This window comes from Malaya genurostris, chromosome 2 (assembly GCF_030247185.1).
Source record: "Malaya genurostris strain Urasoe2022 chromosome 2, Malgen_1.1, whole genome shotgun sequence".
In the NCBI taxonomy this organism is placed as follows: domain Eukaryota; kingdom Metazoa; phylum Arthropoda; class Insecta; order Diptera; family Culicidae; genus Malaya; species Malaya genurostris.
Window position 1 is genome coordinate 215162719 of NC_080571.1, and position 68575 is coordinate 215231293.

A 68575-nucleotide genomic window follows, 5' to 3' on the forward strand; every position below is an offset into this window, starting at 1 on the left:
AGATTTTTTTAGTTGTCTCAAAAAATAACTAACTAAAATCAGCAAATCAACTAAATTTTTCGCGAAAATGCTGATTTCGGTCGTTCCGTGTGGGCACACATAAGTGTTCGAATGACTTCGATTTGATTTTGTCGATGAAATTGGAAATTTGAAAAGCAATATACCGTAGACCCACAGAAAACAAAAAAGAATAATATAAAGGAAAGCTCTCATTATGAGTTGCGCTCCTTCTAAATTTACTTTCGATTTGTTGCATCGCAAATAATGAAGTTAACAAAGCAAAATATATTGCTTCTATTGTTTCAAAGGGCTTTAGCCTTGAGGCGAAAAGCCCGACAGAAAAGTTCGACCCAGTTCATAGCAAATCCAGCCCGTCGTACGTTTTGTCTAGAAACAAAAAAACCCCATTTGACGCGAACAATGTTAAATTCTGTTTTCCAACACAAAAAATCCGTTTCTTGCACTCCTTCCTGAGCCAATCTTTTATTTAGGATTCTTGAAAAACAAACTTCCATCAGATGGTATACTCCACGAAAATGGACAGTCATCGGCTATTGAAAAACAAATTTTTCACCCCAAAAGGAAAAGTAACAAATGAGTTGCGATGACGGAGTGCAGAAAACGCTTCACCATTGTGTCCAGCCACCGCGGTTGCAACCCGGCTACCAGGCAGTTGAGGCAAGAAAAAAAAAATGAAGCTAACAGACATCGGGCAAGGATTACGCGGTTGCCCCTTATCTGACGACTACCCAATTGTAAACAGACTAATGGAGATATTTGAGCAAGGCGTTTTTTTTTCCTGCCACTCATTCCTCGGTGGGGCTAGCGGGAAAGGAATCGCTGTCATATCCGCTGAAGTGAGTTTTCTTTTCGATTCTTCGATTTTTCATGCAGTCATCATTAGCCACCCTATGTGAAGCGTGAAAATTATTCATTGAAAATAAATTTAAGAGTTTTTAAAATTGTATTGCTTAAATTTTATTAAAATCAGTAAACTGAAAGCGTTCGAGCAACTTTTCTTAAAATTGTTGATACGTCGTATAGTAAGTGTAGTGATTCATTTTCGTGTTTCGATGCAGCATTAATGGATATGAAATTATCCACTGTATTTTGTGTATTCCGTTTAACTGGATCTGACATAATGAACGACAATTTATATACAAACTCAAAGAGTAGGAAAAATGTTATTTATTTTCACTCTGATTAAGTGTGTCGAAATAAATATTATTTAATGGAATGACAACTGAATGTGATAGTATTGGTTACCGCACAAAAAAAAAACATATTTCAACAGAATCCGTTTGAACGCTGCCTCGCAGATTACCAATTCCCGACATTTTAACTTTGAAATTGAAGAAAAAAATTTCAAAGGGGCGACCACATCGTGATGGGTTAAACTATCTCTTACCGGAGTTCAATTCATCATAAATATAAAAATTAAATTTCAAAAACATCGAATGCAACAATCAAATCTCCAACCAAACTTATTCAGTTTCATGCATTTGAATCCTTATAACTTTTCCGAGCGAGTAGATTCATTAATTAGTAAAAATTTGATTAATGTTGATCTGATTAGCTTATAATGAACTATTGTGATAAATGACGATTAAATCTCATTTTTCGAAATTCTCATAATCGTTTTATACAAGACACACGGAACGACCGAAATCAGCATTTTCGCGAAAAATTTAGTTGATTTGCTGATTTTAGTTAGTTATTTTTTGAGACAACTAAAAAAATCTTACTTTTGCTGATTTAGATTTTTTATTCTCATTCCCTTAATAATAATAAAATATTTGTTGAAATGACTATTTTTTTTAGTTGAATTCACAAATTAAACGTACTGTCATTTCTTAGCTAAGGCACACTTCATATCCAGTCAACTAATTTTTTAGTTGAATTAAAGAAATATAATGTTGTTTTCAACCAATATGAATGGTTGAATTGGCTTCTGCAATCTGCAGCTATATGGCGCCCTGTCACCGAAACGGTAACACCTTAATGACTACTAGCCACTAGATGGCACACTACTGCCGAAAAAAATTCAGACGCGGTTGTCTTTTCTATATTGGCAGGTATAAATACGATGTTGTGTTGGAGAAAAAGACATAAACGAAACGTAAACATCTTTTTGAATTTTTTTTCTTCTAAATCACTGTTTCTTCATTCTCACTGAAAACTTTGAGCACTCGGAAAACAAAAACCGAATACAAATAGTACACCGGACGGCGCAGCTCGGAAGGTTTGAAGATACAAAAAACCTTCATCACAATTAGAGTGAAACATTCGAAATTCACATCACTGTTCCGCGTAAAAACATTATTACGCACAATCGCTTCAAGTGCGCACAAATTCTGAATAAATACACTTTCCACTAACAGTTTACGTAACACATGCGAAAAACATCTAAACAATTTGCGAGCAGTTTCAACAAGACTGTCCCTTTTAGCTTTTTAATGGATTGTTTTGCTTTGACACTGCTGTCCTTCAGTAATGACGGTGATAGATAAATAGAATCAAAGTTTCTGATTTTAATAACGAAATTAGTTGTCAATGAGAATTTCGTGTTGGATTGAAATATTGCTGGTTTGTGTCCAGAATATTCGCCAACTAAACACATTCTCTAAAAATAAGAGTTTTTTTCAGCACAGTAAATTCTACATTTTAACTAATTTTATAGTTATTTTGGAAATTTTGTTGTTAGAATCAACTAATTCAAAAACAGTAATACGAATTAGGCGCAGAGCTAATTTCGGTCGTTCCGTGCATCAATGCTAAATCCTCCTTGGTAAATTTTGCCTGTCAGTTCAATACGCTTGTCATTTGTGAAAATTTATTCTCTGACAAAACGAAGTGAGTTTCATTTTAATGGTTTTGAACACTATTTCCGTTGCTTCTAGAATCGGAAACCGGAAGGTCCGGAATAGTCGTAATCGGTTTGCTTTTCACTTATAACTCTGAACGCCAATAATAATAATGAGATTGGACTCACTGCTGGACCTACTAGCCTTTTGTTTCATAGTGCAATGCCATACAAAATTTAAATAATGATCGAACAATTTGCATAACAGTTTCGTGGTTAATAATGGACAAGTTGCATGACAAGTTCACCCTTTTTGCCTTTAGCAATACTTCTGAGAAGGGAAAAAAGTCTTGGTAAATTGAAACAAAAACATATCTCGGAAATGGTTTGTGTCTTCGGCAAAGTCTTGGGTTATTATTTATGTTGTGCGCAAAATGTAAAGAGTATACTGATCCAAATTGCACCCCAAGGAGCACAGAGAATTCAATATTTCTAAAGCTTCTAGGCTTCTTGGTTTCATTTTTCGTATTTCCAAGAATTTTGACGGCATAATATTATGTCAAAATTCGCAAAAGTACGAGCTTTACTGAGATAGCAGCATATTTTTTTAACGAATTTCGAAAAAGAGCATTTCGTTCGTATTCAAGCGAAAAAGAGCATTTCGTTCGTATTGATTGGATTACCGATTACCGATTTTGCCGATCTACTTCGGCATTTCAAAATGCCGAGCTCGAGAATAGGTTTTAAGTGTGTAATGTTTGACCTATGAAGTGGAAGTATAGGCTTTTAGAGGTACACCTTTATATATACGTGCTTATTGATCACATAGGTTGTCACACAGTTCGATAAAATCTTAGTATTTTACATTTTGCAAGATATACAAAAATGGAGCATCGTATTTCATAGAAAATTTGAATTCAAGAACATGTAAGATAGTGTGATCTGAAAATTACATGGCTAGAAATCGAATGAAATAAAAATCAAATGAACGATAGCAACAGCGCGACTTGAACCAAGAACCATTAGCTCACAAAGCACGTCAGTCAATCGACTGAACCATAGAATCCCATATTTGTTTGAGAATAATGAATACATATAAATCCATACAGCGGCACTTGGTAGCAAATTACATTCGGAGCCTGTAAAATACTGTACGAGTGGAATATTGCGTCATTTGAACTGATAAATAGTTATTAATTGTAGCGTTTGTAGAATTATGTCACCTCTAAAATTCATATGTTTTTATTGTGCTTAAATGGAGTGCTCCGTTTTACATTCGTATGTAGAGCTTCCGTGCACGGGATTTTCCCACCGTATTCTGCCGTTCATTCCGATTTGGTGCCTTTTAAACTTTGTACGTGTGTAGTTCTTCACATTTCTCGCGTCTTGCTCGGAAGTTTTATTCAAATGCAGTTTTTTTGCCACGTCTCTTACAGAACTGTTTGGATTCCTCTTACCAGCTTACGATCCTTTTCACTATTTCAGTATTCCATTCACGAGTTAAACGTTCGTCGTACCGGTTTCAAATGTGAGATACCATAGATTGTGCAATTCTCAGTTTACGGCCTATTTAACTTTAACATTCTGGTTGACGTCACCTCACTTGACTGATGGCACAATAATTTAGGCTACATTGCCAGTTAATTTTCGTTTAAAGTCCGATGGTCTTTCTTTCCACTGAACTACATTACTTATATTTCGAGAACTTACAATTGTAAAATATGCAATTCAGACAAAACGGCAATTGTCGAATATGTTGGTTGCATGTCGTTGAAGTTTTTCAACATCCTATTCGTTGACAGGACGAAAGCAGGATATGGAAGGTGCTTTCTATAAATAATCAACAATAATTTGTAGTTATTATAATTACTCGATAGATCGTAGATTCTCACGTCTTCCTTTTGGACCGTTTTTACTTATACCCACCAGAAATTTTCTCCTATATATAGCGTCAGAAATAAACTGCGTAGTGTCAAGCGAAAATGTAAAACGTAAACGATAGTTGTCTAGTCGAATTTCGACGAAAGTTAACACATATTTTAAAATTTCGGCACCGATGAGTTCAGTACAAGATTTTGCAAAATCTCGGCAAATAGATGTACTTTTCCGGAAAATCAGTAAATCTACCTCTCGAGAATACCTGAAATCCGACTTAGGGGCTGGGGTTTACTAGGAAATTGATAGTACCTATTAGCTCTCTCCGGACAGTGCCAGCCTAGATGCCATGGTGAATCCTGTGGAAAAAAATGAACCAAAAATAGATCCACTGGGTTCCTGCTTCCTGTCGTAAAAGGCGACATTTGCAGGAGTTGCATTTTCCTTTCAGTTATTAGATATTTTCAATGTTTCACTTCTGATTACTCTATTTTACTAAATTATCTCTTCATTTAACTTATCAATTTCCGTCTAGCTTCGGAGAAAAGTTTTATTTGAAATATTTTCTTCTTCCATGTTATTGATTGTCTTTCAGGCTTGTAAATTGAATGGTAAAAATCAACTAATGCGCAAATCCGTTGATATTACAAAGTTAATAACAAAGATAACATATAACGATATATTGAACACATAGTAAAAAAACACTTGATATTAATATTTCAAACAATAATTTAATATTTTGCTCGGTAGCCGGCTGCCCAGATCAACCAATATAATCAATTAATAACTTTATTTAATAAATAAAATAATAAGGTTGAAATAATAAAGGATCAGGACGCGCGTGAGGTCTGTTGACCTTTGTTTGGTGATTTAAAATGATTTCATAACAACTGCTTAGAATATGTCAATGCAATGAATCAACTGTTTTGTCTAAATCCTATTCACTCGTTTATTTTGTAATTTTATTTAACAAAAATAGGGTTAGGGTAGTTTTCATTCGTTACGCGATAGTATTGCAAATTTTTCTTCAGTTTCCTCGAATAAGAGCTGTGAATCAAGACTTCCCGGGACATTAATATAGGATATTGTTGAAACGTTCACTCGGGAAGTCAGTGAGTTTATTGGTGCATCTTGAAACCGGAACATGCTGAGTCGCGCGCGAGTAATAGCAATACTGAAATTTTTACTAACAAATATTCTTCTCCCGTGACACTTGTGAAGTGCACAGTAGTATATACGGCCTCTAGTAACAACAAGTGTTGGACTAACATCCCTGCCCATTCGTTAGACGATCTACGTTCGGGCCTGGCCGGCGCCGGTACTGATCAATGAATTCTGGGATTACCAGAAGATGTACATTGAAGGATGATTTACCAGTCCCAGGTTCCTGTACAATTTCAACTAATCCCGATCAGTAACGGAGTAGCAACCAGGGGTGGTCGCTCAAGCTCAAGAATACCTGAAATCCGAAGAAAATTTTTGAGCCCGACCCGAACCCGACAAACATTTTATTTTCTAAACCCGAACCCGTTTGGTCCGGGTCGGGTTTCGGGTACAAATACGTTTTACTAAACGCCTAATATTACGACAAAGAGTATCGTATTTAAGTAATTGCAAGGAGCAGTGAATGAAACCCAACCATTAGTGATTACCGTTATATGTTAAAATTATATATTTGATTACCCATCTCCTATTAACGGGTTTTGTTTTCTTGCAAAATTGCAAAGAGGTAATCAAATACGAAGAAAATAAGTTGATTTGTTTGTTCCAATTATAGATATTTTAACCATAAGGTCATACGACTCTTCGGGCTTGGAAAATCTTGGGTTGGGAATCGAACTCAGGCGGACAGCGTAAAAGGCATCAATTTACACATCACGCTATACCCGTCTCCGACAAGCTGATTTGATAAACATAAAAAAATTTATAGTTAATATTATTATCATGTATATTTTGCTAAACAAAATTGTATACGGGTATGAAACACCTAGAATATCCCACTAAAAGTGAATACACAACTTGGAAAGATCAATTTAAAATTGAAAAACTTTAAGTAAATACCCATTTCGATATTTTTCGTTCATTTTCAAAGAAAATTCAGTATCATTCTCTCATGATATTTCATTGGTTATTTGAGAATGTCTAACAAATATGGTTGGAACTTGGTGTAATTATTATTGTTATCATTATAGAGACCGGACATTTTTATAAAATAAGTCAGCATAGTTTTTGTATTATTTTATTTTTATTTACTAACACCAGCGCCGCTTTTACATATTAATGAGCCCGGGGGCAAGTTTTTTTGTGTAACCCTAATTAAATATCTGTTTTGTTTTTGCTCGATTGGTCCTGTTCGGGGCCCCCTAAGACCGTGAGCCCGGGGTACTTGTCCCCACTGCCCCTATGTATATGCGGTCCTGATAACAACGTATTTCTAGTGGTGCGAAGTCACCCCCTATTTTTTATTAATCTTAAATAGTTTAATCGACAGGATCGAATCGAGTGGCACGATCTTCCGAAAGTCCGTACTACTTTTTAGCCTCGCCGACGATATTGATATTGAGACTCGTAGCCTTGAGAAGATGACGGAAACATACATCGGGCAGATAGCTAAAGCTAAGCGTATCGGACTAGTCATACATGCTTAAAAAAAATAATACATGAGAGGAAGAGGCTCTAGAGAAGAAACATTACGCCTCCCACCACGAATATCTTTTACTCTGTAAATGATGTAAGTCTTGAAAAGGCACTCTTCGTTGCACGAACGCCAATATTCACACTTGCCCGGCACCGTTTCGTGTCAAAATTGTGAAATTCTCTACAATATTAAACATTGTTCGGAGCATTTTTCTCTAACGCGAAGCAGTCTAAAATTAGTTTTTTTCGAACTCATTTGGTGCGACTTCCCCCCTGCGAAAAGTGCACAAAGTAATCAAATTATTCTTGATTTTCACTCTATGGATATTTTCATCTTTGATTTGCAAAGTAGCAATCTTCATAGTTCTATAGATAACATTTGGAGACACTAGAAGAAATGACTTTGCATAATGTTCCCCATCGTTGTCCACTTTTCGTTGTATTTTGCTCCAATGCTAACGACCAGCAGTAGGATGTAACAATCGATCTTCTTTGAAGGAAAACATGCTCTCCGAACGTCCCGCAATTGATTCAATGCTGAACTGAACTCTTAATACATGAACAGGAACGGAGCTCTGGACCTAAACCGATCGGCATGATGCACTTGCTTTACTTCCTACTCAGTCAACTGCGCTGTCTAGAATGAACTGAATATATCAAGTGTTAACCTTTTATATCTACTCAGGCGTTATCATAAAATGATGATCATATATCTGATGGTACGTAGTAAAATTGTGTTGATACGTTAGATACAATAAGAGAAATTCACTCTCACTGAGGGTAAATTGAAAAAGGCCCCATAGTAAAGTAAGTCGTATTCACAACCAAATCGGTCGCCTAGATATTCTGAACAAAACTAAACAACAATTTTAACAATAGTTAGCTAGTCTTACATTAGCAGTTCGAGCAATCCCATTGGTTTGTCCCTTGCAGTTTTTACTTTTATTTTTAATAAAATGGGAGTACAATTATACAAGAAGATAAATTAATAAGCAGTGCATTTTGTAACAAAAGTAGAAAATATGCCCAAATTTCTTCCCGCTCCGTTGATTGAGAATATAAACTTTGGGCTTGGAAATGGCATATGTTACTTGATATTTGATACATACGAGTATAAAGTTTGATACACAGATAAAAATATTTTGTGATCTTACATTTATTTTCATGTACATATTTGGAGCAGGCAATTGAATGGAAATTTACATTACAAAACGAAGCGGTTTGTAAATATACAGTCTTGTTCAATGAAAAACTAAATAAATTTTAATGTAATTTTACATCAATCATGGATTTAAATCAGATTTTCGTTTCAACTGATGTCTATTTTATAGTACTGTCGTGTAAGTCTATTTAGGTTTACATGTCGTGTAAGTTTCATCTTATCTTTCTGTGTACGTATGGGGCCATGCATTAACCACGTAGACTCTCAGGGGGAAGGGGGGTTTTGTACAAAGTCTACGTATTCTCATTTTCTTCTATTCACAAAACAGATTAAGAAAATCTGTCAATCAAGCCAGAATAATATTTCATCAGCTTAGCTTCACCTGAGGCAAGACAGATTCGAATAAATGTAAATGTCTAGCATTGCAGAATTGCACATTTTCGTAAAATACACCTCAGAGGCTAAAGACGTTTGAGAATCATTGTGTCTCATTGCCGCTGGTGTATCTTCTATAACTGAGAATTAAGAACTGTTAAACTCTTAGAACGCATGAAATTTACGCTTGTCGTAAATTTAAGCATGCCGTAATCTCTTCGGTGACGACACAATATTACATCTACTAACAAGTAAAAGTAAATGGTATTAATAATACTAATAATAATAAATAATAATAATAAGAACAATAATAATAATAATAATAATAATAATAGTAATAATAACAACTTGTAATATAGAAATAGATAGATATCTAGGGTGATTTGAATCCATGGCAAATGTATGATTACAGATCCTGCTGACGAGCGTCTGATCCTTTGACTCTGAACTCGAGAATAAATTTTCCGGTTTTCCATGATCAGTTCAGCTGCAACCAAGAAGGACAAGCAGTAAAATATTCCACACTTCCTCGTTTTATCATTGCACTGCAAACCGTCGTTGACCTTTTGTAAGCCCAGTATGCATTTTATCGTCAACGAATGGCATGTTCTCGTTAACCAAGTGACAACTGCCTCCAGTGATTTCCCAGTTGCCGTCGCAGGCCTGATGTCCACATACGCTGTTACAACACTTGACTGCGGAAAAGCGAGCCCAGCAGAAGACGGGGCGGAAAAGCTCAACATACATCCGAAATGTGCATTATTTTCGGAGCCAGACAATGTGGAGCCATCCACATGATTTTTTTTTGCACATCGCACCACTCCACACACCTTTCCTTTCCGCTGCTGGAACCCGTTCGACCGTTTCGTTCGACTGTTACATACTACAGTGGGGTCTCCTGCAGCGCGGTTTACCGAAAGTGTGAAAAAGGTGTCCGGCTAATCTTCAAAGTTGAGAGCTGGTAGAAGTGCTTTGTAAAAAGCACTAAAAAATTATTTCCCTCACGATAGATAAATGGTTTAAACAGGAAGCAACACGAAATTTTTTGCATTTGAATAATATCCGTTTCAAAATCCAAGATGGAGGTTTCTGTGTGCGTTTTTCGAAACTCCCCAGAATATGAATACTTCCGGAATGAGTTTCAATAAAAAAAAACGGGCTTCGGCTTCTTTCCGTTTTAGAGGTTAATAGCCTGTTCGCTCTATACCGGGACGGGACCATCCGGGATTATCTGGGACGTTTTATTTTCCTCATCGGCGATGACTGAGCTGCCGGCGTGTGTATGTATTGGAATCCCGGATCCGGGATAGAATCCATTTGGTTTCCGCCGATATTCCTCGCCGAGTTTTTCGCACCGTCGCACAGTGGTTCAAAAGCGCAATTTCACGCTCTTAATTAATAACTCATAGAAACGTGGTTTTTTAGGTACAGTATCTTCAGCAAAGTTGTTCAGAATGATAGACGCCATCTTTTGGTAAGTTTTATTTAACATATCTCGCCTTCAGACGATCGCAGACGAGTAATTCAACCACGGTATGAAAGCTCTTGTCAAGTAGTTTAATATGTAAGTAGTCTCATCTGCACCTTTCTGCGCCTTTTGATGATAGACAAGTTGAAACTTTGTAATAAAAACCATGAAAAATGGCTCTATTTCATTAAACTGAAATGATAGCAGCATAGTATGTTTGAGAAAGTTGTGTAGTTTTTAATGATGAAAAACTTTGTAGAACATGAAAAACTCATATAAATTTATAATATATGTGTTTTCATACAAAAACTGGTTTTAGGACACCCTTTTCAGAAAATACATTATATCATGAATTACACTCAAGTTACGGGAATAGTATCTTCAGCAAATTTGTTTGAAATAACCTTCTGAACAACTTTGTCGAAGTAACTTAGCCCCTATGTTTTCTCTGAACTAAAATAATATTTTTATCTCACTTTTAGGGGGATTAATCACATAAATAAAACTTACCAAAAGATGGCGTCTATCATTCTGAACAACTTTGCTGAAAATACTGTACCTAAAAAATCACGTTCCTATGAGTTATTAATTAAGAGCGTGAAATTGCGCTTTTGAACCACTGTGCGTCGGCGCTGGAAAAAACTTGGCGAGGAATATCGGTGGCATCGCCGATGAGGAAAAAAAACGTTCCGGATAATCCCGGATGGTCCCGTCCCGGTCGTCCCGGTATAGTGCGAACAGGCTATAAAATTCGAAATAACGACTTCCGATTTATCGAAACCCAGTATATGTTTGAGCGAGCCGAGCCTATCAGCCTAGTCTTGTATCTAGCAAACATCTTCATATAGCTTGATCCATGGCCGCTCTTCGTCAGCCACTCAAGGCCCAGATACCTCGTGAATTCTCCTCCACTTGATCGATCCACCTTGTTCGCTGTTCTCTTCTTTATATTGTGCCTACTGGATCACATTCAGGTACCATTTCCACTGGGTTTCCGGTATCCTAATGATATGATAAGCACATCGGTTCTCTAAGCAGCTGTTCGTGGTTCATAGACCGTCTCCACGTTCCGTCTTCCATCTGAACTCCGCTATAGATGGTCCACAGCACCTTTCTTTCGAAAACACTTAGGGTGCGTTGAACGTCTGACAACACAGTCTCGTGTCCATAGAAAAAAACCAATCTAATGAGCGTTTTGTAGATGGTGGCATACTTTACTCGATCGAACGGTTTTTCTGAGTCCAAAGTACGCACGATTTGCAGCCAAAATACGCCTCTGAATTTCATTGATGGTAGCATTATCAGTGGTCACCAATGAGCTCAAATACATGAACTCGTTTGCCTTATACGTTGCTTGTACTATAATCGCCTGTACCACCACGGTATGACGAAAAATGCGTTTGAATGATTCATTCTTTTTTCATCAAAACGCGTTTTATTGAATTCAATTGATTGACAATATAACCAACGCATGGGTGCTCTTCGGTGCCTTCGCGAAATTCAAAACACTCGGTTTCGGTGTTTAACGAAACTGAAAACACGCGGTTTCGGTGTATGCCGAAGCTTGAAACACCAATGCCGAAAATAAAACAGCGCTGGATGATCGTGCTGGTGCTGGTGTCTACTGTCGTAAAATAAGGCTAGAGCAGTCTCATTCACTTGGTGGACATTGTACTGTGTTCCAGGAAGAAATCTACGCGATTCTGTGTGGCGTAAAATCGGCACTTCAGCAGAGAATCTGAGGTAAATGAATTTAGTTTTGTTCCGATAGTCAGGCAGCTTTAAAGGAACTCATTTCTAATCATTCACTTATAATGGGTACCCGGCCATTCTGGTATTACTGGAAATGGATGGGCTAATGAGTTGGCTAGAGCTGGTGCAAAGAATGATTCCGTTGGGCCTGAACCAGATTTACCACTTTCAACGAGTTGGATAAAGTACAAGATTCGTTCCTGGGCTACATCCAAATATGCCAGCTACTGGCGCAGCTTGCAAACTTGCGCTCAGACAAAGAACATTTTTACCAGATTTGAATCTGAAAATGTCAAAGTGTCTGCTGCATTTTTCCAAGCATCATTGCAGTATTCCGGTCAAAGCTCTGACTGGACATTGCAAACTGAAACTTGCTGGATAATATTTGTGTGAATACGATTACGGTACTTCATATCATCTCATATGAAACTGTCCCGCATTGACGCAACTACGTATTCGGGTTTTTGGTCCTCCATACATGGTTGAATCTGTATATGCACACTAGAGTATGGGAAGCTGGTATGGGAAAAAGATGAAAGATTTTCTCGCTTCATCAAACTTTTCGTGTTTCCTTTGGGTCCTCTAAGAAGTATGCAAAATGTTATCTCAATCGGTGAAACTATATTTCTGCGCCCGAGGTTAAAAGTTTGCATGGAATTTAGCATTGGAAAACTGACTTCTTACAAAAGATTCTGTTGGAGATCACCCTATAACTCCAACAACCAGTGCATGTGTTATTTTCGTAAGAAATTTGACGAGGAAGAAAACCTTCAAAGACCGCATTACAATCCAATATTTGTAGAAAAAGTTATTAAAGAAAAACTGATTCAATGTCCGAACAGTGGCTCATTCCTTAATATATTTAGCACCACTGCTGCTAGTGATAGGTACATGATTTTACTATCTTTTATTATGCTATAACGATTGATCTGAGTGATTTGATGACTTCACGATAGTTACTCAGCTTAGTATGAAGATTCTTTTTAAGTTACCAGTCATGTTCCAAAACATACAAGAATGACAAGCCACGGCAAGGCACAAATCTTGGGCACAAATAACTAGGGGAACATGCCACTGGAGCCATTTTATTTTGATTCATGAAGCTATTATTGGAAAGACTAATTGTTTGACGGGTTAGGTTCATGTGAATTGTGTTATATGTAGATTTGAGTATACTGTACATACAATCAATGTTGATGATTGCCGATAATTTGACAGAAGCTGCTCGATATTTTTCTATATTGTATACAACTTTTTCAATCCGGTAAAAGACGCTACAAGAACTCTTGACTCTCAATGCATGAACCGTGAGAGAATTTTTCTACATTTCTTCGCTCCACTTCATACTCTGAGTATTTCACGGCCCTTATAAAAATTACAGTCTGATAATAATCGGTGCTGTGTGGAATTTACAAAGAGAGAATCGCAAGTTGACAATTATCGCAGAAAATCGAATCGATGATTCTCATACTAGGTTGCAATATTTCAAAACTCTTGTGTGGAGCATTCACATACATTTTGATAGACACAACTTATACAAAGGTTATATGCACATAGTTAGAATAAGCGGCAATAGTAAAATGATTCTATCGCAATTATCAACTGCCCGTATAGAATCGGATCGCGAAACGAGAATAAGCAACCGTTTAGAGAATCCCCACAACAGCGTGCTAACTCGTGATGCTCAGACGGGTCATCGAGAGAAATTCACTCTCGCACTGGTACCCATTCTAAGTTAAATTAACCATGCCGGTCTTTGTTACTTCGATGATATCCGTCTCTCTTTGTTGGCACTGATTGAATCGTGTGAAGAGTTGTTAGAAAGCGTTCTTTGATACGATAAAAGCCATCCTTGCATAAAATTGTTTTGAACATCTTATTTGTTGTAATTTAATTTTTTTTTGGTCACACTATTCGAATTGTTTTGACTTCCCAATCAGGTCCTACTCAGAATTTCGTTTCAGAAGGGGCCAGAAATAAAAAACTTTCTAACGAATTATATTTTATGTATCTAGTTCTAGACAAGCCTTTGTTTCTTGGAAGCGGGAGTGCATACTCGGTGAGATTGTATACCGGTGCATTGTCCCGAAAAAAATGTTTTTTTCGGTATTCCATAACAATCTCAGAGAACCGATTTTATTATCTTTCCGCCTATTTGGCCACTTCGGAGCACTCGTGCCGGTTTCAGCCCGTTTCGTATGGTTTTTCTGTTCTCTAGCATATAATAATGGATCCAGAACTCGTTAACAGTTACAAATCAATACCAAAAATCCTACCGTATCTTCATCAGCGTAGCCGAACATGCTTCCGAACTGTGCGCGCGTTCATTTCATCTGCAGAATCTTGCTTAAATTAAAACCTTGGTATTACATTCCTGTAGTGGAATTTGATCTCCTGTTTCAATAGACTTCGCAGAACCATTGCATGGCTACGATTCTACTGACACTACGAATCAATCCAAGTCGGTACTCGAACATACGACAACTGGTTTGTAAGACCAGTGCCCTATGCATTGAACGGTCAACCCGGGACACTGCTTAAACTATGATATGTGCTAATGCTTGTGACATCTGTTAGCTCGCGCGCTTTTAATTTACGGTCATCAAAAATCATTATATTATGGTTTGACATTATCTTTTGTAACCGCTTTCCGAGGCCCGGAGGGGCAAGTGCAATAAACCATTCGAATTAGCTTGTAGAGATTGGTAAATGTCTATGACTTGTTTTTGCACTTTCTTCACTCGGAGATGGCTTTGCCACTTTGAACGAACTTAGATTCAAATGAAAAGTATTGCGGTTCAGTACAAAGTTCCTGAATTTGATCCGGTTCCGGAAACACAGGGTTCAGTTTTTGCAATGACTGAGTGGAAACATATATTGGTGAAGCTAAATGCATGAAAAACTTTCAGAAAAGATGATTTAGAAAAAAGATACGCTCAGAGACATGACTCGAACCTGCGTTCTAATGCATTCCGTGCATTTTTTGATTGGTTTTGACGTAATGTCGACATAACTAAGTTCAGTTTTTGCAATAACTGAATGAAAACATATATTGGAAAAGCCAAATGAATTAAAAACTTACAGAACTATGTTCGATGTACACTTTATCGTGCCTATTCATGTTTTAGAGCTGTGTCTATCACAAAGCTTAGGGTGGCGAAATGGTAGCGCGTATGCACGAAATGCATAAGAACGCAGGTTCGAATCCTGTCTCGGAGCGTATCTTTTTTCAAAAAATAATCATCATTTCTGTGAGTTTCTCATTCGTTTGGCTTCTTCAATATATGTTTCTACTCAGTCATTGCAAAAACCGAACTTAGTTATGGCGAATTTACGCCAAAACCAACTAAAATTAATAAATCGTTAATCACAGGGTTATTATAGCATAAATATTAAAATGTGTATAATATGAACCTAATATCAAATGAAAGTGCTTAAGTAGAAAAATCCTGAGTTTCATTTGAATCCGAAATTCGGGTCAGGACTAACATTGATAAGTACAAAACAACCAATTTCAAGGGTGTACTTTTTATAAGCTACCATGCATATTTGGCAGATCTTGTTAGTTGATTGCCAGAATAACTTCTTCCGTCTTTATCGATTCCCGGTTCCGGATAACCGAAAAACGATGTTAAAAACTTCGAAAAATTGATTTTTCGGAGATGGTTCGAAAGATTTTCACAAGACTAGATTCAAATGAAAGATTGTGTCATCCCCTAAATTACAATAAAAATGTATTTTGACTCTACTTTCGGTCTCGAAATTTTACAGTGGAAAATATTATCTTTGTCATTGTAATGCTATGCAAAGAGCGTAAAAATGATGCGGATTTTGGCTAAAGCTTGCTTCATTTAGAATTGGAACAAACTTTTGCTCATATTGTGGCGCTCCTGGTGGACGGACTTGGAAGTTCTTGGCGCCCAAGTGTCAGGAATTTTGTCAACTTCACGTATGATTTTTGACATTCCGCAAATCGACTGTTCTTTGTAAACAATCAACATGGAAGCCGGAAGAAGGGAAAAAATTGTGCACAGTTATATGGAAAATCCATTGTGGTCTGCATCTAGGCTAACTAAACAGCTGAAATTACCCAGAAATACTGTATGGCGCGTGATTCGCCAGAAAATTCGGTGCTGCCTATAGTACCGTGAGGAGAACTCGACTCCGGGAAGGAATTAAGTCGTATGGAGCTAGCAAACAGCCAAATCGGACCATAAAACAGAATAGTGTGGTCAAAATTCGTACTCGGGAATTTTATGACTAGTTGCTGACCAAGTTCGACGGGCAAATCCCAGGTCAAAAATTTTACAGCAAAGTCGTTCAAGAATAGTATGCAGAGAAAGGGGTCCAGTTTGTTCCGAAAAACCTTAACCCACCCAACTGCCCCCAGTTCCGCCCTATTGAGAAATACTGGGCAATCATGAAGAGGAGACTCAAGGTAAAGGAAAAGGTTGCTACAGGAAAAATTCGAAAATTCCTTCGAAACCGTGACGAATAATTTTATCCGTATTTTTTCTTAAAAGTATGAAGAAAACGCTACATTTGTATAAAAAAATCTTGAATTCAATAATAAATAACTGAAATACAGGCAATTGTCTTTGTTCCAATTCTATCTGAAGAAGGCTTTATGCTGCTTCTCGGATTCCGAATTTAAAAGTAGTGGTAAACACCTCCAAAACAAATGCAAACTTTTATCGATTTCTCAGGAATAGTTCAATTGTTTTTCACAAGTTTATGCTCAAATGAAAAATATACTCTTATAGGTTGCACCAAAATTTAACTCGGATTTGACTTCCGGAAATATGGAACATTTCAAATTGTTATTTAACATTACGGTGCAAAGAATTGAAAAACTTTTAATCTATTTTGGTAAATTATGCTTGGTTGGTTGTGTAGTTGATGGTGAAAAAATATACACCGAAAACAGTGGTCAAAAACTTTTAAATAATAGGATGTTTCAATTTTTCATTTGAAAGGTCAACCGATTTTCACCATTTAGGCTCAAATTAAAGATCCTATCGTCTCAAAGGTTCCTAAGTAATCCCATTCACTTTCAGTTTTACGGACAGTTTTCCGTCAATCTGAGTTGAAACGAAATTAAATCGTCCGAAATTCGAAACGATTTTTTTTACTGTTTCTAACTGCACTCTAATTCAAGTACAACAACCGATTATGACAAGAAATCGATTGTCACGCATGAATCGGAATACAGTAAGAAATCGTAAAAAAAGCAAAGCCTTGGTATTACATTCCTGTACTGGAATTTGATCTTTTGTTTCAACAGACTTCGCAGCCGATTCAGAGTGTACAGAACCAGTGCATGGCTAGTGCTACGATTCTACTGACACTACAAATCCTTCCAGGTCGGGGCTCGAACATACGACAACTGGTTTGTAAGACCAGCGCCCTATGCATTGAACCGCCAACCCGGGACAGAAATCGTAAAAAAAGTTGTCTCAAATTTCGGACGATTTAATTTTGTTACAATTTCGTTTCAACTGAGACGGAATTATTGGATGAGTGTAAAATTTCAAACTGTCGTTTGAGCTGACAATTCAAAGCGCATGGGAACTTTGTTAAACTGTGTTAAGGATTGGTCTTGTTAGTTTTAGGCTTTACAAATTGACTGTGCTGCGCCGATACCGACAATAGTAGTTGAAAATTATAAAATAAAGCTTGCATCAATTGCTAACAGTGTTGGTGATTGTCGAAAATTTGACAGAAGCTGCTATATTGCTATCTATATTGTATACAACATTTTCAATCCGGTAGAAGATGCTACAAGAACTTGAGTCTCTCAATGCATGAACGCGAGAGAATTTTTCTACATTCCTTCGCTCCACTTCATACTCTGAGTATTTCACGGCCCTTAAAAAAATTACAGTCTGATAATGATCGTTGCTACATTCAGTAATAGCCGTTCAACCGAGAAGGTTGTGTATAGAAGCGTACAGTTTAATAACGCTGGTTGGTTTACACGCGTTAAATACGAAAACGGTTGAACTACAGGTAGAGACCTGTTGGCAGCAGCCGTTAAAACGTATAGTCGTGCTGCATAAGAGAGCCCTAGTGCTGGGCCAAGCTGGTGAAGGAAACAACAAAGGGCGTTTCCCAAACTCTACCCAGGCCGCAATATACAGCCACAAGTGCTGAGCAGGAGAGTGCAAAGGCACATCGAAGAGGAAGAGTGCAAAGGCACATAGAAGCAGGAGAGTGCAAAGGCACACCGGTGCGAAGGCACTTCGGTGCAGAAGCATATCGGTGCGGAGCACAAGGAAGAAGGAGACAAGACAACTCGGTCTTTCCACTGCCATACAACACGCAGGTATACACCGGTGACCTGCGCTGGTTACAGCTGGCGAAGACGAAAGCAAATCGGAATTCGAGTGGTGCTGGATGTCAGGTAGCAGTAGCATCACATCATATTCTATCGCTACAGTGAGCTTCAGCATTGTATCAACGTCCAGATACATCCAACAAGAACATCTAGAGCAACGAGGATCTACACGGCAGTGCAACGGAGATAGACAACAATTTCAAGGTAGAAGTTTTTTCTTTTCCTTTTGATTGAGTACTGTGTAGCGTTGGTTTCAAATTTTATTTTAAAGTTTAGTTAAAAATTTTAATGTAATGGATGAATCCATGGACGTAAATCCTAGCATGAATCCGATACCCCCACGAACGAAAAAATATCAGGAGAGCTCTTCTGGGCCTTGGATAGTCTTTTTTAGACGTATATCAAAGCCATTAAACATTTTTCAAATTAATAAAGGTTTGACATCACGATACTCTTCAATCAAAGAGATCATAAAAGTAAATAACGATTGTGGTAAATAATTTGAAACACGCGAATGATATTGTCTCTTCGGAACATTTCAATAAAGAGTATAAAGTTTACATACCCTCCAAAGATGTCGAAATTGACGGTGTTGTTACCGAAGCGAGTCTTTCGGTAGATGATTTACTCAAGCATGGTGTTGGTCGTTTCAAGAACTCTATGCTTGAGGGTGTGAAAATACTGGAGTGCAAACAACTGTACTCAGTAGTTCAGGAAGAGGAAAAAAAAGTTTATCGCCCATCAGACTCGTTTCGAGTGACATTTGCCGGGTCTGCGTTGCCGTCCCATGTCTATGTCGATAAAATTCGCCTCCCTGTTCGGCTTTTTGTTCCAAATGTAATGAATTGTACGAACTGCAAAAAATTCGGCCACACAGCTACTTACTGTAGTAATAAACCAAAATGTATTAAGTGTGAAGGGCCTCATAAAGATAATGATTGCAACAAGGAAATTGAAAAATGTATTTATTGTGGGAATAGTCCTCATGATGATATTTCAGTATGCACTGCATTTAAAGTGCACAAAGACAAAATTAAGCTTTCTTTAAAAGCACGGTCTAAGCGCACATATGCAGAAATGCTTAAAACGGTCATTGATGTCCCCCCTTTGGAAACCGAAAACGGGTTTTCAAATCTAGAGGAACCAGAGGACTCTGACTCTGACGAAAATAGTGAAGGTAATTCGTTTATCACTACCCAAGGGTCAGTTAAGAGAAAGAAGTCTTCCTCCAAATTACCAAAAAAGACACCTAAAATTTCATCTTCAAAAAAAGATCCCCGTGTTAAACAAAAAAAGTCAAAACCAAAGACTGTGCCTCCTGGTTTGTCAAATTCACAAACCAATCCAGGATCTAGTACAGAAAAAGATAATAATCCAGTGGGCTCCATTTCACAGCCACCAACAGGATTACTGAAGTTTTCGGAAATTGTTGAATGGATTTTCTCAGCATTCAATATATCTGAACCCTTAAAGACCCTCATAATGGCATTCCTTCCAATAGCTAGAACCTTTTTGAAGCAGTTATCAGCTCAATGGCCAATTGTCTCAGGTTTTGTATCTTTTGATGGATAATTTATCACCCGTCGCAAATCATACAATCACTGTCCTGCAGTGGAATTGTCGAAGCATCATGCCAAAACTTGATTCATTTAAAATATTATTGCATAGTCAAAAATGTGATGTATTTGCTTTATGCGAAACATGGCTTACTTCAAACATAGCTTTAAATTTTAATGATTTTAACATTATACGTCTCGATAGAGACTCTCCGTATGGTGGAGTGCTTTTGGGAATTAAGAAATGCTATTCCTTTTATAGATTAAACATCCCTTCAACTTCTAGTATAGAAGTTGTTGCTTGCCAAATAAACATTAAAGGCAAAGATATTTGCATAGCTTCGGTTTATATTCCTCCAAAAGCACAAGTTGGACAGCAACAGCTTAATGAAATGGTTGAAGCCCTTCCTGCACCACGATTGATTCTGGGGGATTTAAATTCGCACGGTTTTATGTGGGGTTCCGTTTACAATGATAGCAGATCATCTTTAATACAAAACATTTGTGACAATTTTAGCATGACGGTATTAAATATGGGTAGCATGACACGGATCCCAAGACCTCCGGCACGCCCAAGTGCATTAGATCTATCTCTTTGCTCAACATCAATTCGACTAGATTGCACCTGGAAAATACTGCCTGATTTACACGGTAGCGATCATTTACCAATCATCATCTCAATTAGCAGTAGCAATTGCATTGCTACTTCCGCTAGTATTCCATATGATTTGACAAAAAATATCGACTGGATTAAATACCAAAGTAGTATCTCTAGTATTTTGAATTCAATGGAAGAGCTCCCTCCACTTGAAGAATATGACTTCCTCATTTGTTCGATTCTGGAGGCAGCAGAACAATCCCAAACTAAACGCTTTCCTGGGCCAACGACTAACAGAAGGCCTCCCAACCCCTGGTGGGACAAAGAGTGCTCAGAGGCTAAACTCGCAAAACAAAATGCTTGCAAGACGTTTCTAAAACGGGGAGGAGGAACTCCTCAGAATTTTGAAAAACTTATGGTTTTAGAAACCAAGTACAAGAGCATACTTCGAGCCAAAAAATGTAGCTATTGGAGACATTTTGTCGAAGGTTTGTCAAGAGATACCTCAATGAGCACTCTTTGGAACACGGCCAGACGAATGAGGAATCGTAACGTGGGCAATGAGAGTGATGAATACTCGAACCGATGGATATTTGACTTTGCTAGGAAAGTTTGCCCAGATTCTGTTCCTACGCAGAGCATTATACGGGAATCTCCTCCAAATAATGGTTTTATTAATAACCCATTTTCAATGACGGAATTTTCTATAGCACTCTTGTCTTGTAACAATAACGCTCCTGGATTGGACAGAATTAAATTCAATTTGGTGAAGAATCTGCCCGACCTCGCAAAAGGACGTTTGTTGGAATTGTTCAACAAGTTTCTTGAGCAAAATATTGTTCCACCTGACTGGAGACAAGTGAAAGTTATCGCCATTCAAAAACCGGGGAAACCAGCTTCCAATCACAACTCATATAGACCCATTGCGATGTTGTCCTGCATCAGAAAATTGTTCGAAAAAATTATTCTACGACGTCTCGACACTTGGGTCGAGACGAACGGTTTGTTGTCAGATACTCAGTTTGGCTTCCGTAGAAATAAAGGGACGAATGATTGCCTTGCATTACTTTCGTCTGACATCCAAATTGCCTTCGCTCAAAAGCAACAAATGGCATCTGTATTTTTAGACATTAAAGGAGCATTTGATTCAGTTTCCATTGATGTTCTTTCAGACAAGCTTCACCAAAATGGACTCCCAGCGGTTATAAATAATTATTTGCACAACCTTTTGTCAGAGAAACACATGCATTTTTCACATGGCGATTTGGCAACACTCAGAAATAGTTACATGGGTCTCCCGCAAGGCTCATGCCTCAGTCCGCTCCTCTATAATTTTTACGTAAATGACATTGACAACTGTCTAGTAACCCCATGTACACTAAGACAATTGGCAGATGATGGCGTGGTTTCAGTTACTGGACCCAAAGCTATTGATCTGCATAAACCATTGCAAGATACCTTAGATAACTTGTCCGATTGGGCTGTTCATCTTGGTATCGAATTCTCTGCGGAGAAAACAGAGTTAGTCGTCTTTTCAAGAAAGCATGATCCCGCGCAGCTTCAGCTCCATATGATGGGAAGAATGATACAACAGGTTTTAACTTTTAAATACCTCGGGGTGTGGTTCGATTCCAAATGCACGTGGGGAGGACACATTAGGTTTCTGATAACAAAATGCCAACAAAGAGTAAATTTTCTTCGAACAATAACAGGATCTTGGTGGGGTGCTCATCCGGAAGATCTAATAAAATTGTATCAGACAACGATACTTTCAGTGATGGAATATGGATGCGTTTGCTTTCGTTCCGCTGCAAACTCTCATATTATCAAACTGGAGCGAATTCAGTATCGTTGTTTGCGAATTGCTTTAGGGTGCATGCATTCGACACATACAATGAGTCTTGAAGTTCTGGCGGGAGTTCTTCCATTAAAAGATCGATTTTGGGAGCTTTCATCACGCCTGCTAATAAGATGTGAGGTGCTGAATCCCATGGTAATTAATAATTTCGAACGACTAGTCAAGCTTCGATCTCAAACAAAATTCATGACAGTATATTTTAACCATATGTCACAGGAAATCAACCCTTCAAGATATATTCCTATCCGTGTCAGCCTCCTAAATGTCCCTGACTCAACTTTATTTTTCGATACATCCATGCAGCGCGAAGTGCGTGGAATCCCGGATCATCTACGTTCGACGGAAATCCCAAAAATATTTTCAAGTAAGTTCAGGCATATTGACTCTGAGAAAATGTTTTACACGGACGGATCGCGAATTGAAGAAGCGACAGGGTTTGGTATGTTCAACAATAATGTTTCGGCCTCATTTAGGCTTCAAGAACCTGCATCTGTTTATATAGCAGAGCTAGCAGCAGTTCATTATAGTTTGAGTGTAATCGTCACATTAATTCCAAACCATTATTTCCTCTTCACAGATAGTCTGAGTGCAATTGAAGCCATTCGCTCAAACATGACTGGCAAGACTGAACCGTTTTTCCTGGGCAAAATAAAACAGTGCCTGAACGACATATTGAACAATAATTATCTAATCACTATAGTCTGGGTCCCGGCTCATTGCTCCATTCCTGGCAATGAAAGAGCCGATATTTTAGCCAAACGTGGTGCTATGGAGGGTGAAATTTATGAGAGACCAATTGCTTTCAACGAATTCTATAGCTCGTCTCGCCAAAGAACACTTGCCAGCTGGCAAGCTTCTTGGGATAAAGATGATCTGGGTCGGTGGATGCACTCAATTATTCCGAAAATATCGACAAAGGCATGGTTCAGGGGACTGGATGTGAGTAGAGATTTCATTCATGTGATGTCCAGACTCATGTCCAATCACTACACGTTAGATGCACATCTCCTTCGAATTGGGCTCTCCGAGACTAATCATTGTGCTTGTGGCGAAGGTTATCGAGATATTGATCATGTCGTTTGGACATGCGTGGAGTATCGTGATGTCAGATCTCAACTAATAAATTCTTTGCGTACCCAAGGTAGACTATCCAATATCCCAGTTCGAGACATTCTTGCTTGTCGTGACCTTTCATACATGAAACTTATTTATCATTTCATAAAGAAAACTGGAGTTTCAATTTAATAAAGGCCCCTTTCAAGACTTAGTTCTGATCCCAGCTGCGTCCATGAGTTCAACCAATAGCTAAATTAGAATAAAAATAATGTAATGATACAAACAAACTCGAAACAGTTTATGAAATTATTAACAAAATGTCTGAAAATAACAGCTTATTTTATAATTTATAGAAGTTAATCGTTTGGTTCAAATAATATTTCCGAGTAGATTTCATAATTAATGACGAGTTACCTAAGATGATATTTAAGTAATAAGAGAATATGTTTTAATAAATGCAAAACGTTGTGACTATGTTAGAATTAAATTAGGATAAGAATATTATGTAAAAGTGATGCTACGGCGAAGAAAAACTTATGTAAACTGCCTTAAGAAATAAACGTATTTATGAAAAAAAAAATGATCGTTGCTGTGTGGAATTTCCCAAGAGAGAATCGCAAGTTGACAATTATCGCGGAAAATTGAGTCGATGATTCAACTTGATGATTCTCATACTAGGTTGCAATATTTCAAAACCCTTGTGTGGAGCATTCACATACATTTTGATAGACACAACTTATACAAAGATTGTATGCATATAGTTAGAATAAGCGACAATAGTAAAATGATTCTATCGCAATTATCAACTGCCTGCATAGAATCGGATCGCGAAACGAGAATAAGCGACCGTTTGTTGCTTCAGAGAGGATCCCCACAGCAGCGTGCTAACCTTTGATTCTCAGAAATGTCATCGAGAGAAATTCGCTCTCGCACTGGTGTCGATTCTATGTTAAATGAGCCATGCCGGGTTTTTGTTGTTGTGATGATTTCCAACTCTCTTTGATGTCACTGATTCAATTGTTGAAGAGTTGCCAGTGAACGTTCTTTGATACGATAAAAGCCTTCCTTGATTGCTAATGCTACTAGTAGTGAGAAAGTTATACTTACACCACCAGGTAGTTCAAAACAGGTTTTCGTAAAGTTTTTTAATATGCATAAAAAAGAATGTCTAAATAGAACGCATGAAACCATTCTACTTATCTTAAGCAAATCAATTACTTTATGCTTCATTCAAAACACCCGTGTTAGAGTAGCTCTAAACAAATTGTTTGCCAAATAGCCCTAAATTGTGGATCTATTTTGCTGAAGACTGTATGATGCTCTCTGTTGACAGGAGCTAGATAATCGCCGAAATCCGGAAAAAAGGAATCCACGGCCACGAGAAAACCGGCCACGGTAGGAAGAAAACCGCATAGTTGGAGACCTCACTGTATTTCCATTGGTAGTACTTTACTACATATTTCCACTATCGGTAGTGGCACGGTTGGATTCTGGTACTCGCCCAACCTCACTCGAGAGGAGTTTTTCGAGTTTTCGGGTTTGGCCGTCCTCTGCGCCTGTACGGAGAGACATCATCTTATCTTCGTTTCCTTCTCGCGCTGCATAAATTTATGTGTTATAAATGCAGATGGAATATATTTCAAAGGAACATAAAATGTCTACTGCTTGTGAATAAAGCACAACTTTCGGCTTCATGTACTCAAACAATCTGATTATCTTTATCGTTGTGTCTGATCGTATGTTGCGACTGAGCGTTATCTGCACTGAGGCACTGGCTTTTGAATGCTCATTTTGAGCTTCTAATCCGGCACACACCCGCAATGGGGCGGCACATGAAAACTGTACAGGCTAATTTATGGTGAAACTAGACATCCTTTCGGTCGGATGTTCGAATTAACAGTTTTCTCATGTGCGACTAGCAATTTCAAAAATCGATTGGAAGCCTGAAATGAATCTTAGTTGTATTGTTGTGTTTTGTGAAAATGAAATTTACCAAAACGTCTTTTAGAAGCAATGCAACGGCTTTAAGTTGATTGCCGTCACACGGTATTGACTAATCGTAAATATTTTGAATATATTTTTGTCGCTATGATCTACAGTTCAACAGCATTCATGGCAGTGCCTCTTGTTCCCAATCCAGTAACTTTGAACGTTGCTCCTGCTGGTGGGTGTTGTGGTTCGATAACTTGTTTCTTTGCTGTAGTTACGAAAAGTTCATCCAAATTAGGACCCCCGAATGCAACCGAAGTCACTTGTTTCGCTGGTATTTGGATTTCCTGGATGATTTTGCCACTGAAAAAAAAATAAGTTGAATCGGATGAAAGATCATCTTCCGAAAGAGATGGTTGTTACTTTGAATTGATCTTCACAACTTTCGATCCATGGAAAACTGCCACATACAGGTTTCCGTCCGTGTCAATTGTCATGCCGTCGAAAAAATTGATCGAATTCTGTTCAATCTTCTTCAAGTCAAAAAATACTTTCCCGTTAACTGCAGAAAAAAAACACATTCAGAACGGCTTCAAATAATTGTGCAGAAGTACCTAGTACCTAAATTTCCTGCCGCATCCACGTCAAACCGTTTAATGTCATTCGTGCCAGAATCGACGAAATAAAATTGTTTGCTTTTATCATTCCAGGCAAGCCCATTGGAGACAAACAATCCGGAAAATTGTTCCACGAAACTGGCCGTCTTGGCATCATATCTGTAAAAGCATCCGCTATTCGTTTTGAATGGATCCTTCCCGTCATCCTCGATGATCATTGTTCCAGCATACAATCGTCCGCGAGAATCGACCTTCCCATCGTTCCACCGATGCCCAGCGGCCTTTTCACCAAGGTCAGCCAATACCTTAATCAATTGAGCCGTCCCTGAAATGCCGTTCCAGCTGACAAGCACCAAACGAGTGCCGTCGCCAACGACGAGCTCGTTTTTTCTACCTTTCACCGGAATAACAAATGAAGCGAAGGTACAGCCCTCTGTTTCAACAAACGAACAATATGTTAGCTCGATGAGGTTTTTGGAAACATTTCATTACACACACACCAACAGTGGCACTGTACACCTTATTGTGCTTGTAATCCAACCGATGTATGGTAGCTTCAAACAGGTTAACGTAGAACAAGGATTGGTTTTCACTATCCCAATGAGGACCCTCACCAAGATCCAACCGAGGATCTGGAATTTGCTCCACTTTGTAACTCGCCATATTGATGTTTTCTGTCAACTGGTTCCACTTTTTCTGGCTACTTTCATTTTATAGATAAAAATCGTTCCACTCATCGTGACAATGATTGCTTCGATAGATAGTTAAGTGGAGATAAGATTGATATTGTAAATACGATCGTTAAAAACGATTCCATTCATTTAAAAAAATAGTTTAACAAAAAGATTTCCAACGTCCACCAATGAACCAAACATCTGGCGTACAGTTTCAATGATTTTGCTGGGTTTAATTTTTGTTTCTGAGCCGGAATTCAGGAAGCTATATTACCAATTAAAATTTGGTACACATCAAGTTGCCAAAAAGGACGAACAATTTGAAACACAGATTTGAGGATTTCGAAGCATTATGTTTATTTTGAGGCGCATATAGCTAAATTACATAAACAGTTTCGCGAATAAAATGGTCTCAACAGTCTTCATGAAAACAACCTATCTATTTGCGACGTGAAGCCATTTTTTTAGTCAGTATACCAAAAAAACACCTGTTTAAGGGGTTAAGAGAAGGACTTTTTTGAGGAATTATTTTAGGATCCAAAAAATGGAGTAATGCCGCCAAGCCGTCATTTGGTTTTTAAATTTTTAAAACTGATAATTTTTTTCACCTAAATATACATATTAAAAAGTGCTTTATACAAAATTCGGATAACTCCTTTTTTTTAGATCCCTGAATAATTCCCCAAAAAAGTCCTTCTCTTTTTTTCTACAGTGGTGTAACCCCTTAAATTCACTTAGCGGTGTAACGGTGCATTTCTCATCTCTATATTTATAAAAAGAGGTGCGCAAAAGTTTATGTAGCAAGTGGTCTCATCGGGAAAGTGAAGAAAATGTAGAAAATTGTTTTGTTTGGAATCGAAAGTTCTCCACTCGATGAATGCTAGATCTTCGATAATTGTTTTACGCGTATCGAGTTGTGCAATGATTGCCCGCTGGAGAGTAGAATATGAAAACAAGATTATTATTAAAATCGTTTGGCGTGCAACGAGTTACGACCAAGACGTCAGAAAGGATATTACACCTCAGTGTAATATTTAAAAAGTGTTACATAAATAGTGTAAGATTTGCGTCTGCTTAGCGGTTTAAATTGGACTGCTGGGCGAAGATGACAGCTCAATTTGAACTGCTTTGAGCACTGACGAGCCGAAGGCGAAACGCAAAGAGCTGTTTTGTGTGGAAATTTTACCGAGTCTACTTGATCCATGTGCTTCAATATTTCGAACAACATGCTCAATCAAGTATGAGCGCTAAATGAATAGCGTACATGTTTTCTATGTCATTTGCCGGTACAGTCTGTTACATAAGAGCCTGGTCACGATTACTCGTGATCTGTAAAGTGGAATGGTGTGATTTTTTAACACAGAGGGCAGTAGTGTCCTTCATGCAATGCAAAAATAATCAGCTTTCAGAAGAATACGCGCAAAATCTCACTCAAAGTGCGCTTCGAAGGTGTCAAACCAATACTAACGCTGAAGCGGATTGGACTTTCTATTAATGTATTTGCTATTAATTGTTTTTGATCTAATAATACAATATTGGAAAGTATTTTCGTGTTTAGTCTTTTTATTTTCTCACATCAGTGACCACGCTCTTATGTAACAGACTGTATATAAATTATGTTCAATGACGTCAAATCAATGTATGGAACCACTATTAGAAAAGAAAGGGATTAACGTGGGCAATTGTTTTGTGACGTGTGTGTTTTTTTTTAAATTCCAGAAATGTAAATCTGCATATCTTCACGATGAATGCAGTTATTACTGTCACAATGCACTGAAATTTCCTTCATAGACTACACGGTTGAGATGTGCAAGTTGGTAGTTTCAAATGATAACCGGTAACTCAAGGACCAAAACTGTTTGGCTCTCTACATTATGGAACAATTCTATTTGTAGTCGAAGTATGTTTATTTGATTTTTGCCTTTCTCATATAGGAAGGTTATGCAATCATGTATGTATGTATGTATGTAGCAAAAATATGTACTAACTTTTCTTGGAGATGGCTTAACCAATTTTCACAAACTTAGATTCAAATGAAAGATCTTATGGTCCCATAACCTGCCATTCAATTTCATCCCGATCCTTTCCATATACTTCCATATCCGGAGATATAGAATAATATGCACCAAAAAAAATGAAAAAAATGCACTTATTTTTCTCGGAGATGGCTTAATCCATTTTCACAAACTTAGATTCAAATAAAAATTCTTGTGGTCCTATAGCCTGCTATTGAATTTTATTTGGATACGACTTCCGGTTCCGGAGATATATGTTAAAACTAAGGAAAAATGTGCACTCAATTTTCTCGAAAATGGCTTATCCGATTTTCACAAACAAAGACTCAAACGAAAGGAAAGCTATTTAAAAATCTCTGGAACATTTCATTTCCATCAGACTTTTGGTTTCGGAACTAGAACGCGGTAAGTGGAAAATCTTCAATTTCATGAGTATTTTTTTACAAACGATGGCAAAAACATGTATAAATCCCATAAAACTGACAAATAAATTCTCCTGGTTCAACTGACTTCGGTAGTAATGGTCCCCCATTTCGTGTTCCAGAAGCACCGAAAATGATGAAGAACAGTTCCAAAAGTGGATTTCACTTCGATTTCTCAGTGATGCTTTAATCAATTTTCACAAATCTTGATTTAAATTAAAGCTTGTGTGAAATTTCATCTCCGACGTCCGGTTTCGCAACTACAGGGCGATGAGTGTCAGAGCTTTCGAACCGCCATACAAATTGACGATACAAAGCCGATACGCAACGGCATGTGCTGGCACGGAAGAAGAAAACACAACACGCCGTCACAAACGATGCACACGGCGAACTTGATTACTTACTCAATTTCCTCAGATATAGCGTTCTTTTTATCTAGGTTCAAACCTGTTCCAACTTGTGGATCATATTTATTGCTGGTCATACGAACCAACTTCGGCTATTGCGGACCTCAAAATTAGACTTCGGAAGTAATGGAAATAATGGTCAAAAACTGCCAAAAAGGTCATACTCACTTTTCTTCAAAATGGCCAAATCGATTTTTACAAATTTATAGATTCCAAGAATAAGGTCTTACCATAGATTCATTGTGGATAATATATTCGATTACGGAACTGTAGAGTGTTTTGATTCGAAGATTTTGCTAAATAAAGTTGGAAAAAAATTTCCTGTTTCTATTAAATGACCAGTTGTTTTATTAACCCTGCAGTAATATTCATAATAGTATGAGTAATATGAGAAAGGCAACATTGCACCACAAGGTGGATTAAAACAGGTTTTTTGGTTTAAATTTTGCATTGACATGCCTACCCGAAAAGTAAAAGTTGCATCATCAATTGAAGTCATGATCGGACGAATCACGAACTGAAGATACTACTGGGTTTGGTATATTCAACAATAATGTTTCGGTCTCATTTAGGCTTCAAGAACCTGCATCTGTGACCTTCCATACATGAAACTTCTTCATCATTTCATAAAGACAATTGGAGTTTCAATTTAATAATTAACCCTTTTGAGACTTAGTTCTGACTCCTACTGCGTCCACTAGTTTATTCAATAGCTAAATTTATGTGCTAATACAAACAAACTCGAAATATTTCATGAAATTATCAACAAAATGTATAAAAATATTAGCTTATTCTATAATTTATAGCAGTTAACCGTTTGGTTCAAATAATATGATATTTGAAAAATAAGAGGAATATGTTTTATTAAATTCAAATCGTTGTGACTATATTAGAATTTTATTAGGATAAGAATTCTATGTAAAAGTGATGCTACGGCGAAAGAAAACTTATGTAAATTGCCTTAAGAAATAAACGTATTTATGGAAAAAAATGAAGTCATAAAATGTTAGTAAGAAAATTTAGCTTCTTGAACTTTATCAGATTAAATCAAGCACAACTGTGTAACAAAAAATCTATAAGCAGCTACTTAGCAAAAAATTCGTTGCTCAAGCGGTGAACGATTAGCTGCCCCCCGAAGAGACTAACAGTGAAAAAACCTGTTTTAATCCACCTAGTGGTGTAATGATGTCTTTCTGATATTACTCATAACATTATAAATATTACTGTGGAATTCGCAATAACAACTGTTCATTGAATAGAAATAGGACAATTTGTTCGGACTAAATCTAGCAAACTCCACAAATCCTGTTCACCCTGTAGTTCCGGAGCCGGAAGAAGTTTCCACAACAAATTTAAGAATTCCGTATGAAACGGTAAGACTTTTTTTTTTAACCTAAAAGTTTGCGAAAATCGATTTTGACATCTTGAAAAAAAGAGAGTGAGATCTTTTTATCACTATTTCTAATTCTTCCGAAACCGAATTAAAATGACCGGAATAGCAAAGCTGGTTCGTTTGCAGCAACCAATATGACCTAAAATTGGAACAGTTTTGAACCTAGTTAAACCGAGACTTACTATCTCATGCTCTATTTCGATTAAATCAATAAAACGAAATTTAACAAACGAAACGAACTTTCGTTTCTGTTACTTCTGCCTATGTAAGCCAAGCTAAACATCATGAATCAGTAGCATAAAATATGTAGTAGAATTATTATTATTATTAGTATTATTATTATTATTATGATTATTATGATTATTATTATTATTATTATTATTATTATTATTATTATTATTATTATTGTTATTATTATTGACGTCACTACACTACCGGCATGGTATTACTGCACTATCGGCTGTGAAAATTGCATATCTTTTTTCAAATAAACTTCAATTCATTGACATTCGTTTATTTTTTTATATCATTTATTTTACTCCAACTTTACATTCTTTTATTCTTTGCACTTATAATAAAATAGCTAAAATTTTCATCAACAGCAGCACCGTCTGTTACCAATATCACATACTTGTAGCAGACATCCTTAACCGTTCCGTTTTCTTTATAGCCTGTACGAAATAAAACAAAGAACGCATCGTTCGTTTTGTGTTTTCTTCTTCCACCGTACCACCACGTACCGGTGTTGTACATCGCCCTGTAACTGCGAAACCGGAAGTCGAATCTGGATAAAATTTCACAGTGGCTTTAAAGATTATATGATCTTCAAATTCAAATCAAAATTTGTGAAAATCAGTTCAAGCATCGCAGAGAGATCGAAGTGAATTCTATTTTTGGAGTTTTTCTTCACCATTTTCAGAGCTTCCGGAACAAAAAAAAGGGGGACCAGTAGTGCCGAATTAAGTTGTTATGCGCATAAATTAACAAGCTTTGCAAACTAGAAGAATTTATCAGACAGTTTTTTGGGATTTGTACCTATTTTGATCGTAGTTCGAGAGAATATTCTAATGAAATTGGTGATTTTCCACTTATCACGCTTCAGTTCTGGAACCGGAAGTCGGATCTGGATAAAATGTTTTACAAATTTTTAGGAAACTATAGTACCTTTCATTTGAATCTTAGTTTGTGAAAATCGGTTATGCTGTTCCAGAAAAAAATGAGTGCACACTTTTTCTCTAATTTTCACATATTAACATGTAACTCCGGAACCAGAGTAGCAGTCTATGGGACCACAATACCTTTAATTTGAATCTTATGGCGTTTTCGTTTTTAATTTGCACTACACCGGTGCAGTGCTGCACTGAGGCATGAATAAACGAACAAAAATGACGAAAACATAAACAGTAACTATTGACAACAATAAACGATTCCATTGCACAGAGCTATACCAAACTTTTGATGAGTGCTACACCAGAGGTATCGGTGCAGAAAAAGTGTAGCACTGGTGTAGTGCAATTGGTAAAAACGAACGGTTTAGGTGCAGCTTTCGCTACACCAGTGTAGTGCAATTTAAAAACGAAAACGACATTAGTGTGTGAAAATCGGTTCAGCCATCTCTGAAAAAAGTGCGCGCATATTTTTGTTACATACATACATACATACACATATACACACATGTGTCGAATGGTATATGACATTTGGCCGTCAGGTTTCTTAGTGATTGCATAGCCTTTCTATAATGGAAAGGCAAAAATGTTTTTTTGCGATAGACATCTTGAGTTCAAATAACTGAATAATTAGGCGAAACAACTGAGACATATTTTGTTTTCATGCATACATGTAGCATTGCTGGGATCGTGTCATTGCTCAGTTATACGAGTGACACCTCATTTATACCGCTGATACCGCTGACAGACATGTGATTTCCGTACAATGATTTCTGTACAACGTTGTACGCGTACAACGATGAGGTGACAGACATGTTTTGCACACAGAATGAATGTACTGTGAAACGAAAAAACTCAAAATTTAGCTTTATTTCCCAGCTCCGACGATCGATAATATATAAACCGAAAATTTTTGTGGTTTGAAGATTATTACTAGCAACTAATTTATGACCGATATAATCTTGTCTCTCTGTCTTAGCTATTAAACTATTTGTGTGTGAGTGTTCATTGGATGACAGTATCACTCATATCATTGTTTAAATGTAATTAGCATTAGAGAAAATTAGATGTTCATAATTTTGATGTTCTACCGTAACATTCACTGAAAAAAAATAAAAAACAAATATAAATATAGAATGGAGGAAATATGAATAGCTTTTAGAACTAATTTTCGGAACACGAGTACTATTTTTTGCAACGACGCTGATTTCTACCAAAATGGTAGTGAATCACTAAATTTTGTTTGTAAATCTTACCGACTTTTGCCAAATCCGCATAAATTTCAAGATGTTCAGTCATAATTCCTTTTTCACCCGCATATTCACGATAAAAATAAGAGCGCATAAACTATTAAGATTGAGTCTCAAAATAGTAAATAAATCTAAGATATTATTAGCATGTAACCATCAGAAACGGCATGGCACACACATATTTCAGAAAAATTCTGTCAACGTAACAGTTTATTCATCACGAAATTTTCATAAAAAGAATTATGTTCATCATAAAACTGAATTTAAAACCTTCTTGAATTTTAAATCATTCCGAAATAGATTTGACATAGGTTTGATGCTTCACTTTGCTTCATAAATCTTATGAAAAATGGTCTACTACACTGGAATATAATCTGATAATGGTTTTATTAGGATTTTGAGAAGTTTAAAGTTGTTATGCTATATTTATGAAGTAACACTGAAAACTATTACAAGTATTTCTTAAATTGAATATGTGACTTGGTACGTTTTCTGCTTCAATTTACTCACACTGAAAGACATGATTCGCTGTTCTCTCTATTCATACCCAAAATAAGACTCTTTCTAAACAATTCAAAAACAAGTTTTTTTTCCATCGGACGGCATTCAACCCGATGACACAAGACGAAGTAATAAGAAGATTTAGAGTTTCCAGAAGTGAATATAGGGGACCAATGTTATAAATGGAATTTCGATAGGTCATCAATAAACAGGATGATTACACAATTGGTTTATTCATGTATTGGATATTTATCGTTTATTATTACCACATGTGCATTCAAAATATGAATCATTATGTTTTTAAATTCATTTAAACAATAATCTTACTTGTTATTGAATAGAAAACAATTACTCAATAGTGCTGATTTTTTGTACAAATATGAGTAAATTGTTTTCCTTATTTGTATTTCAAAACTTCACCAAATAAATGAATATTTCTTGGTTTGACTGCTTTTTGAAAACATGCTGCAAAGTATATAAGTTTTATGCTGCTTGTTAGCATTTTACCGAGATTTTTTTCAAAATATGACGATGGTTGTTTATTATTTGATGCTCAGAAGAAGGAAATATTGTTTCATGAGTTCACCATCACTCGCCAATGGCGCTGGTAGCAGTAAACAGTGATGTGATTTTGCGCTGTACAACGATGAATGACCGTAGTACGGAAATCACCGTTGAATCATGATGCTCGCGTGATACCACCGTGATTCAGGGTGACAGACATGTGATTTCATGGTGTACAGTGATACCGATATCACATGTCTGTCATAAGCATTAGTTGTACCAAATTTTTACCAATCAAATTCAACTGATATTTTAGTTGTTTTGCGATCGCTGGCTTTTCCATGCAAGTGCAGAAAAATATAAAAACAAGTTTAAATTAAAAAGCCAACGGCAAAACGGTGAAGTTTTTATTCCACGCATTTCGAAGATCTCTGATCAATCATGATATGTAATTTGAATTTAAACGTCAATTTTCATTCGTTCAGATTTTCTGGTAGCAGCCAATAATACAAAAAAATCATGGGTGATTAAACTTGAATAAAAATAAGAAAACATAGCTCAACATTGTCAATTTTTGAACAGTGTTAAAGTGTATAAATTTTACTTTCATTTTCCGCTTCATTTTCTCAAAGGACGGTTTGAAAGCTTTTTGAAATATTGGACCACTATTTTCGGTGATTCCGGAATTGAAATCTGAGGACCGGTATAGTCAAAGTTGGTTAGAATTTGGCCATAAACTAACAAGGCCCTCACGCTGGAATATGATTTAGCAGTGCCCCGAAGAATTTATGTGTTATTTGCTACATCACTTTGAATGACGGTATGACATTTTAACATTCATCATATTAACATAACATCGGAACCGGAAATCAGATCCGGATGAAATCCAAACCTAATTAAAGTATTGGGAAATAAGTTTGAAGAAAGGTTTGTAAAAATTCGCCAGAACATTATGGATTTGTTAATAATTTGTTTATCAAAAAAATAATTTCTTTCCAACGTTTTGTTTCCTGACAATTTAAATTTTCAGTATAACCAAATAAGACATCATTATCTTTCCCACAACTCTTTTCCTCACTCTCACCTGTGCTCTGCCACATGTCATCACACGTCAGAAGAAAACGGAAAACTATGCTCGGTATGCAAACCAAGTGTACATTATCTAATTAAACCTTAATGGCTTCACAGCTAGAGAGGGTTGACCATAGTGCGATATCATGAAACGAAATAGTTCCTTCGCCGCAAACGGAATCATTGGAAGGCAGACATTCCTCCACCGAAAGCTCCGTTGCGTGGTGTGGCGATTGCATACATGACATGACCTGCCTCATCCCACAGCAGAATGTACCGAACATACCAACATACAGCTCTGCCGCTACAAGTGCATGTCGGAAAAGACAAAATGTTTTACATTTGTCGTAACATGATCATCATATGTATTACACTACGTATATTGAAATACCTATCGCCGGTAGGATGGCACAGGGAAGAATATATAGGACATACACTTCGGTTCTCGACCAACGTGCAATTGTGTTCGATGAGGCCGGTCTCTGCAAACATTTTATCGAGGAAAAGTTTTTTTTTCTGTCATTTATTTGTGATTGAACATGTTGAGCTATTGTTCGAGCGTGGAAACGACATTCATACAAATGTTAGTAATTAAACAATTTATTTTGTTATGGATTGTCACGTTCCAGCAAAATCTCATGTATTACTTATGAATTAAATGCATTAGTAATTCATGTTTGCATTAAAAACTTATAATTTTTAATGAATATCCATTTGATTCTAAAGCTATCATTCTTGGGAGTGGAATCATTTCAACTTTCATTTGGTTTAATCTTCAAAAATGTGGCCTAATCTTCAAAATTAAATTCAATATCAGCCATCAGTTTTCCATTAACTCCGAGGATCATGATTTTAAATACTGCTCCAGAATTTTCTTTCTGTGGTTCAACGAGTTCATTCTCAGCACTGGAAACGAATAAAGTATCTAAATTTGACCCTCCGAAGGCAACCGATGTCACCTGGGCTACCGGTAGTTTGATTTCCTGTCGTGCTGCTGCTGTTATAGGAAGACAAAAATAAAACACAAAATATGATGTAAATTGTTACATGATTAAACAAATCTTATCGCCAACATGGGATTGACTTTCACTACCACACCGACCCGGCGAAAACAACCACATACAGATTGCCATCGCACGGAACGGCCGAAGTTAGCTCTGCGCCTAATTCGTTTTACTGTTTTTGAATTAGTTGATTTTAACAACAAAATTTCCAAAATAACTATTAAATTAGTTGAAATACAGAATTTACATTGCCGAAAAAAAACTTTTGTTTTCAGAAAATGTGTTTAGTTGGTGAATATCCTGGACACAAATCAGCAAAATATCAATCCAACACGAAATTTTCATCGGCAAACTAATTTTGTGATTAAAATCAGAAATTTGACTTTATTTATCTATCACTATCACTGCTGACAGCACACAATACAGCACAAGTGAAACAATAATGTCAGTCGGTGTTGAACAGTCGTTCGCACCGCACGCGTATAGCTCTTGGCTCCTGGAAATTTTTTTCTGGCTACCTAGAGTTTCATTGATTCAAGGCTTCAGTCTTTTTTTCCTAACAGTCCTTTTAAAGACTAACAATTAATCAGCCTTTCTCAAGGCTATACAAAGAGTGATATTAGAGTGACTATGAAATTAATCAGCATTTCTTAAGGCTAGATATGCAAAGAACTATTCTTCGAACTAATCAGTCTTTATTAAGACTACCACAAAATCAGTCTTTATCAAGACTTTTCCAAACTGGGAGTCTAATCGAAGACTAATTTAGCCTAGTTAATTTAATTTAAAATTTCATTCGTTTCAAAAATGCCTGCGTCCAACCGAAAAGGCAATAAGCCTAAGGCTAAAAATAATTCAATACGGAATAAATCACAATCCGTTATTCAACATTTTTCTAAAAACATTCACGATCTTATAGAATCTGAATGTAAAAATAAAAGACAACGGACGGATTTCCCTTCCGTTGATCCTATGCCGTCTAACAATATTTACGAGATTCTTCCTGAATCCGATTGTAGCGACATAGAAGAAAATTCTTCAAAAATTCCCAAAATGGACGCTTGTCGTTCTGGGAAGAAACATCAATCTATGCCACCAGTGACGGTGATGATTTCCGACTTCAAAGCATTCCGGATTGATCTTTCTACTTTTCTCCCGGAAGTAAAAGTCTCATTTGAAATCGGACTAAGAGGAGAATGTCGAGTCTTGGTTGATGGATTGGAAGATTACGAACGTCTTATTCGATATTTGTCCGAAAAACTTCATAAATTTTATTCATATGATATAAAATCAGACAGACCCTTCAAGGCTGTCTTGAAAGGCTTATCAAATTATCAAAGTACTGATGAAATTAAAAATGAAATAAAAGAATTGCTTGATTTTGCCCCTTCCCAAGTAATACTTATGAAAAAAGAGCGAATGGTACTTCTAAACCACGCTCTGGAATTTCTCATGAATTTTACTTAATACACTTCAATAGAAGTGATGTAAACAATTTGAAAACTTTAGAAAAAGTACGTTTCATTTCCCACATTAAAATTCATTGGGAACATTATAAACGGCATAATCGTATTGCAAACTTAACGCAATGTCGTCGTCGCCATGGAACCAAAAATTGTCATATGGATATACGGTGTTTGAATTGTGGTAAATCGCATTCGAAATGATAAATTTTCATGTTCAAATTGCGATGGAAATCATAAATCCAAATATTTGAAATGTCCTGTCAGGGAAAAAATTTTAAACGCTCGTTCGCTTAGACAACAAGACAAATCAACGACCTTAAATATACAGAACGTACCTGAAAATCAAAAAACTGTTACTAATGCCACGCCTAATTCTTCTAAGGCACTTATTTCTTCTAAATTAAAACAAAAAACAGGTACGCCTGCCAATTCGTCTTCTAACGAAAAAATTTTATTGACAGGTAGATCGACCTCGTCATTATCTTCTTCCAATGCCAGTTATGCTAGTATAAAAGGTAGAAATCTACCACTTGATTTTTCTATTGTAAATAATCAAAACACAGGACCGCCTAGCAGTTCATCTTCTAACGAAAAAAATTTATTAATAGGTAGAACGGCCAAATCATCCTACAAATATTCCTTCAATGCCATTCGCTTCTTTAAATTAAGTTGATTTAGGCGATATAACTGAAAATAAAATGATCTACCAACAAGATCAACTTTTTCAAATGATCATCCGAATGAATTCGACTTCATCACTTTTTAAAGCATTTCAAATCGGATGACAATTCGCAAATAATATAATAATGAATTTAAAATTTAACAGTGATGTTCAATAATTATTTAAATATTTTAAATTGGAATGCTGGATCTTTGAAATCGAGTGAAGATGAATTTTATAATGTTCTCCAAGTTCACAAAATTCATATTGCCATTGTGACAGAAACTTTTCTTAAACCAAATGTCAAATTGAAAAGTAATCCACATTATGTGGTTCATCGATTTGACAGGTTTACTGGAATGGGTGGTGGAGTTGCCATTTTTGTCCAATGGCAAATTAAAAATCGAATTTTACCTTCTTTCAATACTAAAGTTATTGAAAGTTTGGGAATCGAAGTTGAAACAATTCATGGAATTTATTTCATCGCTGGAGCATAATTGCCATTCCAATGCACCGGCGAACAATTAAATTTCTTTGAAGGCGATTTGCAAAAACTCACAATATATCGACCGAAATTTTTCGTAATAGGGGATTTAAATGCTAAGCATGTCCAGTAGAATTGTAGGCAAAATAACATTAAAGGAAAAATACTTCATAATCAACTCTCAGCTGGTTACTTCACAGTTCTTCATCCCAGTAATCCGACTTGTTTCTCTTCCGTGAAAAACCCGTCTACAATTGATCTGGTTCTAACAGATCAAAGTCACATTTTCCTGTAACATTCAGGCTTTCCAACGAAGCTTTAATTAATCCAATTATATATATATTATTCAACTATCATAGAGCTAATTGGTTGGATTACAGATCTCACATTGAAAATCATGTGGATCATGAAACTATTTTAGAAAATTCTGCGGACATCGACACACCAATTGACAATATGAATCAATATATTATCGAAGCTAGAAATCTTTCAGTTCCCAAAGCTCAAACTATATTAAATTCTCCAGTCATCGATGACAATCTTCAACTGCTCATTCGGTTGAAGAATGTTCGTCGACGACAATATCAACGTTCTCATGATCCTGCTATGAAAAACATAGTTAGGAATTTTAAAAAAGAAATTAAACATAGATTTTTAGAAATGAAAATTTCGCTAAAGAAGTTGAACAAATTAAACCATATTCCAAACCTTTCTGGAAACTCTCTAAGGTTCTTAAGAAACCTCAGAAACCAATTCCTGCTCTCAAGGAAGGAAATCAAATACTTCTTACAAATGGCTGAAAAGCTCAAAAACTTGCTCAGCAGTTCGAGAGTGTACACAATTTGAATTTGAACGTTGTGAGTCCTATTGAAAATGAAGTTTCACTGAAATATGAGCATATTTCAACCCAAGTGTTATCACAAGATGACATTATTGAGACGAATTTTGTTGAAATTAAATCAATTATTAGGAAACTCAAAAACATGAAGGCTCCTGGTAATGATGGAATTTTTAATATTCTTATTAAAAATCTTCCCGATGTTGCCTTGAGACTCCTGGTTAAAATTTTCAACAAGTGTTTTTCATTAGCTTACTTCCCAAAAAGATGGAAAAACGCTAAAGTAATTCCTATCCTGAAACCTGATAAAAACCCAGCAGAAACATCAAGTTATCGACCAATTAGCTTACTTTCTTCTATCAGTAAACTTTTTGAAAAAATGATCTTGTTGAGAATGATGTCTCATATAAATGAGAATTCAATTTATCTACCAGAGCAGTTTGGATTTCGTCATGAACATTCAACTACTCATCAACTTGTCAGAGTAACGAACATGATAAAAGCAAATAAATCTTCTGGAGTTGCTCTTCTAGACATAGAAAAAGCATTCGACAGTGTTTGGCACAAAGGTTTAATAGCAAAAATGTCTGATTTCCTATTTATTTGATCAAAATGATTCAAAATTATTTAACTGATCGTACTCTTCAGGTTAGCTATCAGAATTGTAAATCTGAATTGCTACCCGTACGAGCCGGTGTTCCGCAGGGTTCGAGCGTAGCTCTAATCTTGTATAATATTTTCACTTCTGATCTTCCAAATCTACCCGTTGGTTGTCAGAAATCGCTATTCTGTGACGACACAAGTCTGTTAGCCACAGGTAGAAATCTAAGAGTGATCTGCAGTCGCCTACAAAGAAGTTTAAATATTTTCAGTGATTATCTGTCAAAATGGAAAATTAAACCAAATGCAGCAAAAACGCAGTTATCTTTCCTCACAAGCCAAGAGCTTCTTTTCTTAAACCAAACAATAATCACATTCTCAAATTGAATTACTTGAAATTGACATGGTCTGATCAAGCTAAATACTTAAGTTTAACGTATGACAAAAAACTCACTTTCAAGGAACACATTGAAGGAATCCAGGCAAAGTGTAATGAATATATATTAAATGTATATATCCTTTTATAAACAGAAATTCTAAGCTCTGTCTAAAAGTAACATATTGTTAATTTATAAACAAATTTTCAGACCAGCCATGCTTTATGCAGTACCAATTTGGTCAAGTTGTTGTTCCATCAGGAAGAAAACGCTTCAAAGGATTCAGGATTCAGAAAGGATTAAAATTCTGAAAATGATTTTGAAACGTCCTCCCTGGTTTAGTACAAATGAGTTACACAGACTCACAAATATAGTACCATTAGATATAATGTCACATAATATTATAAGCAAATTCCGAAAAAAAATCGATGCAATCTTCAATTGAATCGATTCGCTCTCTGTATTAGTTAGTAAGTTAGTATATAAGTTCATTTTCCCCATTACACAATACAAGTAGAATTTTCCCTACACAAAAATCTCAGAATTGCGAAATCGAATGATGTCATATATATAATAGGGCTGAAAAGTCACCACTTATGGCTGAACACCCAATTTATATCTTAATAATTTAATTTTAACTCATATTTCATTAAATAGTTAATAAAAAACAATAATGAATTTGGTTTTATTAACAAGTTTATTAGCTAAAAACTCATGAGAAGTGTCAAAGCAAAATAATCCATTAAAAGGCTAAAAAGGATCGATTCAGTAAAAATAATTCAAACGAAGAAAGTTTGTGTTTCGATTATACTGGCTCGTGAGTTAACGGCTGCTACCGAGACAACTCAGCTGCAGGTAGATAACCTGCTGGTGCTAATCACAAAGGCAATATTTGAAACGTTTTCCGACTGGAAAGCTAGCAACGAAGGCCATCCCGTTCATACGCACAGAGGTGTAGAGACACAGATGTGCGAGAGCTTCTATGACGAGTCACAAAGATGCCATCGCATAAAGGTGCGAAGACGAAGGAGTGATTTACAAGATACCAGACTACGGTGCGGTGGATCGAAAGACACGACATATATCGCGTGGAAGATCATCCGAATCCGATTCCGGATACTAGTACGAACATTAATACTCCCAGTACTCAACATTATCCGGAGCGTACTTCTGGGCCATGAATAGTCCATTTTCGGCTAAAAAAAGCAATTGAACTTGATGCAAATTAAAAAAAAATTGACATCACATATTTCTGAAGTAGTTGAAACTTCAAAAGTTAATAGAGATAAAATTTGAGTTATTGTTAACGATTGGAAACAGGCGAACGAAATTGTAACCTGTGAATTATTCGCTATTGAATATCGAGTTTACATTCCATCGAAGGAGGTGGAAATTGACGACGTTGTCATTGAATCAAGCCTAACAGTCGATGATTTACCTTAAAATGGAGTTGGTCGATTAAAAAACTCTATCCATCTATTCACGATGGGAACAAGTCTTATCGTCCCTCAGATTCATTTCGAGTGACATTTGCCGGATTTGCGTTGCCTAGCCATGTCTATATCGATCAAATTCGTTTTCCTGTTCGGCTTTTCGTTCCGCATGTTATTGAATTTCATGAACTGTAAAATATTCGGGTAAACAGCTACTTATTGTAATAATAAATCTAAATGTATAAAATGTCAAGGGCCTCATAAGGATAATCTTTGCGACAAAGATATTGAAAAATGTGTTTATTGTGGGGAGAGTCCTCATGATGATTTTTCAGTATGCGATGCATTTAAGTTGCGTAAAGAAAAAATGAAGCTTTCTTCAAAAGCACATATGCAGAAATGCTTAAAACGATCATTGATGTCCCACCTTTGGAAACTGAAAACGGTTTTTCAAATCTTGTGAAGCCAGAGGAATCTGATTCTGACGAAAATAGTGAAGATACCTCGTTTGTCACTCCTCAAGGGTCTGTTAAGAGGAGATTACCAAACCACAAATAACCAAAAAAGGCACCTAAAATTACACCTTCAAAAAAAGATCTCCTTGTTAAATCTAAAAAGCCAAATTTAAAAGCAAAAACTGTGCCTCCTGGTTTGTCAAATTCACAAACCAATCCAGGATCAAGCACAGAAACAGATAACAAATCCAGGGGGCCCCATTTTACAGCCACCAACAGGGTTACTGAAGTTTTCGGAAATTGTAGAATGGATTTTCACAGAATTCAATATTTCTGAGCCCTTAAAGACCCTCATAATGGCATTCCTCCAAATAGCTAGAACTTTTTTGAAGCAGCTATCAGCTCTATGGCCAATTCTCTCAGGGTTTGTATCATTTGATGGATAATTTATCATCCGCCGCAAATGATTCAATCACTGTCCTGCAGTGGAATTGTCGAATCATCATGCCAAAACTTGATTAATTTAAAATTTTATTGCATAGTCAAAAATGTGATGTATTTGCTTTGTGCGAAACATGGCTTACATCCAACATTGCTTAAAATTTAAATGACTTTAACATTATACTTCTCCATACAGACTCTCCTTATGGCTTAGTGCTTTTAGTAATTAAGAAATGATATTCCTTTTATAGATTAAACATTCCTCCAACCTCCAGCAGTTGTTGCTTGTCAAATTAACATTAAAGGAAAAGTATAGCTTCGGTTTAAATTCGTTCAAGAGCAGAAGTTGGACAGCGAAAGCTTTATGAAATGGTTGAAGCCCTCCCTGCTCCACGATTGATTCTGAGAGATTTATATTCGCATATTGATAACAGATTATCTTTAATACATAATATTTGCGACAATTTTATCATGACAGTATTAAATATGGGTAGTATGACACGGACCCCAAAACCTCCTGCACATCCAAGTGCATTAGATTTATCTCTTTTTTCATCTCAATTAGAAGTAACGAATGCATTGCCAATCCAGTTAATATTCCATATGTTTTGCCAAAAAATATTGACTGGATTAAATACCAAGGTAGTATCCCTAGTATCTCACTTGAAGAATATGACTTCCTCGTTTGTTCGATTCTGGACGCCGTAGAACAAGCCCAAATCAAATGATTTCCTGGTCCATCGACCAACAGAAGGCCTCCAAACCCTTTTAAGTGCTCGAATATGCGAAACAAAATGTTTTCAAGACGTTTTTAAATCGAGGAAGAGGAACTCCTCAGAATTTTGAAAAATTCTTGATTTTAGAAACCAAGCACAAGAGCATACTTTGGGCCAAGAAATGTAGCTAAGGGAGACATTTTGTCGAAGGTTTGTCTAGAGAAACCTCAATGAGCACTCTTAGGAATACGGCCAGACGAACGAGGAATCGTAACGTAAGAAATGAGAATGAGGAATACTCTAACCGATGGATATTTGACTTTGCTAGAAAAGTTGGCCCAGATTCTGTTCGTACGCAGAGAACGCAGACATTATTCGGGACTCTATCCCAAATAATGGTTCCATTGATAGCCCCTTTTCAATGACGGAATTTTCTGTAGCACTCTTGTCTTGTAACAATAACGCTCCTGGGTTGGACAGAATTAAATTCAACTTGATGAATAATCTGCCCGACCTCGCAAAAAGTCGCTTGTAGGAATTGTTCAACAAAATTCTTGAGCAAAATGTTTTTTCACCTGACAGGAGGCAAGAGAAAGTTATCGCCATTCAAAAGCCGGGGAAACCAGCTTCCAATCACAACTCATATAGACCCATATCAAAATTGTTCTGCATCAGAAAATTCTTCTTATACTTCTTATACTCAGTTTGGTTTGCGTAGAAATAAAGGGACGAATGATTGTCTTGAATTACTAGGTAGGCTCATATAAGCATAATCAGAAGAAAGAAATGAATTCAAATTTACCTTCTACTTGAGGGGGTCGAACACTAAATTCGAGTCCCCAAGTATGGTCGTGTAACAAGTGTAGTTCTTCACCACACTATGCTACTGACACCGTCATGCCGGTGTCGTGAATGAAATAGTCATTTCAACTGATATTTTATCATTATTAAGGGAATGAGAATTAAAATATCAAAATTGGCAAAAGTAAGATTGTTTTAGTTGTCTCAAAAAATAACTAACTGGCCATCAAAAAATCAAGTAACTTTTTCGACAAAATGCTGATTTCGGTCTTTCCGTGCGGTGCCATCTATCATTCCGTCAGCCACAATCTCGGTAGCCGATTCGTCACTCTTCAGCTTGATAAGAACACGCTCGTTTGCTGTGACCCCATATCAGAAAGTAAAGATTATTTCCATTGCATCACCCGATCACAGTTCAAATGTTTGCTACTCACTTATATTGCCATGATTGTCGGTGTCGTACTCTTTGATATCGAAAGCAAACGAATCAATATACTAGAACCTGTTTGTCATCTCGTTCCAGGCGAGTCCATGCGGAATATGAATTCCGTTTTTGAATTTCACTAGTTTCCTAGTCACCGAATCGAAGCGATACAATTTGCCATTGCCCATTCCGGATGGGTTCTGGTCGGTTTCACTGAGCAAAGTTCCCATGAACAGTCGGCCCGGCGGGTCCGCTTTGTCTTCGTTGAACTGCTGATCTCCACTGACGTCATCCAATTCACCGAGAGTTTCTAGCTCAGCTGCACTCAACGAAATCCCGTCCCAGTTCACAAGTATCAGTCGAGTCCGACTGCCGACCACAAATCCCTCTGGAATAACAAAGGACAAATGTGTGATTCCAGCTAAAAAGCCGAAAGAAAAAATCTATTAGGCTTCTTCTTAATCGCATAATTCACATGAAGCATGCATACGAATGCTAGCGCTGTAGGGTCTGTTTTCGCTGAAATCGTACCGATGCGGAGAGCCGCCTAAAATACATACATAGTAAAGATTTTGTTCCTTGACATCCCAGTGAGAGACTTTCCCGAGTTGCAGGAACGGACCTGGCAAAATTTCCACTCTGCAGCCGGTCATTTTCAATATGCTTGCCAAAAACGCACTGGGCGCATTTCGGCGAAATCAAACAGTGCACGTAGTTGGATACGCTCCTTATCAGCTAGATAGTTTGCACACTAAACTGATTGAGATTTTGTCACGGGCAGAATGATTGATGACCCAAACGAAGTTCCACGTTGGTTAAAAACTACCGGTTGGGACTGAATTGGAGAGATATTGATTCTCTGATGTAAGTTTGCACATAGTTTTATTTGATTTTTACGAAGAGGAAACGAATTTCGATTAGCCAGGCTTACTACTTATTCGATTAATTTAGTTTATCAAGTAGAAGAAATATTTCTCTTTTTTTGACGCTACAGCTTGAGGTAAGCTCAATTCATACGCGTTTCTATTCTTTATCATGGCATGATTCGATGGCGATGCTTTCATTGAAAGTGTTCCACTTAGTTATTTCTTTATTTCATACGCCTCTTTTACTAACTCAAATTAAACTATGGATATACTGTAGTTAGTTTCTGTTAAACTTGCTCTCCAGCAGGCATAAAATCTCCTCATCTTTTGCATCAACAGGTTACAATCATTCAAATAATTTCCTTAAATCTTGTGCTTCTATAATAACTAAATCTAATCATCTACTCATCAATCCCGTTACGAAAATACCCACATTGTAAAGGTTTTTAAGCAATATTGATAAACCGGAAGTCGCCATCTTGGATTACCGAACTACTTCAAATATCGTTTTCCGTCATCTAATCATCAATCCCGTTCCGAAAATACCCATACTATAAGGGTTTTTAAGCAATATCGATAAACCGGAAGTCGCCATCTTGGATTTACGAACCACTTCAAACATCGTTTTCCGTCATCTACTCATCAATCCCGTTCGGAAAATACCCACATTGCAGGGTTTTTAAGGAATATCGTCAAACCGGAAGTCGCCATCTTGGATTTCCGAACCACTTCAAACATCGTTTTCCGTCATCTATTCATCAATCCCGTTTCGAAAATACCCACATTGTAAAGGTTTTTAAGGAATATCGACAAACCGGAAGTCGCCATCTTGGATTTCTGAACCACTTCAAACATCGTTTTCTGTCATCTACTCATCAATCCCTTTCCGAAATACCCATATTGTAGAAAATTTCCATGGAGCCGGAAATTGTTTTCATTGGATGCAAAAACCTGTTTTTACGAAGTTGGTTCGTAAAAAAAGTTTACGTTATTTGGGATTTGGTTCGTAAAAAGAGTTACGTAAAAAGAGGTAACGTAAAAAAAGTGTTCGTAAACGGAGGTTTGGCTGTAGCATGTAATAAAATAAAGGGATAGTTTATCCGCAAACCCAACATTACAGTAAGTGATGTTACAAGAGCAGGATTACATTTATGTAAGGTTGAAAACTATCCAACCCAAGCAGAAAACTATCCAAACCAAGTTGGCCAAATGGAGTTGTGTGCTGGATATCCTGAAATATTGATCAAAAACTAACAAATGAAAATGAGTTAGTTTTCTCAAAGATAATTGAACCGATTCTCACAAGCTAAGGTCTTAAAGTCCCAAAAGCTGTTATTGAAATTTATCCGGAACAGATTTCCAGTTCGGGAATTACAGGGTGATGATAATTAAAAAAGTGGGTGATGATAATTAATGTGTGTAAAAATATCCATTTCTCAGTAAAATTTTCAGCAAATTTGAAACTGCTTCTTCTAACACATGGATCAATAAGTCCCGAGACTAACAATGGAAGCAACATTTTTTTTACAAAATTTTTTTTTATTCATCAATATAATCACCTTTTAGAGTGATACAATGGTTCCAACGTTTTTCCAATTTTTCAATACCATGTTTATAAAAAAATTTATCTTTCGCTGCAAAATAAGCTTCAGTATCAGCGATGACCTCCTCATTTGAGCCAAATCTTATTCCCTGGAGCATTTTTTTTTTTAAGATCAGCAAAGAGCCAGTAGTCACTGGGGGCTAAATCTGGCGAGTAGAGAGGGTGGGGAAGCAGATCAAAGCCCAATTCGTTCAATTTCGCCATTGTTTTCATCGACTTGTGTCAGGGTGTATTGGCTTGATGAAAAAGGATTTTTTCTCTGCAGGTGCGGTCGTTTTTTTTTGCGATTTCGCACCAGTAAGTCAATATAATAATCACTGTTGATCGATTTACTTTTTTCGAGGTAGTCAATGAAAATCACGCCATGCGTATCCCAAAAAAAACTGACGCCATGACTTTGCCAGCTGACTGCTGCGTTTTCGGACGCTTCGGACGGCTTTCGCCAGCTGTGCGCCACTCAGATGACTGCCGCTTCGACTCTGGAGTGTAGTGATGTATCCATGTTGCGTCCATGGTCACGTAACGACGCAAGAAATCTTTTTTGTTGCGAGTAAATAGCGATAAACTGCTTTCTGAATCATCGACTCGTTGCTGTTTTTGTTCCATCAAAAGCAATCGCGGCACCCACTTGGAAAAAACTTTTTTCATGCTCAATTTTTCATGAAGGATAGTAAATACACTTCCATATGATATCTGTGTCATCTCAGCAATCTCACGGAGCTTCACTTCACGATCTGTCATTATAATTTTTGTCACTTCACTCACATTTTCCGGTGTAATGGCTTCCACAGGTCTACCCGAGCATTCCGCGTCATTTGTGTCGGTACGACCACGTTTAAACTCGGCGAACCACCGACAAATCGTTGCTTTTGATGGACAAGAGTCCGGATAACATTTTTCAATCCATTGTTTCACTTGCACGGTGTTTTCCCCCTTAAAAAACAATGTTTTATCAAAACACGAAACTCGGTTTTTTCCATTTTTTATACAAACTACAAAACGACTTCACTCCAACCTCGATAACTCAGCTGTTTCTGGTCGGATCGACTTCAAATTTTGACCCGTTTCAAGCAAAGGTTAGTACTCTAGAAAGACGTGGTTACTGGTTTACTACGAGCGCCATCTCTGCTTTAGTCTCGGGACTTATTGATCCATGTGTTAATAATAGTTTCTCTGATTTTGTTCAGGGATGAAAAATCATATGACCGAGTAAACTGTTTATTAAAAAGTCTAACCAGAAAGAGTACAGAAATTCCGAAAGCAAAACTCTAATTTGTATCATCCAACCTAAAGCTTTTATCACTAGATGTCTCCAAGGAAGCCGAAATAAACGAATTCAGGTCATGCTTTATTACAAATATGGAAATTAGAGTATCTCTCGGTGCCAACCACAACCCATCTTCCGTAGTAAGATAAACGATGCCGTCCAGTATCCAATGTTGCTGCTATACAGTGTTCCCAATTTTCAGGTGGTACATGATATCATCGTAATCACTATTACTTGCTCTAAACAATAAATTGATTATTTCGATCAACGTCATACGGATTGTTGGCTTCAAAAAATATGAACTCTGCTCGTCACTGGCACATCGGATTTACATAATTTATAATTAAAATAGCTCGCAACAAACCTCGGAAGGACTGTTCGGAAAACTGTTTCTCCTAATGGGACATTGTAGGTGTGCGCTTTCACTTTTCTGGAATGATATATTTTCATGAACGGTAGCAGGAAGTTGCGGACTTTGCCTCCGGAAACGGCTTACGAAAGGAGAACGTGGGTTCACTGCCGTGCGGTAAAATATGCATAATGGCGGCTCTTTAGCGCCTGCTCTTCGCGCCGCAAAGTCCGGTAGGATAATTCACTAGGGTCACTTTCCGGTTACGTCGGTATGATTCATTGTCTCGATGGTTTCACCTAATGAAAGCCCTTCCGGAAACGAAATGCCAGCATGTTCTGGCCCACCATGGAGTGCCGGGCAAATTTGAATGTGTTACAAATTTACATCGGGACTCTCGGTGATAGGTTAATCACATCAGAGCAAACTTTCAAAGATTTATGAAATTTACATCTTGGCGAGTTTTCGGTGTCCAATCGTGCCATAAATTGAAGAAGAATCGTCTTAGCCGCGTTACATGGTGCAGTCAAAAGACTGTCTGTCTTCCGGCAGGCTCTTGGCTAGTGCAGCTCATAATTATTTGAGCATGTCCAGCCCTTCGGTTGGCAGGGCCAAAATTTATGCACCAGTTTATGTTACTTTGTGATTTATTTTTCGGGGAAAAGGTTCGCTCCAACGAAAATAACAAGAAAAAAACATCACATTACAAAGGGCAACAGTTTTGTAAGCTCTGATAGCTGGTAGCGATGTAGTGATGATTGTGGACCATGAGGCGCCGTGTCTGATTCTACCATATGGTTGAATCGACTCCCATTTCATTCCAGCTGAGCGTATGCATGGACCTATGTAGCAAAAACTGTCCGAAGTTAATAAAATATTATTTCACATTGCCTCAGTGATAGTCCGGCCAGTAGATGTGCATTCTGATGCAAATTTTTGGCAGCCGTTCGCCGGGCCTGCCAGGACATACGCAAAGCTGCCCTGTGTAAATATTAGTCCTCGTGGCTACAGCAGCGTGGTACCTTCACCACTGGGGTTTTTTTTTCCCTAGACTACCGTAAGATTATAATGGGCACTGGTCACAAGCTTTGCAAACAAAATCAATTAAACATGGAAACTACTCGGTACTGTGAGTGTATCTCCCATTTTCATAAAAGTTGTTTTGAGTTTTCGAATTCCACATGTACCGTACTAGGAAAATGCGGGACGCATGAAAACATAATTTTCTAATCAATTTATATATCTGTTGCCATGAAAACCACCTGTCTTTGTGAAAAATACCAGTGAATCATGGGATGAATATTTAATAATATTAGACCCAAAAAAAATCCTCGAAAATCCTAAAGCTTCAAACATTCAGTGAACATAGAAAAAAAACATGGTAGGTACATGGGTTTATTTCTCGTATTCCCTTGCACGTAGAGATAGGAAGATTGTTTGATTCGAGTGGTCATTCGAACATTTTTATCCTCAAAAGTCAACAAACTGCTTCACATTGTGCAAAAACTGTGCATTGATCCCTACATGCAGATCAAAGCCGACGCCGACCACGGCCTAATGCAGGTCAACTTTGAGAGGGAAGCATAGTTGCTATTAGAAACCGAGGTACCCACTGCATTCGAACTAGTTTGTTAGTTATCATGTACACTCTGCTAGGTAGCCAGCATCGTGATATTCGTCACAGTCGTCACTGTTGACTGTCGTATATTTCGTTAATAAGCTCTAGCTCAATTTTTCGGATGATGTCCAAAAGAAGAAAATTTCGAAATTTGAAAAGATGTTCTTTATCTGGTAGACGATATGCGGATATGGTGAAATAAGGATTTCATTCGAACAGAATGCTACAATTCCTTTTCTGTAGAACTTTTTATTGGATGTTTGGATTAAATTTAGGAAAAAACTAGTTTAGAGTAATTTCAAGGGGAAACCCTGTTTTAATCCGCCTAGTGGTGTAATGAAGCGTTTCTCATATTATTCATTTTCTTCTATATCTTAGAGCAGAAGTTCCCCAAAATGCTACAACTTGAAAAAGTTTAGAAAAAAGTTTCGAAAATTTCTGTTGCATTCGGTTCATTCAATCATAAACTAATATGACCCACAAATTTTTTTTTTTGCTATTCTCTATTACGATTTGAATTAAAAAAAATTAGAGGGTTGTATGCAAGACACGATCGATCACGATTACATTACAAATGAAATAATTCTAAGGTACCCATAATAAATACAAAAATAAAGATGATGATGGATGCACTAAAAGTCACAAATTACAAATTTGCTCTACTTTTAGTGTTTACATTTTTGGCGAATGATCAAAATAACAATTAGATTCTTTCCGAACTATTGATTCTACTCTATTTTATGCATTCAAACAATTTTTACATTTGAAAATTTTCGGAAAATATCTTTTAAATGAAAGTCAATTATGATGATTTCAAAGTTACTTAAAAGATCAATTTTGGATACGAACAGCCTCAAGATATAAATCTGGACAAATGAAACGATTTTATATCATAATAGTTTTTAAGACCCGGCTTGGCGGTTCAATGCATAGGCTGCTGGTCTTACAAACCAGTTGTCGTATGTTCGAGCCCCGACCTGGAAGGATTCGTAGTGTCAGTAGAATCGTAGCACCAGCCATGCACTGGTTCTGTACACTCTGAATCGGCTGAGAAATCTGTTGAAACAGAAGGTCAAATTCCACTACAGGAATGTAATACCAAGGCTTTTCTTTTGAGGACAGAGAACGTACAAACTTAATCATTTTAAAAACAGCGATTAGAGAAGATTTTAAATATTTTGATCGAAAAATGTGAATATGAAAATTTTGAATAACCGTCAACCAATAAACTCAGTACACCCGAACCTCCATTTCCTACGTAATAATCGGGACTACGTAAATCGAATTATGACGTAAAAAAGGTTTACGTTATTTGGAATTTTCGACGTAAAAAAATTTACGTTATTTGGAATTTTCAACGTAAAAAAAGTTTTCCTTATGTATATGTATTCATAGATATGTATACAAATATATTGGATAGTTATGGAACGAAAATTAAGGGTAATTACAGGAAAATGATGTTCTAAGCAGCATCAATTTCCGAGATGGCGACTTCCGGTTTATTGATATTCCTTGAAAACTCTTACAATATGGGTATTTTCGGAACGGGTTTGATGAGTACATGTCGGAAAATGATATTTGAGGTGGTTCTGAATTCCAAGATGGCGACTTCCGGTTTATTGATATTCCTAGAAATCTCTTACAATATGGATATTTTTGGAACGGGTTTGATGAGTACATGTCGGAAAATGATATTTGAGGTGGTTCTGAATTCCAAGATGGCGACTTCCGGTTTATTGATATTCTTAGAAATCTCTTACAATATGAGTATTTTCGGAACGGGTTTGATGAGTACATGTCGGAAAATGATATTTGAGGTGGTTCTGAATTCCAAGATGGCGTCTTCCGGTTTATTGATATTCCTAGAAATCTCTTACAATATGGGTGTTTTCGGAACGGGTTTGATGAGTACATGTCGGAAAATGATATTTGAGGTGGTTCTGAATTCCAAGATGGCGACTTCCGGTTTATTGATATTCCTAGAAATCTCTTACAATATGGGTATTTTCGGAACGGGTTTGATGAGTACATGTCGGAAAATGATATTTGAGGTGGTTCTGAATTCCAAGATGACGACTTCCGGTTTATTGATATTCCTAGAAATCTCTTACAATATGGGTATTTTCGGAACGGGTTTGATGAGTACATGTCGGAAAATGATATTTGAGGTGGTTCTGAATTCCAAGATGGCGACTTCCGGTTTATTGATATTCCTAGAAATCTCTTACAATATGGGTATTTTCGGAACGGGTTTGATGAGTACATGTCGGAAAATGATATTTGAGGTGGTTCTGAATTCCAAGATGGCGACTTCCGGTTTATTGATATTCCTAGAAATCTCTTACAATATGGGTGTTTTCGGAACGGGTTTGATGAGTACATGTCGGAAAATGATATTTGAGGTGGTTCTGAATTCCAAGATGACAACTTCCGGTTTATTGATATTCCTAGAAATCTCTTACAATATGGGTATTTTCGGAACGGGTTTGATGAGTACTTGTCGGAAAATGATATTTGAGGTGGTTCTGAATTCCAAGATGGCGACTTCCGGTTTATTGATATTCCTAGAAATCTCTTACAATATGGGTATTTTCGGAACGGGTTTGATGAGTACATGTCGGAAAATGATATTTTAGGTGGTTCTGAATTCCAAGATGGCGACTTCCGGTTTATTGATATTCCTAAAAATCTCTTACAATATGGGTATTTTCGGAACGGGTTTGATGAGTACATGTCGGAAAATGATATTTGAGGTGGTTCTGAATTCCAAGATGGCGACTTCCGGTTTATTGATACTCCTAGAAATCTCTTACAATATAGGTATTTTCGGAACGGGTTTGATGAGTACATGTCGGAAAATGATATTTGAGGTGGTTCTGAATTCCAAGATGGCGACTTCCGGTTTATTGATATTCCTAGAAATCTCTTACAAAATGGGTATTTTCGGAACGGGTTTGATGAGTACATGTCGGAAAATGATATTTGAGGTGGTTCTGAATTCCAAGATGGCGACTTCCGGTTTATTGATATTCCTAGAAATCTCTTACAATATGGGTATTTTCGGAACGGGTTTGATGAGTACATGTCGGAAAATGATAATTGAGGTGGTTCTGAATTCCAAGATGGCGACTTCCGGTTTATTGATATTCCTAGAAATCTTACAATATGGGTATTTTCGGAACGGGTTTGATAAGTACATGTCGGAAAATGATGTTTAAAGTCATTTCAAAATCCAAGATGGTGTTCCTCAAAACCCGTAGCAAAACGATGTTGTTTGAGTAAATTGTAGTAAGACCTATAGATATTACATTTGATTCTCAGTTACCAAACAGATTTATTCCAAATTGAACATAATATTAGCTTGACACACACTTGACAATCGAATTGTAAAACAAATACATAAATTGATGAAAATGCTTCGATGTAAATATTTTAAGGTTCATTCTTTGGCGAAAGAAATGTTAATATTTAATTTTCAGTATTGTAGTAAATATGATTTATTTGAATAGATTCAAGTTTTGAACTGCTGTTAAAACTGTTATTTTCGTTTTCGTTTACTTTTTTCAATCCCTGAACTGTTGATTAGTAACCCATAATTTAATTCCGGTAAATCACAAAAAAAACTAATGAGTCAAACAATTAGATTCTAAAATGATCTAGGCGACCTTTTTCACAGACCTGAATTAGCAACTAACAGTTCCTCTTCATATCGTTACACTTACACACGTTACACTAAGCCTGCAAACAACTTTGTAAAGGGTGATTTTTTAAGAGCTTGAGAACTTTTTTAAACAATAAAACGCATAAAATTTGCAAAATCTCATCGGTTCTTTATTTTAAACGTTAGATTGGTACATGACATTTACTTTTTGAAGATAATTTCATTTAAATGTTGACCGCGGCTGCGTCTTAGGGTGTCCATTCGGAAAATCCGCTTTTTTATCGACAAATTTTGTTCAGCGATGAGGCTCATTTCTGGTTGAATGGCTACGTAAATAAGCAAAATTGCCGCATTTGGAGTGAAGAGCAACCAGAAGCCGTTCAAGAACTGCCCATGCATCCCGAAAAATGCACTGTTTGGTGTGGTTTGTACGCTGGTGGAATCATTGGACCGTATTTTTTCAAAGATGCTGTTGGACGCAACGTTACAGTGAATGGCGATCGCTATCGTTCGATGCTAACAAACTTTTTGTTGCCAAAAATGGAAGAACTGAACTTGGTTGACATGTGGTTTCAACAAGATGGCGCTACATGCCACACAGCTCGCGATTCTATGGCCATTTTGAGGGAAAACTTCGGAGAACAATTCATCTCAAGAAATGGACCGGTAAGTTGGCCACCAAGATCATGCGATTTGACGCCTTTAGACTATTTTTTGTGGGGCTACGTCAAGTCTAAAGTCTACAGAAATAAGCCAGTAACTATTCCAGCTTTGGAAGACAACATTTCCGAAGAAATTCGGGCTATTCCGGCCGAAATGCTCGAAAAAGTTGCCCAAAATTGGACTTTCCGAATGGACCACCTAAGACGCAGCCGCGGTCAACATTTAAATGAAATTATCTTCAAAAAGTAAATGTCATGTACCAATCTAACGTTTAAAATAAAGAACCGATGAGATGTTGCAAATTTTATGCGTTTTATTGTTTAAAAAAGTTCTCAAGCTCTTAAAAAATCACCCGATATTAGATAACAAAGAAAACAAAAAGGAACTATTATTTGCTGAAACTGTTTTTTTTATTTTTCCGAGAATTTACATAAATATACTTGAAGTCCGCAATTCTGATGTATGTGGTTTAAAAAATACATCAATCAGTGCTAAGAAGTTTCATACACCCATTTTGTTTAAAGATATTCAATTATATGATTGACAGTTAGTATTGCCGCAGTTGACAGAGAATATAAATAATATTAATTGAACATATATTCATTAACACAGAGACAGTTCAAATTGACATACAATGACATTTATCAATGTCGTAAAGCTACACTTTTCATTCTTATGCACAAATCGGTCCATATCAGGCTACGCTTAAGATTCAAATAATGACACTCGCTAATGGCATATGGCGACGCACTTTCATACGTTGAAACAAAAATGGTGGGCACATTTTTTTGACACACTTCACCCTATTATTTTGGAACTGGAAGTCGGATCCACATGAAATTGAAAAAGTTTGTAAAGGACTATTAGACCATTTGAATCAGTTTGAGAAAAGTTAGCACACAAATTTTTATTTTTTTGCACATTTCACCCATAACTCCGGAACACAACAACAAAACTCCGGTTTTAACAGAGATTACATAATCTTTTTATACGAGAAAGGCAAAACACATTTAACAAAACTATTTTCAATTTTAAAGTTTTCTCATTTTTAGATGCATATTTTAATCAACCGGCAGGTTTTCTGCAATTGTTTCAATATTCTTTACGGATTTAATAGTACATAAAAAGTGATTTTACTCAAAATACTGACTCGAATTCCTGTTATAAAGGCGGTGATCTCAATCTCACAAGTACATTTCCCACACTTAAACAATAAAGTTCCGGTTTAGACTGATCGATTTTAGAAAACGTACATCATATGGTTCGTGCTTGCATGTCATCAGACACAGTCGACAATTGCTTACGGTCGAGACGATAGAAACAAAGACAATACAGTGTATTGAACAAAAGATTGTACGAAATGGGCGAATACGATTTAACAAAGCCTGAAACTTGGCCTACAAGGCCAAAATCAATTTGTATTGATTTCAAGCGCTGCAAAGTTAGACCAGCAGCAACCGAATTTGAAGTCTTGCTTAAGGAACGAATTCATCTAAACGTTACTGATGTAAGTGAGATTCAATTCAACAAGGCGTCTAACTGTGTGTACATTATGTTCAAACGTGAAAAAGATGCAATTGCATTTGCTTCGGTTAATAACGGTGTGCACAGTGTTGATCATGATAATGTTAAATATAAAATCCCTGTGTACATGGTGGACAATGCTATAGAAGTACGCGTGCATGACCTTCCCCCGCAGACTAGGGATGAGTTCGTTCGGGAAAGTATGTCGCAGTACGGTGAAGTTCTTTCCGTCGAAAGGGAAGTATGGCGGAATTTTTTTCCGGGTATCCGGAATGGCGTGCGAGTGGTACGTATGCAACTACGTAAAGCAATTCCATCGTACATCATTTGTGATCAAGACGGGATACATCCGTGTAAAACGCTGATTACGTATGAAAATCAACTGGTTACATGTCAGTTTTGTGAACAACCTGCACACTACGGTAAACCTTACACTGAAACTGCAAAAAGGACATCTTCAAACAAAAATAAGGACAACCGCCCAACAACGGAAACTAGTGAGCGCAGTACTCCTGTTGTACCATCAAACCCACCAGCAACTGCAATTAATGCACAACAAGGCGCGTCTACAGCAACTAAGCTCGGAAACACGTAGCGTTATATATCATTCAACTCAGCTCGATGAATGCTGCACCAAAACATCTTAGTTCTATTTTTTAATAACCACAATTTTCCATCCAAAAGCGTTCAGTATATGTTTGAAATGTCGACGACCGTACTAGTGAATAAACACAATAACCAAATTGATTTTGTCAAAAACTCATTGAGGGTGAATTTCGGACCTACCTTCCTGTACAATTTTTGGCCATATAAAAGGTTTACTATCACCTCCTTTCGGGTGTAACACCTACTACCAGTCACCATGTGTTACATATATACATAGTGGAAGGTATCAAGGGAGGGCTATGACTTAAACAATGAAAAACTTAGTTACTAAATAAAATACAGCCAATATATTTTTACATTACATAAAACATTGAAACTTCCGTTTTAATGAAGTTGCGATCAGCAATCCACTAATATTCAAACATTATTTTCTACGCAATATGCACTCAACCAGCTCCGAAAATACCCACATTGTAAGGGTTTTCAAGGAATGATATTAAACCGGAAGTCGCCATCTTGGAATTCTAAACCACCTTAAATATCGTTTTCCAACATGTACTTATCAAACCCGTACCGAAAATAACTATATTGTAAGGGGTTTCGAAGAATATCAATAAACCGAAAGTCGCCATCTTGAAATTCAAAACCACCTTAAACATCATTTTCCGGCATCTACTCATCAAACCCGTACTGAAAATACCCATATTGTGAGGGTTTTCCAGAAATATCAATAAACCGGAAGTCGCCATTTTGGAATTCAGAACTACCTCATTTTCCGACATGTACTCATCAAACCTGTTCCGAAAATAGCCATATTGTAAGGGTTTTCAATGAATATCAATAAACCGGAAGTCGCCATTTTGGAAATCAGAATCACCTCAAACATCATTTTCCGACATGTAATCATCAAACCCGTTCCGAAAATACCCATATTTTAGTAATTTCCATGGAATATAAATGAGCCGGAAACGATTTTCATTGTATGCAAAAACCTCTTTTTACGAAGTATTTTCAACAGAATAAAAGATTACGTTATTACGGAATAAATCACAATCCGTTATTCAACATTTTTCTAATAACATTCACGATCTTATAGAATCTGAATGTAAAAATAAAAGACAACGGACGGATTTCCCTTCCGTTGATCCTATGCCGTCTAACAATATTTACGAGATTCTTCCTGAATCCGATTGTAGTGACATAGAAGAAAATTCTTCAAAAATTCCCAAAATGGACGCTTGTCGTTCTGGGAAGAAACATCAATCTATGCCACCAGTGACGGTGATGATTTCCGACTTCAAAGCATTCCGTACTGAGCTTTCTACTTTTCTCCCGGAAGTAAAAGTCTCATTTCAAATCGGACGAAGAGGAGAATGTCGAGTCTTGGTGGATGGATTGGAAGATTACGAACGTCTTATTCGATATTTGTCCGAAAAACTTCATAAATTTTATTCATATGATATAAAATCAGACAGACCCTTCAAGGCTGTCTTGAAAGGATTATCAAATGATCAAAGTATTGATGAAATTAAAAATGAACTAAAAGAATTGCTTGGTTTTGCCCCTTCCCAAGTAATACTTATGAAAAAAAGAGCGAATGGTACTTCTAAACCACGCTCTGGAATTTCCCATGAACTTTACCTAATACACTTCAATCGAAGTGATGTAAACAATTTGAAAACTTTAGAAAAAGTACGTTTCATTTCCCACATTAAAATTCATTGGGAACATTATAAACGGCATAATCGTATTGCTAACTTAACGCAATGTCGTCGTTGCCAAGGCTTCGGTCATGGAACCAAAAATTGTCATATGGATATACGGTGTTTGAATTGTGGTGAATCGCATTCGAAAGACGTTTGTCCAATGAATGAAACCACTGATAAATTTTCATGTTCAAATTGCAATGGAAATCATAAATCCAATTATTTGAAATGTCCTGTCAGGGAAAAAATTTTAAACGCTCGTTCGCTTAGACAACAAGTCAAATCAACGACCTTAAATTTACAGAATATACCTGAAAATTCTTCTAAGGCACCTGCCAATTCGTCTTCTAACGAAAACAATTTATTGACAGGTAGATCGACCTCGTCATCATCTTCTTCTAATGTCAGTTATGCTGGTATATTAGGTAGAAATCTATCTCCTATTTCTTCTAATGTAAATAATCAAAACACAGGACCGCCTTGCAGTTCTTCTTCTAACGAAAACAATTTATTAATAGGTAGACCGGCCAAATCATCTTCTTCTAATGGCAGTCTACCTACAAATATTCCTTCAATGCCATTCGCTTCTTTAAATGAAGTCGATTTAGGCGATATAACTGAAAATAAAATGATCTACCTACAAGATCAACTTTTTCAAATGATCATCCAAATGAATTCGACTTCATCACTTTTTGAAGCATTTCAAATCGGATGGAAATTTGCAAATAATATTATAATGAATTTAAAATTTAACAGTGATGTTAAATAATTATTTGAATATTTTAAATTGGAATGCTCGATCTTTGAAATCGAGTGAAGATGAATTTTATAATTTTCTCAAAGTTCACAAAATTCATATTGCCATTGTGACAGAAACTTTTCTTAAACCAAATGTAAAATTGAAAAGTAATCCACATTATGTGGTTCATCGATTTGACAGGTTTACTGGAATTGGTGGTGGAGTTGCCATTTTTGTCCAACGGCAAATTAAACATCGAATTTTACCTTCTTTCAATACTAAAGTTATTGAAAGCTTGGGAATCGAAGTTGAAACCATTCATGGAATTTATTTCATCGCTGGAGCATATTTGCCATTCCAATGCACCGGCGAACAATTAAATTTCTTTAAAGGCGATTTGCAAAAACTTACAAGATATCGATCGAAATTTTTCGTAATAGGGGACTTAAATGCTAAGCATGTCCAGTGGAATTGTAGGCAAAATAACAGTAATGGTAAAATACTTCATAATCAACTCTCAGCTGGTTACTTTACAGTTCTTCATCCCAGTAATCCTACTTGTTTCTCTTCCGTGAAAAACCCGTCTACAATTGATCTGGTTCTAACAGATCAAAGTCACATTTGTAGTGAACCGATTACACATGCTGACTTTGACTCAGATCATCTTCCTGTAACATTCAGACTTTCCAACGAAGCTATAATTAATCCAATTAGTTCTATTTTCAACTATCATAGAGCTAATTGGTTGGATTACAGATCTCACATTGAAAATCACGTGGATCATGAAACTATTTTAGAAAATTCTGCGGACATCGACACAGCAATTGATAATTTGAATCATTATATTATCGAAGCTAGAAATCTTTCAGTTCCCAAAGCTCAAACTAAATTAAATTCTCCTATCATCGATGACAATCTTCAACTGCTCATTCGGTTGAAGAATGTTCGTCGACGACAATATCAACGTTCTCGTGATCCTGCTATGAAAAACATAGTTAAGGATTTACAAAAAGAAATTAAACATAGATTTACTCTTTTGCGAAATGAAAATTTCGCTAAAGAAGTTGAACAAATTAAACCATATTCTAAACCTTTCTGGAAACTTTCTAAGGTTCTTAAGAAACCTCAGAAACCAATTCCTGCTCTCAAGGAAGGAAATCAAATACTTCTTACAAATGGTGAAAAAGCTCAAAAACTAGCTCAGCAGTTCGAGAGTGTCCACAATTTTAATTTAAACGTTGTGAGTCCTATTGAAAATGAAGTCTCACTGAAGTATGATCATATTTCAACCCAAGTGTTATCACACGATGACATTATTGAGACGAATTTTGATGAAATTAAATCAATTATTAGGAAACTCAAAAACATGAAGGCTCCTGGTAATGATGGAATTTTTAATATTCTTATTAAAAATCTTCCCGATGTTGCCTTGAGACTCCTGGTTAAAATTTTCAACAAGTGTTTTTCATTAGCTTACTTCCCAAAAAGATGGAAAAACGCTAAAGTAATTCCTATCCTAAAACCTGATAAAAACCCAGCAGAAACATCAAGTTATCGCCCAATTAGCTTACTTTCTTCTATCAGTAAACTTTTTGAAAAAACTATCTTGTTAAGAATGATGACTCATATTAATGAGAATTCAATTTTTTTACCAGAGCAGTTTGGATTTCGTCATGAACATTCAACTACTCATCAACTTGTCAGAGTAACAAACATGATAAAATGAAATAAATCTTCTGGGTTATCCACTGGAGTTGCTCTTCTAGACATAGAAAAAGCATTCGACAGTGTTTGGCACAAAGGTTTAATAGCAAAAATGTCTGATTTCCAGTTTCCTATTTATTTGATCAAAATGATTCAAAATTATTTAACTGATCGTACTCTTCAGGTTAGCTATCAGAATTGTAAATCTGAATTGCTACCCGTACGAGCCGGTGTTCCGCAGGGTTCGAGTGTAGCTCCAATCTTGTATAATATTTTCACTTCTGATCTTCCAAATCTACCCGTTGGTTGTCAGAAATCGCTATTCTGTGACGACACAAGTCTGTTAGCCACAGGTAGAAATCTAAGAGTGATCTGCAGTCGCCTACAAAGAAGTTTAAATATTTTCAGTGATTATCTGTCAAAATGGAAAATTAAACCAAATGCAGCAAAAACGCAATTAATTATCTTTCCTCACAAGCCAAGAGCTTCTTTTCTAAAACCAAACAATAATCACATTCTCAAATTGAATGGCTTGGAATTGACATGGTCTGATCAAGCTAAATACTTAGGTTTAACGTATGACAAAAAACTCACTTTCAAGGATCACATTGAAGGAATCCAGGCAAAGTGTAATAAATATATTAAATGTTTATATCCTCTTATAAACAGAAATTCTAAGCTCTGTCTAAAAAACAAATTGTTAATTTATAAACAAATTTTCAGACCAGCCATGCTTTATGCGGTACCAATTTGGTCAAGCTGTTGTTCCACCAGGAAGAAAACGCTTCAAAGGATTCAGAATAAAATTCTGAAAATGATTCTGAAGCGTCCTCCCTGGTTTAGTACAAATGAGTTACACAGACTCACAAATATAGAACCATTAGATGTAATGTCACATAAAATTATAAGCAAATTCCGACAAAAATCGATGCAATCTTCAATTGAATCGATTCGCTCTCTGTATTAGTTAGTAAGTTAGTATATAAGTTCCTTTTCCCCATTACACAATACAAGTAGGTTTAGAATTTTCCCTACACAAAAATCTCAGAATTGCGGAAGCAAATGATGTCTTCATGGTAATAACCAAATCATATATATAACAGGGCTGAAAAGTCACCACTTGTGGCTGAACACCCAATTTAAATCTTAATAATTTAATTTTAACTCATATTCCAATAAATAGTTATTTAAAAAAAAAAAAAAAAAAAAAAAAAAGATTACGTTATTTGGGATTGTTGTCGTAAAAAGAGTTACGTAAAAAAAGGTAACGTAAAAAAAGTTTACGTAAACGGAGGTTTGGGTGTAATAGTGTAATTTCAATGATCCTTCGTTAAAAAGCGTCGATAATCTTCGGAAAGTGTCTGAAAATAGAATGACAGCAATACAAGGAAGAAAATATGTGACACCGTCCGCAGAACATATTTTGTTACTTTAATTGATTTTCACTTTTGCATATTGAGGAACCAATGCATACGCAACCAAAAACCTTAATTTTGTTCATATTGTAACTTGATTTTATTAATACATGAACGAACATTATCATTGTTACAACGCATGTAGTGATAAGACACTTGTTGTTTTGGTGTAAATGATAATTTATATTTATGATAATCATCATAAAACAACTTTATACTGGACATATTTGCACGCCACCGTATTGTTTGTATGTAAATGGAGATTTCAGTACGCAAACTACTCGTTGAAAAATTAAAACATTTTTAAACTTTTTCGAATCAAGGTAAATGAGGAAAATTTATCAATGAATCACAGAAATACCCCAAGTAGCAATTAAAACTTGTGAAAATTGGCATGTTTCAGAATAGCTACAGAACGGTTATTCATGTCATATATGTTTGACAAATAATTTTTCAAGCTTTTGTAACAAATGTGAAAATCATTCATATTAGTGCTTGGGAAACCAAATCAAAAACCTAAAAGGATTAAGTTCCACATCGGTTTATTTAACTGATTCTACAATAAGTTCATTTGAGCAGTTTCAATTTCGGTTTCTACTTAACATATATTACTGCTATGAAACATATCAAACAAGAAACTTGTTGCACATCATATAAGCAAACTGCGCTTTTTCAATCACACAATCGTTGCGAGAAGAGTGAAGAAATACAATGCAAGAACAATGTTTGCTACTTGGGACAAGCGCTTCAAATTAGGTTCGAAAAATCTATCGCCGATAATTCTAAGTTGGCCTGCTAGTTACCGGAGAATCAAGATAAGGCATGGGTAAACTAAAGCAGAAATGTATTCGGGCATATGTTTATAGATTCCCTTTTGTACTATAGTTCATACTGCGCAAATCGTACGAGAGTTTGACATCATTCACTAAGACTGTCATTGGCTCGTGGAAACATAGGCCAATTCAATCCAATTTTTCAATGGTCTGCAATTGAAATACTTAAATCACGTTACCGCATAAGTTTAAGTTAAATGTTTTCGAATCGATTGGTAGTTAAATTATATAAATTCCTCAACAAATGACTGAGTTCTAAGCGTTCAAAATTATGATAGAAAAAGGCTATGTGATTATTTTTGCATTTTTTTAAACTGACACCCAGCCTCGTACAGTGAAGAGTTAGCAAAAACGACAATCCAACGAGCGAACGCATATACAATCTAGTCATCACCTCACTGGGCGAGCTACTTGTTTCATTCGCAGTCAAGCATCAACTGAAATCAAGAAATGATTTGCAGCATATATTTATAGATTCCTATTCGAACTACGCAGAATGATGCGATGTTTTTATGCATGACGCAAAGCCTCCTATGCCGAACAAGAAAATGACGTCAATGTGGTCAGCTGGGATTGGTGGATGAAAACATAGGTCAATTCTAACCATTTTTTTCAATAGCATGCTATTGAAATACTGAAACGACGTTGCCATACATGTTTTAGTTAAAAGTTTCCGAATCGATTGGTTGTTAAATTATATCAATCCATCAACAGATGACTGAGTTATTAACGTTCAAAATTATGACGAAAAAAGGTTACGCGGCTATTTTTAAAACTTTTAATTGACCCCCGGCCCCGTATAGTGAAGAGTAAGGCATTTTTAATGCCACAAAATGTACCGATAGTCGGACAAGGGTAAATAATTTATGAGTTTATCAATGGTTTATTTGAAATTGACAATTGTATACTAAGCGCCACGAAAGCACTCAATAATCACTGGCTTTAGCACTAAATGAACATTTGAGAACACTAGCCAGACAGTTATTACAATTCCCAGAAATCAAACATTCCTAAAAACTCAGAAAATTTCCCAAAAAAAATCTGTACAACACGTAAACGTTTTGACACGAATACGATTGCCGCCAAACTGAATAAACTCCCCATTGCGATGTTGTCCTGCATCAGAAAATTGTTCGAAAAAATTATTCTACGACGTCTCGACACTTGGGTCGAGACGAACGGTTTGTTGTCAGATACTCAGTTTGGCTTCCGTAGAAATAAAGGGACGAATGATTGCCTTGCATTACTTTCGTCTGACATCCAAATTGCCTTCGCTCAAAAGCAACAAATGGCATCTGTATTTTTAGACATTAAAGGAGCATTTGATTCAGTTTCCATTGATGTTCTTTCAGACAAGCTCCACCAACATGGACTTCCAGCGGTTATAAATAATTATTTGCACAACCTTTTGTCAGAGAAGTGCATGTATTTTTCACATGGCGATTTGGCAACATTCAGAATTAGCTACATGGGTCTCCCGCAAGGCTCATGCCTCAGTCCGCTCCTGTATAATTTCTATGTAAACGACATTGACAGCTGTCTCGTAACCCCATGTACACTAAGGCAATTGGCAGATGATGGCGTGGTTTCAGTTACTGGATCCAAAGCTATTGATCTGCAAAAACCATTGCAAGATACCTTAGATAAATTGTCCGTTTGGGCTGTTCATCTGGGTATCGAATTCTCTGCGGAGAAAACAGAGCTGGTCGTCTTTTCAAGAAAGCATGATCCCGCGCAACTTCAGCTTCATATGATGGGAAGAATGATCCAACAGGTTTTGACTTTCAAATACCTCGGGGTGTGGTTTGATTCCAAATGCACGTGGGGAGGACACATTAGGTATCTGATAACAAAATGCCAACAAAGAGTAAATTTTCTTCGAACAATAACAGGATCTTGGTGGGGTGCTCATCCGCAAGATCTAATAAAATTGTATCAAACAACGATACTTTCAGTGATGGAATATGGATGCGTTTGTTTTCGTTCCGCTGCAAACTCTCATTTTATCAAACTTGAGCGAATTCAGTACCGTTGTTTGCGAATTGCCTTAGGCTGCATGCACTCGACACATACAATGAGTCTTGAAGTTCTGGCGGGAGTTCTTCCATTAAAAGATCGCTTTTGGGAGCTTTCATCACGCCTGCTAATAAGATGTGAGGTGCTGAATCCCATGGTAATTAATAATTTCGAACGACTAGTCGAGCTTCGATCTCAAACAAAATTTATGACAGTATATTTTAACCATATGTCACAGGAAATCAACCCTTCAAGATATATTCCTATCCGTGTCAGCATCCTAAGTGCCCCTGACTCAACTTTATTTTTCGATACATCCATGCAGCGTGAAGTGCGTGGAATCCCGGATCATCTACGCTCGACGGAAATCCCAAAAATATTTTCAAGTAAGTTCAGGCATATTGACTCTGAGAAAATGTTTTACACGGACGGATCGCGAATTGAAGAAGCGACAGGGTTTGGTATGTTCAACAATAATGTTTCGGCCTCATTTAGGCTTCAAGAACCTGCATCTGTTTATATAGCAGAGCTAGCAGCAGTTCATTATAGTTTGAGTGTAATCGTCACATTATCTCCAAACCATTATTTCCTCTTCACAGATAGTCTGAGTGCAATTGAAGCCATTCGCTCAATCGCTGCTGGCAAAAATGAACCGTTTTTCTTGGGTAAAATAAAACAGTGTCTGAACGACATATTGAATAATAATTATCTAATCACTATAGTCTGGGTCCCGGCTCATTGCTCCATTCCAGGCAATGAAAGAGCCGATAATTTAGCCAAACGTGGTGCTATTGAGGGTGAAATTTATGAGCGACCGATTGCTTTCAACGAATTCTATAGCTCGTCTCGCCAAAGAACACTTGCCAGCTGGCAAGCATCTTGGGATAGAGATGATCTGGGTCGGTGGATGCACTCAATTATTCCGAAAATATCGACAAAGGCATGGTTCAGGGGACTGAATGTGAGTAGGGATTTCATTCGTGTGATGTCCAGACTCATGTCCAATCACTACACGTTAGATGCACATCTCCTTCGAATTGGGCTCTCCGAGACTAATCATTGTGCTTGCGGAGAAGGTTATCGGGATATTGATCATGTCGTTTGGACATGCGTGGAGTATCGTGATGTCAGATCTCAACTAATAAATTCTTTGCGTACCCAAGGTAAACTATCCAATATCCCAGTTCGAGACATTCTTGCTTGTCGTGACCTTTCATACATGAAACTTATTTATCATTTCATAAAGAAAATTGGAGTTTCAATTTAATAAAGGCCCCTTTTAAGACTTAGTTCTGATCCCAGCTGCGTCCATGAGTTCAACCAATAGCTAAATTAGAATAAAAATTATGTAATGATACAAACAAACTCGAAACAGTTTATGAAATTATCAACAAAATGTCTGAAAATAACAGCTTATTTTATAATTTATAGAAGTTAATCGTTTGGTTCAAATAATATTTCCGAGTAGATTTCATAATTAATGACGAGTTACCTAAGATGATATTTAAGCTCTAAGAGAATATGTTTTAATAAATTCAAAACGTTGTGACTATGTTCGAATTAAATTAGGATAAGAATATTATGTAAAAGTGATGCTACGGCGAAGAAAAACTTATGTAAACTGCCTTAAGAAATAAACGTATTTATGGAAAAAAACTGAATAAACTCAGCGTTATTCAACTAACTGACGTTTGTTTGTCACATGAAAGCGCGTTTACAAAGTCAATCCATGGATCGATATAATTGCTGGTTTAGATATTTAGGCTAAACCTTGTGTCTGGATTAGCCCCGGTATGTGTGCAGTAGAAATTGTCAATTCGTTTGCGAACTGGTCAAAAGAACTAGTTCTTTCAAAAGAAATAGTCATTCGTAACCGAATGTTCGAAGTGAACACACGTGTTTTTCTTACAATCGAAATCGGTAAAACGAAGGTGTCTATCACAGCAAAGGCTGTAGTATAGCCATTACACCGTAGTGATAAAAAAGCAGCATACCCGCAAGTGAGTTCTGCCTGTGCACCGACTTCGCGTCGGTATCGACGTGGATGCTATTGTGTTATACTCGGGCAGCAGCGGACATCCATCCATTGTTTGCTACCCGCATCGCAGCCGTACAATCCTGAGTCAAGGTCACACTGTGCGACAACGGAGGATTGAAGGATCAACTCACCTAACAGATTGCCGGCTCATACTGTTAAGTACTTTTTCCAACTTTTTCTATATATTTTTACTATTTATATATTTTATTTTTCACTTTTATTTTTCTTTATTATTTCAAGTGCGGAAGACTCCTGTACTCCCGTACTATAAAATATGAATATTGATGACAATGGGGGTGTCTTGGATGAATCTGAATCCGAGATACCTTCATCTCCCTCTGAGATATTGCCATTCGTCGAAAAGTTTACCAAGACGATGGCTCGGGGGGTCCGTGGGTGACAAAACATTACTCGGCAATAAAATCAATTGACAAGGTTTCGCCAAACAAGTTACGCGTTGTTGTGTCCGACCTGGAGCAAGCAAATGAGATTGCTACCAGCGAGTTGTTCACGAAGGAGTACCGCGTGTACGTTTCGTCTCATGTTATGGAGATCGACGGTGTGGTCCGTGACGAAAATCTGACGATCGAAGATCTAATGAAGGACGGAGTAGGCCGTTTCAATTTTACCCAACGGACTCGTTTTGCGTGACTTTTGCCGGATCCGCACTTCCAAATTATTTGGTAGTGAGTGGAGTTCGTCTACCTATTTAGCCGTATGTACCACGAGTAATGCGCTGTACAAGCTGCAAACAGCTAGGGCATACGGAAACCTATTATTGCAACAAACTGCGATGCGGCAAATGTGGAGAGACCCATCAGGACGATCTCTGCAGAAGAGC

The 68575-nt window shown here is 36.7% G+C and overlaps 1 protein-coding gene and 1 pseudogene across 1 annotated transcript; both read right to left on the bottom strand.

The window, feature by feature from the left end:
* Positions 1 to 25526: 25526 nt before the first annotated feature.
* On the bottom strand, positions 25527 to 26701 carry LOC131427518 (regucalcin-like). The gene is made up of 4 exons (XM_058590779.1): positions 26524 to 26701; positions 26028 to 26456; positions 25830 to 25968; positions 25527 to 25769 (listed from the first exon to the last, which is right to left on the bottom strand). The coding sequence occupies exons 1-4, from the start codon at positions 26684 to 26686 to the stop codon at positions 25571 to 25573; spliced, it is 930 nt and encodes a 309-aa protein (XP_058446762.1). The 5' UTR covers positions 26687 to 26701; the 3' UTR covers positions 25527 to 25570.
* A 9513-nt stretch (positions 26702 to 36214) lies between these two features.
* LOC131429123 (uncharacterized) lies at positions 36215 to 45779 on the bottom strand (annotated as a pseudogene).
* Between the last annotated feature and the right edge of the window lie 22796 nt (positions 45780 to 68575).

Excerpts from the sequence above, each read along its gene's own strand:
- LOC131427518 (XM_058590779.1), bottom strand. The coding sequence starts at position 26,686 with ATGGCGAGTTACAAAGTGGAGCAAATTCCAGATCCTCGGTTGGATCTT. Across the intron at positions 26,457-26,523 it reads GGTGTACAGTGCCACTGTTG|AGGGCTGTACCTTCGCTTCA; the intron begins GTGTGTGTGTAA and ends TTGTTGAAACAG. Across the intron at positions 25,770-25,829 it reads GTTGTGAAGATCAATTCAAA|TGGCAAAATCATCCAGGAAA; the intron begins GTAACAACCATC and ends TTTTTTTTTCAG.